The sequence below is a fragment of the Diadema antillarum genome, unplaced genomic scaffold (assembly GCF_040938485.1).
Source record: "Diadema antillarum isolate AM-2024a unplaced genomic scaffold, OU_Dant_1.0 seq00000507_RagTag, whole genome shotgun sequence".
NCBI classification, from domain to species: domain Eukaryota; kingdom Metazoa; phylum Echinodermata; class Echinoidea; order Diadematoida; family Diadematidae; genus Diadema; species Diadema antillarum.
In genome coordinates this window covers 2,772,832-2,844,920 of record NW_027271462.1, presented here as the reverse complement: position 1 = coordinate 2,844,920, position 72,089 = coordinate 2,772,832, and the positions used below count along the sequence as shown (strand labels likewise).

General features: G+C 39.2%; 2 protein-coding genes across 2 annotated transcripts in view; both read left to right on the top strand.

Annotated features, from left to right (window-relative positions):
• The window catches only part of LOC139733978 (leukotriene A-4 hydrolase-like), a 25,157-nt gene extending 14,235 nt beyond the window's left edge, over positions 1 to 10,922 (top strand). Inside the window, exons 11-17 of the mRNA XM_071644789.1 lie at positions 584 to 684; positions 2,548 to 2,624; positions 3,236 to 3,290; positions 5,371 to 5,466; positions 6,429 to 6,511; positions 8,494 to 8,598; positions 9,444 to 10,922. Of these exons, the coding sequence (XP_071500890.1) occupies positions 584 to 684; positions 2,548 to 2,624; positions 3,236 to 3,290; positions 5,371 to 5,466; positions 6,429 to 6,511; positions 8,494 to 8,598; positions 9,444 to 9,564 (638 nt within the window). The 3' untranslated portion in view covers positions 9,565 to 10,922. The remainder of the gene's footprint in view (positions 1 to 583; positions 685 to 2,547; positions 2,625 to 3,235; positions 3,291 to 5,370; positions 5,467 to 6,428; positions 6,512 to 8,493; positions 8,599 to 9,443) is intronic.
• Positions 10,923 to 14,410: 3,488 nt separating this feature from the next.
• Positions 14,411 to 71,809, top strand: LOC139734055 (S-adenosylhomocysteine hydrolase-like protein 1). Its single transcript, XM_071644872.1, has 13 exons — positions 14,411 to 14,693; positions 33,141 to 33,305; positions 38,098 to 38,185; positions 39,403 to 39,503; positions 55,931 to 56,128; positions 57,371 to 57,547; positions 60,217 to 60,416; positions 61,859 to 61,929; positions 64,923 to 65,017; positions 66,027 to 66,125; positions 69,242 to 69,389; positions 70,621 to 70,741; positions 71,360 to 71,809. Exons 1-13 carry the CDS (start codon positions 14,571 to 14,573, stop codon positions 71,364 to 71,366), a joined length of 1,593 nt encoding a protein of 530 aa, XP_071500973.1. The 5' UTR covers positions 14,411 to 14,570; the 3' UTR covers positions 71,367 to 71,809.
• The last annotated feature ends 280 nt before the right edge of the window (positions 71,810 to 72,089 follow it).

Below are 72,089 nucleotides of genomic sequence, written 5' to 3'. Positions count from 1 at the left end.
GTGGAAAAACAAGATACAAATGACCAAACTGTCAGACATTATTGTAGATTTAAGACAAAAACATGTGGAAGAGAATGAAGTCTGCCTTACTATACCTGACATGCCAAATTCTCTCCAATTAGAATTTATTCAAGTCTGTAGAAGGTGATAAAGGGCCAGAGAAGAAATTTATAAACCCCAACATCAAGAGCTTCAAAAGCCTTTACAAAAAAACAAAACAAAAAAAAATTAATGAACCTGAAACAAACCCTCGAAGGATATATGGTTTTCATTTATGCATTTTCACTTTATTAAACAGTGAACAGGTTTTATGATATCATGATGAACATAACATATTTTTATCGTGTAATGTTCAAGTGCAAAAAAACGGTGCGAAATCATCCTTCCACAAGTACTCCTTCTAATTGAACCAGAAGAGATCACTCAAAAGAATACATTTTAGAAATGGCCCCATTTTTTCTGACCAGCATGTCTATTATATGATGAGACAAAAGTTATGATAGATCTTATTAAGCATTATTTGGGGTCTGGATTTGTTGGTATCATCTTACCATATTATGTAATGTAATCATTCATTTTGCAGAGTTTGAAGCATTCCTGAAATCCTACATTGAAAAATTCAAGTACAAGACTCTGCCTACCCAGGACTGGAAGGACTACCTCTTAGAATACTTCCAGGAACAGGTATTCTTGTGCAAGTCTTGTTGCAAGACTACCTCTCAGCTCTTTGCTCTTGCCGTTTGAAAAAATGTAAAGCTGTATTCGAAGAGAATTGACAACGTTTCTGGCGTACATATTCACTTTGAATGGAAAATGCCATAAGATTAAGCAACAACAACAATAGCTTTTGCAATATTTGTAGATGACTAATTTAAGTATGTGCATGTTAGGTACTGAAAAATAATGACAAGCTCTACTAGATGATTTATTACTCATATTTCATCTTTATCATGATCTATATCACCCACAACATTTTTTGTCCCCGCCGAACGAGTTCGAGCAGGGGACTATGAAACGGGCTCCGTACGTGTGTGTGTCCGTGTGTCTGTCCGTCCGTCTGTCTGTCTGTCTGTGCGTCCGTGTGTGATCAAAATGTTCAATTTGCTACTTCTCTGTCATTTATGAGCCAATTTTGATTCTGTTTGCTTTATATGATAGCACTACATGGGAGCTTTGAAACTTCTACACAGAATTTCAGTTGTGACCTTTGACCTTGACCTTTGACCTATATTGTACATTTTGCTTCAAAATGCTACTCCTTCGCCATTTCTAACCCGATTTCGATTCCGTTTGCTTTATGTGATGGCACTAGGTGAGGGCTTCAAAACTTCTACACAGAATTTTGACCTTTGACTTCTTTGACCTTTGACCTTGATTTTTGACCTTTATTGTACATTGGCTACAAAATGCTACTCCGCCATTTCTAACCCGATTTCGATTCCGTTTGCTTCATGTGAAGGCACTAGGTGAGGGCTTCAAAACTTCTACACAGAATTTTGACCTTTGACTTCTTTGACCTTTGACCTTGATTTTTGACCTGCATTGTACATTTTGCTACAAAATGCTAAGTAAACACTCCTTTGCCATTTCTAACCCAATTTCATTTCCATTTGCTTTATGTGATGGCACTACAGTCTAGGTGAGGGCTTCAAAACTTCTACACAGAATTTTGACCCTTGACTTCTTTGACCTTTGACCTTGATTTTTGACCTATGTTGTACATTGGCTACAAAATGCTCCTCCTTTGCCATTTCTAACCCGATTTCGATTCCGTTTTCTTTATGTGATGGCACTAGGTGAGGGCTTCAAAACTTCTACACAGAATTTTGACCTTTGACTTCTTTGACCTTTGACCTTGATTTTTGACCTATATTGTACATTGGCTACAAAATGCTACTCCTTTGCCATTTCTAACCCGATTTCGATTCCGTTTGCTTTTTGTGATGGCACTAGGTGAGGGCTTCAAAACTTCTACACAGAATTTTGACCTTTGACTTCTTTGACCTTTGACCTTGATTTTTTACCGATATTGTACATTTTGCTACTAAATGCTACTTCCGGCGGGGACATATTTTACGCACCGCGTAATTTCTACTTTTCCTTGTTCTACCTTATTATCATTACTTGGTTTAGAAATGTTAAGTGATGATAATTTAGAATTATTAAGGGGACGAGAAATGATGAGCTGTGTATCACATAAATTATGTACTTTTATGTTATCATTTCCTTGTTTCCATACCAAGTAATGGAATACATACTCGTAGTAGACAAACACATATGTGTATTGTCTATTTTGCACTTTATGGGCTGCATCTGTCTTGGGTCAGGACAAATGAAATGATATGTCATCATTAGTTTGCACTTATTTTTTTTTGTGGGGGATTCTTTTTATTGTTTGCTGAGATGAAGATAGATTTTTATCATAAATGTGTATATTGGTGTCATGCTGGTTTGAAGTGGCATAAATTGCATTCAGCTTGTATGACTTGTGTATGTGCCAATTTTGGTTGCAGCAGTTATTTGTTTTGTCCCTTGTCCCTATACTAGGCTGCTGCTGGTGTGTTTGACTGTGTAGAGTGGGACAAATGGTTCTTTGCTCCTGGAATGCCACCTGTCACACCAAAGTAAGTACCGGAACTCTGAAATCTTCTCTTTTTCTGTTCTTCATCTTTTATTCTTTTTGTCCTCATCCTCCTTGTTTGAGATCATTATATTCTTTGTTCTTTGCTGTTTTTTGAAAGATTGACAGAACAAAGAATGGTGAAACTTAAAGGCAGTAATGTGTCATGAGCATTTCTTTTTACACCTACTCTTTAGCTGCTGCTTGTGCGTGCGTGTGCTTGCTGTCAAAGATTAAAGCATATCTCTTCTCATATGTAGGCAGTTAATGAATAGAAAGAGACTTGGTGATCTATTATGATCTATCGTATGTAAGATCATATTTTTCCAAATAACAATTTAGTTGTCCTCATCGAACAGCTCTTTCTTAGGAGACTCTGACCCTCTTTATACAGTGAACTCCTGTTATAATGAAGTCCTCAGGACCGGCATTTTTCTTTCGTTATATCGAAATTTCATTGTAACCGAACAAATAAACAATAAAAATACACAGAGTGGATAATGGCTGTGGTCTGAATTTTTATTTTGTTATAACCGTGTTCATTATACTGGGAATGCATTGTATCTCACACATCTTCATGTTTCGTGTTTGTTTGTTTGGTTTTTTTTTTACTAGGTATGACACAACCTTGAGTGACATGTGCACCGAGTTGTGCAAGAGATGGGCTGAGGTAAGGAGGCAGTGAAATGAACACATTAGACGGGGCTCGGATCAGATGTGTGAAAAATTGCAGTATCAATAGTGGCTTTGGTTGATTTTACTAAATGCTGTGAAATCAATACTGGTATCATAACTCTAGAAAGATGACAAGTTTCCAATTTCCAAATGTTCGGAGATACAGCTGGCCAACCAGTGTTTGATGCAAGCCCCTCTTAGCTACTGTAAACATAAATATTTTCATGCAATGAATTTTTCGCACTGGGGGGTTCAAAAACATATTCGCTGGTTCTTGAATTCGCACTGTACAATTGTTACCTGACTCAAAATGTGGTGATAAAATTGTGAAGATATTTTTGCACTTTTTAGAATTTGCACTAACCAGAGGTAGTGCAAAATATGCGAAGATTAATGTGTGCCAAAAAATTCTGCATTTACGGTAATGCACAGTGTGTCTTGTTTAAGTTATATTGACATGCTATCTGACATGCTAATTGTTACAAATAAAGTGTAAGATGTTTGCTTTTATATCCATGTTGCATTTTTCTTTTGAAATCATGTTTATTATCCTTGTTTTGCCACACACTGCTGCACTGTATGGGGCTGTGTGCTTAGAAGAACAGTCTATTTTAGTTTTAAAATCTACAAACAGATTCAGCTCAAGACTTTTTTTAACAGAAATTGTGTGGTGAAAAAGTAGGAATGCAAATAATGTATTCCCTTGATAATTGTTGAGCAATGTGCTTTTTATGCCTCCGCCAACGAAGTGGCCGGAGGCATTATGTTTTCGGGTCGTCCGTCCGTCCGTACGTCCATCCGTCCCGTTTTGTTTTTGTCAATATCTCAAGAACCGTGTGGTGGTTTTACATCAAATTTGGTATGAGGGTATATCCTGGGGGGATGATACTTTGTTTGTATTTTAGGGTCACGGGGTCAAAGGTCACAGGTTATTTTGTGAAAAAAAGGTTGAAAATTCATGTTTTTCTCCATATCTCGCAAATGGTTCAAGGTATCTTCTTAGAACTTAGTATATATGCTTGTTCCAATGGGCAGTGATTATCTATGGAAGTTGGGGGTCATGGTTCAAAGGTCAGGGGGTCAAAGGTGAAGGCCAACTCCTCAAAATATCGCTACTTTCCTTATATTTATGCAATGCCTGAAGTTTTTTTTTTTTAACTTGATGTATGCATGTATTACCTGATATATATTCTGTGGGAAGTTTCTTGCCAAAAGGTCAAAGGTCAAGTGAAAGTGTTGAATTGCACTTTTTCCTCCATATCTCAAAAGTAACTCAAGGTATCATCATGAAACTTACATATTTATGCATGTTCAACCTAACAGTGATTCTCTTTGGAATTGTGAGGTCAAAGGTGAAAGGCCAGGTTTAGATGATGCTGTTTTCCCATTTGATACTGAAATTATACTTTTTCTCAATACCTTGAAAATTACTCAATGCATAGACTCATAAAAGGGTCAAAAGTCAAGTAAAAATCATCAGTTCCCCCAATACCTGCACTCTGACGTTTTAATCATTCATCCAATTGAACCTAGTTCTAGGAAAGTGAACATTCAGCACATTTGTGGCAAACCTGTCATTTTAATATTTTGCCAATTGTGTGAAACTGTCATCACACATTGTCAAGACATTGTACTATAGACCTATTAGGAGAACCATGCATTATGGCGGAGGCATATCAGTCGACGTAGCGATATATCTCGTTCTTTATCCTATGATTTGTAGTTATTTTTTCTGGGGGTAGAGGCAAGTGTTGTAATTGTTGTATCTTCATTTATTATTTCTATGCCTATATGTATGGTGTGTGAATATTCACTCCTGTCACATCATGAATAGGGTGTATGTGGTTTTTTTTTTCCCTTTTTTTTTGGGGGGGGGGGGGGTTGGGTGGGGGTACAGTAAGGTTGTGCATTGTACCCGTAGAGTATGAATCTAATGCAGATTTTCTTGACTTCAAAAGGTCATCTGAGCTGTCTTTTAGAAGTCTCAGATAACTTTTAATACAATGTCGTATATACATGTATATGATGACATGTCCCCTTTATTGAATATCTGCATGTATAATATTGCTTCCCAGGCATCTGAAGGTGACTTTGGACAGTTCTCATCTGATGACCTAAAATCAATGTCATCCTCCCAGGTTCAGGAATTTCTTGCTCAGCTTCTCCATGAGGTTAGTCTGGGGAACAGTGTACCTTTGAAAACAGAAGTATATAATATACAAATATTCAGTGTTTATTAAAGTGATGGTTACTAAGTTGCAAGTTTAACCGTTCTATTTTAAGACACAAGTTTATAAAGTGGAGTTGAATAGGACGGTTAAACTTGCACCGAATGTAATATTCGAATCGTCGCATGAATGATAAAACATTGAATATTTACATAGTAAAACACACAATATAGGCCTTGTCTAGACCCAAAAAGATCTAACATTAAGCTTATCTAGAGGGATGACTAACAGTAAGGCCTAGAACTAGTTCTGGCCCTAAGTTTTAAACAGGTGTGTATATGCATTTATGCTTTACGATACACAAGTTCAGTGTGTCCTAGGATTTATTGCATGGCTGACTCGCTTGATTTACTGTTCAATAGATGTCTACTGCACTGCCATTAAGAGTGGGCGTGGGACAGAAGCTGATTCTTCTGAATGTCATGTGACCCTCATTCATCCAATCAGATGGCAAGGATCTATACAGTACATGTGTAGTGTTGTATAAAATGAATGAATCCAAAGATTGTATTATGTTTACCTCATCTAAAGGACAACAAAATACAGTAAGCATTTATGCTATTCATACTAGTGCTGTCCTTTCAAAGTAAGAGGAGCAAAGACAGGAGCCTCTTATTGGATAAATGTTAACATGTGTGCAAAAGAATTAAAATGTACAACGCAGTGACAGAAACAATGAGCATTAACTCCTTGTGTTTGTATGTGTGCATACATGTACCTGTTTTAAGTAGTCGGGTAGTGGATTTGGAAATTTTGAACTTTTTTACTGTGTAGCTTTTCAGTTGGAAAAACGTTGATTGGCATTGCTGCTTCTTTCCACATGTGTGAACTGTACTGTAATTAACTGTTATCATGCAATTTATGACATTTCTCTTTATCCTCCCCCCCCCCCCCCCCCCCAACAGAAACCACTGACTGCCAAACATATTCATGCAATGCAGGCAGTGTATAACCTGGACCAGAACCTCAACTCTGAAATCAGATTTAGGTAAGAGAAAAGTATCCTGAATATTCCCTGCTGTCATTTCAACTGCTACCATGTATAAAAAAATGTTACATGTGGTAGTCTAGCCATGTGTCCTCAATGCTAAATACATTGCACCAAAGTACATTGACAGCATAGAAATTTGCAAATTATCAGTCAATCTATGTTCAAACAGTTACTTTACAGTAGAATCTAGGAATCTTATATGTAATTTAATTTTTGCTCTGTAAATTGTCATGATGATAAAAACTCTAGGTCAGTGCAAACCCTTTGAATACAGGATTTTACTAAAGGTTGTGGTATAGCTATTTTTATGCCTCCGCCACGAAGTGGTGCCGGAGGCATTATGTTTTCGGGTTGTCCGTCCGTCCGTCCTTCCGTCCGTCCGTCCGTCCGTCCGTCCTTCCGTCCGTCCGTCCGTCTTTCCGTCCGTCCGTAATAAATTTTGTGGACAAGGTAACTATCAAAACCTGTTGAGATATCCTAATGAAACTTGGCATGTATGTGTATTAGGGGGTGAAGTTGTGCCTATCAACTTTTGGGTGCACGTGCTCAAGGTCAAAGGTCAAAAGGTCAAGGTCAAATACATAAAATTTCACTATTTCCACCATATCTATGCAATGCCAGAAGATATTTTCTTGAAACTTAGTGTATACATGTATTACCCAATTTAGATTCTCTAGTGAAAGTTTGGGTCATGAGGTCAAAGGTCAAAGGTCAAAAGGTCGAGTAAAAGTATTAAAACTTCTTTTTTTTCTCTGTAAATTGGAAAATTGTTCAAGGTATCTTCATGGAACATAGTATATACATGTACTGACTGGCAGTGATTATCTAGAGAATGTAGGGTTCATGGGGTCAAAGGTCAGGGGTCAAAGGTCAAGTGCAACACTTCAAAATTTTACTATTTCCCTCATGTTCATGCAATGCCAGCAGGATTATTATTTTTTTTTTTTACACTTGGTGTATGCATGTGTAACCTAATTGAAATTCTCTGGAGAGTTTTTTTTTTTTTTTTTTTTTGCCTCAAAGGTCAAAAGGTCAAAGATCAAGTGAAAGTGCTGAACTAACTTTTCCTCCATATCTCAGAAGTGGCTCAATTTATCGTGAAATTTACTGCATATTTATGCATGTTCTACCTGAAAGTGATTACTAGTATCTTATGAATTTTAGGGTCAAAGGCCAGATGAACATGGTAACAATTTACTATTCAGTACAGAAATTGCACTCTTTCTCCATACCGGTACCATGGAAATTACTCAATGCATAAATGTATGAATGGGTCAAAGTCAAGTTAAAGTCCTTAAATCCCCAAATACATGCTCTCCTTTTCATCCAATTAAACCAAGGTCAAGGGAGGTGAACATTCAACACATTTGTGACAAACTTGTCATTTCAATATTTTGCCAGTTTTGTGAAAATGTAATCACACATTGTCCACATGTACTATCTAGACCTATTAGGAAAATCATGCATTATGGCGGAGGCATACCAGTCGCCATAGCGACATTTCTAGTTTAATTTAAAAAAAGATAGAAACTTTGAAGGTAATACTTGTGGTGTGTGAAACATTCTAAGACTTTGCAAAGCAAAGTCACCATCTTTTCATGGTAGAAAGTGCCCTGTAAAAACTCCAGTTGACAATGTTATTGTTATCATGATTAGTGTTGTTGTTGGTATTATTAAATTTCAATCTCAAATGTGGTGAATTGATGACTAATTCAGTTAGTGTGGCAGAGCAAGTTATTCATTTGTAATCACAATTAGCATTCAGGTCACAGGTTTCACATCACTGATAGTGGGAGATGCCCTGGACATATTGTAAAAAGACTTTTTAAGTTTGGATGTTTGTGTTAAAATGCAAGTCTTGCCTGCCGTCTTGTCCCAAATTTAGCTTGTGCTATTCTGTTACCTGTAGGTGTAAAGTTCAGTACTTTGGAAATGCTAGAAATTCACAGTATTGTCACATCAAAATGGTTTGATTCTAGATGGCTGAGACTGAAGCTTCGGGCTGGTGATGAGTCTGCCATTGAGGGCGCCCTTCAAATGGCTGCGGAGACTGGTCGAATGAAGTTCACTCGTGTCCTTTACAGGTGAGAATATATCTTGATGTAGTACCCATTTTCAAAGTTCAAGCTATTCAAGTATACTTTTGAAGGTAATTTGCTGTGCCAAACCTTCTAAATTCCATGTGTTTTCTTGTAAGGTCGTAAAAGTGGCAAAGCAGCAGAATTTGGGGAGAAAAGCCAACAAGCAAATCCTGATTGAAACAGGGTACTGTTGTTTCATATTAGATGTATCTACAGTGAGCTGTTTTTTTTTTTTTAATGACATACGTGCTTACAAGTATTTTACAGCAATAGGGTGCTGCTTGCTCAGAGCAACAAAAAACTAATTTCTGGGTAAGTGCAAGAAATGGCTATTTGTTGTTAAAAGTGTGTAGCTCTTTCCATTTTGCCGATTGGATGTGAGAAACATTGTTAGCACACATGAGCCAAAGGCTCAAGCGAGCTTTTGCATTCATTCATCGTCCATTCATTGTTCATTTATTTTTCATTGTCCGACATGCGTCGTCTGTTGTCTATCATTCTGTTAAAACATTATCATAGTTATCAGAGTGAATTCCCTGGAGTGTGTTTGAGGGTTCCATGTCATTTGCTCCTGTGCCAATTGCTCCCATGAAATACATGTATCTGCATGCTAAGCCAAACATGAATTCAACCCACAAACATAAGCCTATCCCTAATACTGATCGTCACATTACACAAAATCTACAATCCTATCAAGAACCTAAGCCTTACTCTAACTTCTTGGAGAAAATAAGACCGGAGCAATTGTGGCAGGAACAAATGTTGTGTCACCGTGTTTGCGATGTTGAAAAATGCAGCCAAGTTCGGAACTTGTTATTAAACAAAGTCCAATGATCTCTACCTTGCAGGGACTTGTACGCCATTCCCGATGCACGGCAGAGAGCCATTGACACATTCCTGGAAAACAGGGGCACCATGCACCCCATCACAGCCAAGACAGTGGCCAGAGACCTACACCTTGAGGGTTAACAGACCAGGCAGCTTGACCACTCCATGTGGCTCCACACGCATATCTCCTTTTAGTTACATAGTCTTCATTTTTGGCTTCAATTTTCATTTATATGACTATTGATCAAATTGACAAGCAAATCAATGATAACTGATTTTTTTTTTTCATGATGAGAGGTGATGTTGCAATAGGATGTTAGTGCAACAGCTTTATGGATAACATTTAAGGAGATTACTAACTTTTTGCTTTCATTTTTCACTTCTGTACATGGCAATAGTAGTGAGGATTCGCAGTGATATGTAGTCGCATGTTTTCATCTGTGCGTCAAGTATTTTACCTTCACTTAGCTCATTTTATGATCAATTTTTCTTGCGTGAAATGTTCATAGAACGCAGAGACCGTTCTGAAACACTTTTCATAAGACATTTAAAAAGAAATGTTTCTCGCACTACATTTGATGCCTCGTTGTATGTTAGTACTGTAGACGTGATCAGGAATATTGGATCAGGAATATCAGACACATCTCTAAACTGATAGGTAGACAGTACAGTTACACAATGAAAAGCATTTTTGAATGTGATTTTACGCTTTATTTTCCTTGCAAGTATAAGCCATTTGAAAAAGCTTAGCTCTCACTTAAAATAGGAGTGGTATTTGTGTAATAATGCCATGTCATTATATTTTGTCATTTTGCTTTTGCAGAAAGAGGCCATTCATAGTATGGATGATAATGAAACAAACAATCATAAGCCTTCCTTTCCAGTCATAAGGAGTTAAACCAACTACTGTAAAAGTGGATAGTTTTGCTTGAGTAATATTTCATGCTCGTGAGGATAAGACGAGTTTCGTGTGTTTTTAATTCCGCGGAATCAAGACGTGAACTACTGGAACATACTGTATTGCAAGCAAAAATAATTGTGTGCTTTTATTTTCGTGCAAATTTCTGGTTGCCTGAAATGTGTGAAAATTTCAATACCGCAAAAATTTTACAGTATATGAACTAACATTGCAGAAATGTGTCATGCTCTTTTCACCAGTTTAGAGGTAGTCTTCATTGTATTGTTTGACTTCCTGCGTGACATATTACATTTATGTAATATGCTTATGTGCATTGCAATAACCATCCCTGACGTGATGTGAATATCCACAGATAAGTTTATTTTTTGACCTGTCTCATCTGAACTTGTTCAAAGCAAAATCCATGCTAGTGATGACATACTAACATGTGTTATGTAGTTCATCCCTATTATCAAAGAACCAAGGACTGTGGAGATGGAAGTGTTGATGAATGCTGGCCACTTCCTAGCTTTGGAAGCAGGGAGTGATATATGAAATATGCACTTTGAATTCAAAGATTGTTGAATATTTAACAAAGTGTCACTTGATTCTTACGGCAGGTCTCTACTTGCCTGTTCTCGTCTACGTTCAGCTGCAAATTCTGTGAAATAAGAATACTATGCAAAATAATGTGGAGGCAGGGACTACACTTGATTGCAGAGGTGCTACAATCACATTAATGATATTTGATGTTGATTTGATATAAATCTTCCTTACAACTGTAAATGGTCATGTCTGTCATCTGACACAACCTCCAATGTCTGAACCATACAACAATTGTAGTTTTGTTTTCCCACAGCAGAGACGCCGCAATACTCAGTCACTGTTGGTGGTACAAACGATAACTTCAGATTTGTAATTCTTGCTTGTTAACTCTATCTTAACCCGTCGAGGACGGACTGATTTTGCTACAACATGCATTTCCCATAGACACCTGCCCGAGTATACTGGGGACTCGTCCTCAGCGGGTTAAGGCGCTAATCCCATCTGTTCCATACAATAAGCCTTAAGTGGTGAAGAAGCAGACTCAAGTGATAGTTGTGTGTATTGTTTATACATGTACCATTGTGATGGGGTTGTGGTTCTGTAATTCCATGTAGATAAATCAAAAGACTTTTTCAGGTTTATCATAATTTAGATGAGATTGGTGAAATGCACATATTAATGTTAATTTTGAGACAGGATGAACTTTTTTTTTAAATCAAAACGAAGAAAGCTTCAGGGGAGGTGTATAGCAAAGCCCCATAGGCATTATGTGTACCACCATACTTTTATATGCACACCTTTCAAAGTCTGAGATAATTGTTCTGTATTGATGACATAAGGCATCAGCATTATAGTCCTCTGATTCTCACCAAATACTGATGACAAGCAAAACTAGCAACTAATATTTGAAGTGAGATCATGTAAGAGAACTTCCAGTTGGTTAGATAAGATATGATTCGATCATTGTACAAAAATTACAGTTTAACAATGAATCATGCACTGTTCTGTGCCAGACACACTGGCCAGTGCTTAATACACAACTGTCATGATCTTGAAATATTGCTCCAACTGTTGGGATGTGGCACAAGCAATAGCAAAATGTAGAATAGCTGACTGTCGAGGGCACTGCAAAAGTGTTTCCTGTTAGGAGCAGAGAGAAAAATATCAGAATGAGGAAAGCATGCTTCAATGCCAGTTTTGATGTCTTAGAGTCATATGTGACATTCAATTCGTAAGGAAAGTGTGATGACATTGCAGCAGTTACCAATACATACCTCGTTAGGTCAAATAATGTTTCCTTGGAAGGTCAAATCCTAGGACCAGTTAGTATCAAATCTAGTGTTTAAGCTGTGAAGATATACAATGTAACATGTAGTGGCTCACCACATTACTTTGATAATCATGTAAGAAGATTGGCAAGATTAAACCCTGTGTAATAAAGAGTTTGAGGGTGATATCAGCCATGTCTCTGATGATAACCATTTGCTGAAGAACAACAACAAATACTGACAGCTTTCTAGGACTTTTCTTATAGAATACAAGACCCTGCTATCTTTTAGCATGTTGCTTCTTTGCCAAAAGAGATTTTGGTCCGCACAATAATTGTTTACATAAGTGATAACTCATGGTCATGTTACTTAGAAGAGTATTTTCATGTGCCCAAATGGTTGTAGCATGACTTCTTTTTTTTCAATTTATGAACCAAATATGCAAAAGCTCCTATTTACTGGTCATAAGTGATGAGGTAAATGTCATGTTTTAGATTTATAACAGCCTATTTCTGTGCAAGACTTCCACCATGTTGTGCAATTCTTTGCAGAGTTTCAAGTGTGACCTCTGTTCTTTGCAAAAATATGACTTGAGTACAGTTGACATCACTTGCTCTTTCAGTCAGTGCCTCATAACACCATTTTGCTTTTATTCTTAATTTGAAGGAGATATGGACTTTTTGATGGGAAAATAAAAGAGATATGTTTTTTTTTTTCAAAATCAAATGTTTTTGTGCAAGGTCAATTTCCCATTGAAACTCTGTTGGTCACGAATAAATAAGTTTCTGCATCGTTTCAGATGCAAGACGTTACATCTTATTATTGTTTCTCTGTCTCTGTCTCTGTCTCTCTCTCTCTCTCTCTTATTTATACCCATGGTGTGCACTTGTTCATGATTATGATACAATAGTATGAGGCCTTTGTTGTTGTTTTTGTGTATATGATTTCTTGACATACTTTTAAGTAGATACTTGGATCGGAGAGTAAATTTGAAATGTATGACAGTGTGTCCCCGGTATGCAATAGACAACTGGCTCATGGCTTTCATCAGCTCTACCGAGGAGGTTCAAGAGATTGAGTCATAACAATCTTGTTCCCTTTGATCCCATCTTTGTTGCCACCACTCAAAATTATTTGAAGTATGTGCCAAACTAGAGCTGCCCCACAGATATGAAGACAATTGATCCGTGTAATATTGCATAAAGACCAGCCACTCTCTAAAGGAAGATCTTTTTGTTTTTATGATAGAAATTACTTTTCATTTCTTATAATAGAAGAGTGGTACATACTGGTAAAGACACAGGGATGCGTGAATAAAAGATTGTGTAAATATGAAATAAAAATAAAAATTACTTAGTTTTACTTGTCTTTACACTAATCTGACATTTCAATGAATAAAGAACTTCTACTTGTAGAGATTATACCATATCGGGTTTATTTGTTGGAAGTGATCAGGAAAATAACATGATCAACTTTTCAGTGAAGGCACAGTTTCATATCTTTTTACAACATACAGCTCCGATTTACCCTATGGCACATATTTCTGGATGGGATATACTTTGTTTTGTATGCTTTATCATTAGGTGATAGATAAGCAAAATATAGCCAACATTAGCACTCAAAATAATCTTCAGATTGCTCAGAAAGGCAACAGCGTTGAACCTCGACCATCAATGGCACAAATGCCCCTGTGGAATTCTTTTGTGCATATCCATAGAAAACTGACAACTGAATAATTACAGCCAGCTGGAACGCCATCTCTTTAACCTCCTTGATTGCACAGATGTAGAATGTTGCGTAGTAGAATGGAAGGAAAGGGTTCAACCCCGGCTGCCTATTCGCCCGTGCTCCTGTTGCCTAGGATTTAGCATTAAATTGACCGCCTTTCAGAACTTTTCGCCAATGAAACAAGTTTTGTGTATGCTGCTACTCTGTCATTGGTCAGTCGATAAAAGCGTCAGCATTGCGTCGGTTGTCAATCTGTTGCATTATTCATTACGATTAGGTCGTCCTGCGGTCAATGGTTTCGAGCGTACAACGAGCAAGTTATCGCGATCCAGCTTTTACCACGACACGGTCCACGCGATTTTGGGGTGAACGTGCGAAGAGCATGTGTGGGAGACCGATATCAGCTGTAGCGAGCACTGCGTTGTAGCTCCCTATTTTACTATTCGGCGACCGGTGCGGTGTATACGGTAGACATCCGTTGCATTCATTGTGTGTATCAATATCGTAAGAACTCGTGCTAAGTGCGTAGCGAGAAGGTCCATGCGTTCTCTACAAATCGGGACGTGCTACAGCATTGCCCAACATAGCTGTTAGATATCAGCTTGTATCAATAAATCTACTGTATTCTAAACATCGGACTGGTGTGGCATTTTTGCCCGATTCTGAACTGTAATTGTGAATTAGGTGTACATTTTCCCAAGAGAAATATGGCTGATGCTGGAGCGAGTACCTCTGGCTCGAGCGGTAACAGTGGTGGTAATGGCAAGGTGTCCGAGCGCTCGCGTGCCGATTCGAAGCCCTTGCATCCTGAGACTGTATCAAGGGAAAGGGTAAGTATGAACCTCTTAACTTCCCACCTCCCTGGTATGAAGTAACGACTAAACGGTTAGAAGCAAGATTTGTATTTAGTAGAATCTAAATAGTTGTAGAATAAGAGGAAATTTATTTGCAGATAAAGGATTGTCAGCAATGACATGATAATACTCGTGAAGCAAGGTAAAGAAAATTATAAAGCCAAAGGTTACTGATGACTGAGATTGTGAGAAATTTGTGCATCTGGAACTTCAACAGTGGCAATGAGTAAGTCTGCGTCTGTCCTGGCATACTATTCATTATTCAGATGTACAATGTACATGTAGCCTATGGAGACACAGATGCTACCTGTAGCTGTACCACCAATTCATCAGGGCCAGGGGGGTTCCTGCTCATAAGGATCCCTCCTTGTGAGCATGGCCGTGCTTGTCACGAGGCCCTCAGATCGGGGCGAGATACTCGTGATGCCCCCTGGTCACTTATCATCCATCTCACATCTAACGCTAAATTATGTCGCAAGTTTGCAAGGTGATATTTTTGTTACACACACGTCCACTCTCGATGATAAAAAGAAAAATTTTGTTGGGCTTTTTGACGAAAATTCAGTTTTAATCAACTAATGTGACCTACTGAAACATGGGTGCTAACCGTTACTAACCGTTAGCAGGTTCCCTCAATGCAGGGCTGCTGCACCTATCGGCCTGATCAGGCTTGAAATTTTTGGTACTTTTTTTCTGCAGCTCTTGCCTCTCCATGCACGAACCGGCCCCATGAAAGTGAAGTCTGACATTTTGCAAATATTCGTAAAGAGAAAAGTAAAGGCAGAACTAACGTGATCTTATGTGCAGATCTATTCAAAATTACTATTTCACACTAATAGAGGAGGGTACTTGAATTTGTCAGCAAACTAATCACTTTGTAGGTATTACGGGTTCACTTTCTTTGTGAATTTCCATGTCCCGTGGCATCCAGCGCAGACACCGTGCAAGCTGTGCAATAAAACACTGTTCACAGAAATCTCCTCCTGTGCGTGCACATGCACAAGCTTGATCTGCAAATCCCACAGCTTGCATTGCTTGCATGCTGTCTCTGCTGGATACAGCGGGATGCTAGCATTGTGAAATATCGACGTTGACTTCCATGTTATGCAAAAGTACTTGCTCTTTCAAGCGATTGCGGCATTTAATACTGCTTCCATAATCTGAAGCTAGTATTATAGACATCTTCTGTTATGCAGCTTATCTTTCGAGTAAACTGGAGCTAAAAATCAATGATTAAGTATAAATGATGTGACAGCAAGGTGAAATAGAACTAGTATCAACTACAATGAAATTGCCACTTGTTATAAAGATTGTTAAGAATAATGTTCAGGTAAAACTGATAATTCAGCCTTTAATGATCTTGCAATGTGAAAATTACAATTCTCACCATTCTCTTCCATGCTATGCACTTTAATGGCACTTGATGGCGCTCGTGTACGGCTACCAAACCGTATTGCGAAAACTGCACCCTATAGGCTCTGCGGCTCTGTGTGGGTGTGCGCCTCACAGGCAGCCCCAATGAATCCGCTCCACTACTTGTGACTCTTTACTTGGTTATTTCTACTGATCATGTTGTACCAGGCCCAACAGTGTATCCGTGGCATCCATCTGCATTGGTTTGTTGGTTTGTTTGTTTGTTTGTGTGCACAAGGAACAGATGATGACATTTTTGTAGCGATCGAAGAATTTTTATGGATTTTTGAAGGTTTTTTTAAAATCATTTTGCAGATAGGGTCAATAATGAACTTGGGAATTCAAGCTGCGCGTATTTGAGGTTTGCATGTATACGCGCTCTAAAATGCGTGCTTTGCTTGGGGCGAGGTGCCGTGCAGCTGGAAGCTGATAACATACATTGTAAACAGAAGACTTCTATATATATTGGGAAATCAGACGATTTTCAGGATGTGTGTATTGGTGGAAATTAGCTGCTTGGCAGAGATCTGTGCTCTCAGAGTGCTTTTCTAGTTATTTAATCTCAAGGGCACTCAAGTGTAGAAAACAATCAGTTTGACATTAGTGGACCTTGTGCAATTTCCTTTCTCTCATACTGTATGTCGAGGGTTGTGCCAATACTGGTGATGTAATTGGCATCTTGCCTCCGACTAATTTCTGTCAGCCTTATGTGTTCAATATTATAGATTTGTCTTGGGAGCATGGTGGTATACAGTAGTGGATTAGGACCCTAGACTCACAGGAGATCCTGAACTTGATCCCTGTATACTGTTTACATCCTTTGTCAAGATGTTGACCAATAAAATTTTTGATCCACAACTTCAAATAGTACCCGGTACATGTGTACAATTCTAATGCAAATAGTGTGTCTTCTTGGCAGAGCAGTACCTACTGTACACAGGGGGGCAGGAGAGGCTGCCCTGGCTGTACTGAACTGTCGCACTATGCATAGCTGCCAAGTCTTCCATACTCTGTAGGAGGCACTCTGAAACATTGTACCACACCTCTTCATGTGCTGACAAGAGAATAAAACTTTCCTTAGTATAAATCTGGAAATTATTTCCATCCATTTCTAAGATTATGTACATACTAATCACTCACAAGTACACATGGAACACAAAATGTGACAAGTTTGTACTGATACTCGTTACGATACAGTGTATATCCCTCTACACACAAAAGATAAGCCTGTGCATTTATCTGAAAGTGGGAGATGGTTTGAATGAAAAGTAGTATCAGGAGGAGTTTGACAAAACAAGCAAAGAATAGATACAGTATTTTAAAACAACAACAACAAAAACCCAAGTAGAACATCAATATGTCTCATAATAGACAATATCTTTGACACCTTAAAAATGCAATGTACCTGCAATCCTCATAACAGTTTGCAAAAAAACAAAAAAAAAAAACAACTGAGAAGCAAAAACTCTCTTGAACTCTTTTGTCAAAAGGGTAAGTAATAAAATGTCTATACTGACTGTTCTGTCTTGATGAGACCAGTGAGAAATAAAATTTTATTGAGAAATGTGAAATCAGAGACTTCACACACAGACACAATTTAAGGAGAAATCGATGTGATACAACTGGCAGTGCACTTCACAGGGCAAAGACTACTACTCTGACACGTTGATAGCATGCCTTATCAGATGACTTCCTAACAATCAAATTGTCGTTAAACTATTATCAAGCATGCCTCCGGAAGAGAGTGGCTCAAATGTTCACTGATGTTTATTTAATGATTCATTATGTTCACACATGTGGATGTCTTTAAAACATGTTCTTTAACAACTCAGAGGGTACAGTGTACCTTGGAGGATGGTTCATGTACATTGTAGTTTAAAGCACGCTACAATTGTAAAGGTCTTCGGCTTACCATTTGCTTGTAGTATGCATACCAGTCATTTGCCAACTTTGGATTAAATGACATGTTTTTACAAGTAAGACGGAACAAAGATGGCTTTATTGAATACTCTCTCTCGTTTTTCAATTTCCCCACAAGTATCACTTCTTGTTCTATATAATATGTTTGTTTCAGATTATGTGTAAAGCTGTTCAGCCAAAAAAGAAAAATACCAAACAATCAGAACAAAAAAAAAACACCAAAAAAACAATAGAATGTATGTCATACGTGATCATTCAACACTGTTGATGTAAACATGTTTTATGCTATAATCCAAAAGATAAAGTTTCTTCATAACAGATTTGTCAGTGAACTGAAAAACCTTAGCTGGAGATACAGTGAATATCAAACTGCCTTCAGATTTTAAGGAGTGGCAGTCTTCAACAGATATTCTCATTCTCATATTTAGGAATGCTCCTGACGTTGAAATATGACATTCCTATGGCAGTGAAGACTAACCAAGCATCAAGCTTTCAGTGTTTCCTTTTGCTGACGTTTTTTTTTTTTTTTTTTTACACATACAAGTGTATCTCAAGCATTCAAAGAAAGTCATCTTTTCTCGAAAATAAAGGAGATTCTTTCATTCTTAACGACACTGCCTCCATTACCACATTTCCTGGATGTAATGTGCTGCAGATATTATAGTGGAGATTTTGTTGTATGTGTGCATGTGACAGAAATTCAGAGGGCTTACAATGGAACTGACTCTCCATCTATTTTAGTACCGTCTCGCAAGTATTTCTTTGCAAGTGCATATTCACAGTATTGAATTATACATTGTAGTAGCAGTATGCCTCACTTGCAGTAGGAATGAAATGAGGCAGGAAATAGCAATAGTAATAGTATTGAAGGCAGGTCCTTTCTGAATGACTGTGAGCCTATCCTACACAGATCCCTGGCTCTAAGCCAGGGCCGGGAGGCTCTAAGCCAGGGCAGGGAGGCCCCTGCACTTCCAACCCACCTCGTTTAGCTTAAAGCTGCAGTCTCGTGCGTCTGTGCAGACAAGATGAACAGTATGTGAGAAAACTACAATTAAAACCCGAACATGAACAATCCTTGCCTGAATATTTCCAACGTAACCACATAACAGAAGTGGTAATGTCTATCTTGCCTACCCTTGTTCATGTTGCTTGCCAGTATTATACAGTAATTATCTATTTTGGAAACTTGTACCAATAACTATTCCCCGCAAACTTTGGGTAGTTTTCCCTTGAGATGCTTTTTATGCCTGCACCCAAAGGGTGTCGGAGGCGTTATTATTTTATATGACTGTGCTTCAGTTATAGCAATTCTATAGCTAGAGGGATTACAGTCACAGAAGAAAAAAAAATTACCAAAGATGTGTGCTTTTTAGTGACAGTATTTATTTTGTGATCATGTTACCTAAGACCTCATGCTGTATGAATATTTATAAGCAAGAAATATCTTGTATCTGGATAGGAAATAATTTTAGGACCAATATTGCATCACTAAATGTTACAAAAGAGCCACACACCTACTGGTGCTGCCTAGCATATAATGGCCTTCTATGATTTTTGCCATATAGACATAATGCATTATTAGCTGTCTAAACTAAAAAAAAAAGAGTAAATCTTGTCTCTGCTGATGCGTTAATCAATGTTGTTTCCTTTTGCCATTGGAATACCTCTAAATGGGGGTTGGAGTTCATACACAGAAACAGCACAGGATCACATATGAGTGTAATCAAACAAAGTGTAAAAGGTGATGCTGTGGAACATAGGAGGCTATCAAATGATATAGCTATCACTAAATTTTTGAGGAGCTTTATAGTATTCAAGTCACTTCCCAGTTTCTACCATGTTCTCAAGCAAGGCATGGTGTGCATGCTCATGGCCATTGTACACGTACACATACAAATTACACCAATACTGCTCACCTGACACTGAACTATTAAACATTGACTATAGTGAAAGCAAGACCCATAGACGTAGTTGCAGGTTTTAAGAATACAAACGTATCATGATGTCCTTATTTTACCTTTATGTTTTGTTTTGTTTTATTTTTTTTTTATTATCATGTGAACAAGAAACAGTACAATACACTGTACATCTATTTTATACTAATGCAAATATATACATTACACATAGGGATGGCACAGCACAATAAAGAAAGGAAAATGCTTCATACTGATATGGGCTGGCAAAAGCAATATGAACTGCTGTTTGTTTGTTTGTTTTTCACGACAAATTGACTAGAACTATGGGTGTGGTTGGCTGCATTTATAAACGTTCATGTTTGAATTGCGTTTCAGTACCCACTATCAAAATGCGTTTGCATTCTCGAGTTGTTGTTTTTTTACGTCTGGCGTGAGTCCATTTGGAGGCCTGTCGCTGGGCAGCTCCATTGCTAATTTTGACTCGAGGAGGGGAGGAGCGTAGTTGGCAGGGGTTGGCATGGGGAGGTCTGAGCTATAAAGGGATTTCAAAACAACTGTGTATTTATCATCTCCACAGAAATGGTTTCTGGCTCAAACATGTTTGCGATCGAACTCTTCATGGCATTTTAGAAACGCATTTCTAACCCCATTATCAAAACAGCTTTGTGTTTATCAACTCCTTAAAACTCCCTGAAAGTTGCTTGGAAACCTTAATTCTACACCAGAATTGACATGGGTGCAATAAATACATGTACACTGACAAGTGCAGTGCAAGGAATTTGCTTTATTGAGCAACCCTCCCCAAGAACAGATTTGGGTCAGTTCCTGTCAAAACAAGATTTTGAAAGCATTACTTACATGTAGGCTTTCAGTCTGCGTACAAGTACAGTGTATAGGTGTGTTGAGCATTGAATAGAAACAGTAATAACACTTGATGATATGTTTTCATCAACTTCGCCGGAGAGGAGCTGAGAGGTTTCTAATCCATGTGGCACTGAATCACACAGCATGTTCTACGTTTGTGAAAGGATGGACGCCTTAGCTTTGCAATCATGTGGGGCCTGAGAAACTTTTGTTTTCTCTATTTCCTTGTAATTCCCACAGACCCTGTTTAAATGTTTTTTACAATGCTGTGAAAATACATGTAGCATATATATTGAATGATTTATTGCCACTTGGTCAAATATCAGATGGTCTACTTCCCAGTTCGTCTAACACCACTACGGCTAAACTCATCTGGTCTACTATCAATTTCGTCTAATGCCCGTTTGGTCTAATCCTCACTTGGTTAATGTCCAGTTTGGCTAATTATCATTTCATCTAATGACCAGATGTTGTTATTGCAATTTTGACTCTGGATTTTTTTCCATATTGTCTAATAAACTGGGGGTATTAGACGAAATGGGCATTGCCCATCTGGAAGTAGACCAACTAATAGATAATGAGGCTAAGTGGCAATTGGGCTAAATGGTCGTTAGACGAACTGGTTGTAGATGAAACAGGATAAGACCAGGAAGGTGGAAGAGAGACAAGACCATGTGGGTTGAGACTATTAAAATGGCTATAATAGACAAAGTGGGAATAGACAAGGTGATATACAGTGTATCACGTATTGAACTACAGTTGTACACAAGTAGTGAAACCAGACAGGGGAAGGAAGAGAAATCTAGATTATGAAAATGTGTGTACCGAGATAAGCAAGCAAAATAGTGTGTCAGACACGGGACAGACAAATGCATCCATATAGGCCTATATTATAAATGGAGACGGAGAGAGATCTGTACTATACGAGGTACACTGTACATGTACATCGTATTTGGTGTTGTAGGTGGGTAGGTACATGTAAGTGGGGAAAGAAAGAACACATTTGGTGTGGGAGAATAAGCCTCTGTCTATGTGTAATGTCGTACTTTGGTGTGCATTTTCATTTCACAAATTTCAGGAGAGCCAAGATTTACAAAATTAAAATGCATGCAAATTCTTGTATAATACACTGTATGCATTGAATGCCTGTGGCGATTCATGAAAATTTCATGCTGCGAAAGAAAGCTGTTGTCTCTAATACGCGAAAATTTCAAGCTGTGAAAATATCGTGCTATACAGTACTCTTCCAGAAAGCTTCCTCTTACCCCGTTGAGAGTCCCCCTGTCTTGGAGGACCTCAGGAAGACACCCACAAGACATGCCAGATGAAAACAAGTGTTTTTTGTTAATACTAACTCAGCGGGGATAAGAGAGACCCCGTTTAGAGTTCCCTGGTTGTCCAGTGTAAAGTCGGCATGCTTAATGAATACGCTTCTATGGAAACCAGTGGGCGGGCGTTTCTCCTTGAGACAGGTGGCAGTTTCTCGTGGGCACATATGTGGACTCCGCCACAAACACTTCCGGTCACCAGAAGTGTGTGCCATGTTCATGCCTGTTCACGCTAAAGGCCGTGTCACACCAGCCTTGCGTGCGACTTGCAAAGAACAATTTTGACTACCCAGAGGTCCTCGTAGATATCCGCACATGACAGTACCTAGCATGTATCTCAAAAGTAGTCGCCCGGAGGTGCGCACGCATATTTTTTTACCCGCAACCGTGTTCAGGCCCTGTCACACCTTTCCGGGCAAGCTACTCGGGCTTGTTACGTGTAGGGATTTTCTAGCATACCGGACATTCCTGAGGGCGGAAAAGGATTTGTGCGAGTCAGCGCATGTGTCTTACTTGCTGGACGCGTTATACTTGCGAGTATACTGTGTGACCTTTGTACCAGTCGCGTGGGGGCTGACAACTTAGTGAAGGAATTCCTCTAATGGAATGGCTGAAATCTCACAGAATTTCGTTATCTTGGCTGCATACGGGACTGCGAAGTACCTGCGTGGGAATTGCCTGGGAAGTACTGCCGCCAAGGGTCTCCTACTGGCGTTCTGCGTGGACCTCTACGGGCATTCCCGCGACTCACCCGGAAAAAGTTTTGGTCATGCTCAAAACTTGGCTGCGGTTACACTAAATCGGACTTGCGTGAGCACCTCCGGGCAACTACGCGCTAGATACTGTCTGTTGCGGACCAACTGCGGAGAGCTCCTTGGAGTAAATTTGTTTCCCCGCAAGTCAAGCCGCAGAAGTTCCCCCGTACGGTATGACAAGGTATGAATGAAAATTGCAAACATTCTTGTTCGCGCGCTGAAAATCTTCTACGTGCTGGAAACTACCTCCTCGCCACAAGCCCGCATTACTGGTGTGACACCGCCTTAAGATTGTTTGGAGTCCCCCTGTCTGGCATGAACACGGCACAACCTCTAGTTTTGAATGAATTAACATACTTTCCAGTTAATCAGGTACTCCGCTTTTTAATAATGGGGTAAAAATTGCTCTGCCAGACACTACCCGAATAAGCAGAGAGTACTGTACTCAGCAATACCCTTGCTCACACAGAATCCCTAACCTACGCCTCAATATTTGTGCATGAGGGTGTGTTTGTGTGTGTGTGTGTGTGTGTGTATGACAAAATGGGTAAGTTTATATCCAAGAGGAAATGCGCCATACTGGAAGCCTCCGCAATTAAACACATGTTGTACTTGATACAAACTACACATAGAATGAAACATTTTATTGGACTCTTGTATTTTTTTATTTGGGTTTGTCAGAAATCATATTGTTTTATGGTCATAAAAGGCGGTTCCTCTTGAAGCACAACAAGCATATTTGTTCAAGTCCCCCATCCTGCTTTGCCAACAAAAAGCCAGCTGTCTATTTATGTGCTATATAAAGAGTCCTACTGTCGTCATTGGTAACAAATTGGGAAAGAGGGGGGGGGGGGGGGAGATCCTTAAAGAAAAAAAAATTAACCAGATTTATTATGATTTAATGGAATGTGTACTCTAGATTAGCTGAATACATAGATTTTCTTTACTGTCAAGTTTACCTGGATGAGCCAAATAAAAAAGAAGCAAACGCACACACACACACACGATGAACAATTGTCAATATTAACTCTCAGCACATGCAAGACTTGTTTGATTGTATTTTTATTTGTTGAACCTTATCATTTATGATTTGTTATAAATCTAAATGATTATATTGTATTGGGATTGACACATCTCTTCTTTTGTGACCTCGAATGAAAGAAAAAAGTTGCATGGTACAGGTTTGTCTTGTCTTTTTCTTTTTGTGCTTCTCCGAAACTGATCATTAGAAGACGTGAAGTGATGACATTATTGCTTCATCAGTTTGCAAAATGTAAATTTGACCAATGTCATATTTCATGAGAAATATGAAACTTGTAAAATTTGATAACTTCCCTGTGTTAGAAATTTATCCAAGTTCAATATTTCAAAAACTTTTACAACTCTGTGTGTTAAAATCTAAATTTTCACAGTCAGCTTGAACCAAGGCATTTCACTTTTTGGCGCAGAGTGACCATGGGCAACATGGAATTTGTAGAACTGTGCATTATACAGTAGCCCGAAAAATCTGAAGCCACACTATGATTTTGTTTTTCTTGAACATTTTGGAAATCGGCAACCTGATGACAGTGACCAAAACTGTCTGTGATGTCGTCGTAAGAGGGCTCCATTCCTGGTGCGTGCCGCAAGCCAAGGACAGCTTTGGGATAGATGGTAATTGACTATTTCTGCGGTCCCTCCGTGTTCGGCAGGGGAACGTTGAATGTGCGGGTGAGCATGTTGTCCAAACCACACACGTCCTGAAACGCCTGGTCTGCGCCATCTGGCACAAAGTTCCATACAGGATACACAGATGTCTGCAGTTTGCACTGTAGACATGACTCTCTTTTAAAGATACAACATACACTGTGAGTAATGTGCAAATGTATGGTGATTCAGGCAGATAAACATACGAAGTACTGTATGTGCCATGTTGTTCCATCCTACCAGTCTCCTCTATAAAAAAACAAACAAATAAACAAACTTAGAAGAAATCTGAAAAAATCCAGAAATTAACAAAAAAGAAGCCATGAATAGATGCATCTGTAAGACAGATGGCTAGATAAAATGAATGCATACATGAATGAATGAATGATAAACTGGATGTTATTATATTGTGATGAATAAAATGAGTAATGGGGAAATGCTTTATATGCAGACTGAGGTGAAATTCAAATCTCATATTGCTGAAAGACATTGTTAGCTTGAGCAACATAGTTTTGTTGTAGCACACATTGCAGGATTTCCAAAATTTTCATGTTACATTTTAGTAGACCAGGGCCCTGTTTCATAAAGCTGTTCGTAAAGTTACGAACAACTTACGAGCGACTGGTGGTCAGTTCTGATGTGCTATACTTATCAGAATTTCCATAATTCAGCACAAGAACTGATCACCAGTCGCTCGTAAGTTGTTCGTAACTTTACGAGCAGCTTTATGAAACACCCCCCAGGTGTTCTTGGCAGAAACTGGATGACATCTATTTTATTTCATTTATTTACTACCTCTGCCAAGGGAGGAGGTTACAATGTATGTTTTCATCGGCGTTGGTTTGTTAGGTGATTTGTTTGTTTGTCTGTGTGCAAAATAAATCAAAAAGTTACAAATGGATTTGGCTGAAACTTATAGGAAAGGTTAAGAATGACACAAGGAACAGATGATTAAATTTTGGTAGGGATCCTGAAATTTTCATGGATTTTATGAAGGATTTTTGAAATTTTAGCAGGTAGTGTCAAGGCCGCTGGGAGTTCAAGCTCCGCATTTTTTGAGGTTTGAATATGCGCACTAAAGTGCGTTCTCTAGTTTCTGCTAGGACGAGGCATGCCGTACAGCTGGAAGTTGATGTAACAAAAGGCTTCTATATTGGGAAATCGGGCGATTTGCAGCATAAATGCACATATGGGTGGAAATCACTGATCTCTGTGGAAGAGCAAGATCAGTGGTGGAAATGAGCTGCTTGGTGAAGGTCTGCACTCTCAGAGTGCTTCTCTAGTTTTGACTTTATTTGTCATGGGAGGTGGCATTTGATGAAATTAAAGTATTTGCAGAAGAACACTGATAACTAATAAACAAAGTAAAAAAAAAATCAATATCTTGTATCCTATTGAAAGCTTTGCACCATTACAAATGATTCTACAGCAAAATGCCTCCCTCCCATGACATGCAGTATGCGCACGTGCATCGACCCAAACTGATATTCAGAGAATCAAAGCCGTAGGACAATTGTTGCATAGATGTGTGGTGCGTAGGATTACACGTTGCTGGGAGTGTTGTGCGTCATGAAAGGTATGCGACACTTGTCTCGCGAGTCACGTTTGAGGAGGATCTCATTCAAAGGCAGCATCTCCTTTCAAGTAATATTTGATATGTGCCCGAGGGCGATTTTATGGCTCTGTTGTCCATACCTCTTTTGTCTGATTCTCTGCCTGCCCCTATAAATCCCCTTGTTGTCATAGACTTATTAATTAATTTCCTGTTATTGCCTCCAGACTGAACCTTCTACAGAATGGCAGAAATTGGGGACAGGCTCTCCTGGATAATCCACAAGAAAGCTGTGTTCACACTTATGCACAAATCATTTATTTGATTCAATACGTACCTCGCACAGAAATGGTATTTTAAGGCAGCATTACATGATGATGAAGAGGTACCATATAGAATGATGTTACAGTATTGCTGTGGAAAAGGCAGACATGTTAGTGAAGAAACAAGAACTAATTGATCAAAAGTTTGTAGTTTTCATCTTTAGTATCAGCCTTGCAATTACTTGCATGAAAAAGAACTTTTACACTCTGAAAATGCTATTTTGCTTTCCTTCTGAGTTTCGTGAGCACAAACCATGACTGGGAGAGCATTCATGAAGTTTGGAAGAATGTGAATTGGGTTGTGATTTAATGGCCAAATTATCTCATGATCGGCAATCAACAAGTTCTGACGCACACATCCCTGATGAAGTAATAGGTTGTCTGAGCAACGGTGGTAGGCAGAAATAACCACAACTCTTTCTGTTCCCCATTATGTGGGTTGTTCGCAAAGCAAGCACATCCTGCGCTGTCAGCACACAAAAACCATTATCACTGGCTTGCAGATCTATGCAGTCCGAAGATTATTGCAAGTATGCACTTAGTGAGCTAGGTGAAATGTTCATCTGAAATTGCAGTCATTCATTGATTTTCTCTTTACGGTCATAGTCTTTATTCAATGCTGCTGATGATTCCATTGGTATGGAAAGTTCTATCCTTATCATTATTCCTTCAGTAACGCGATATGACACTTTGAGTATCTTAAGTCTCTGTTTCTTTCTCCATATTGTTTAAAATAAATGAGCGATAGAGTAATGCTTTATTGCTGAATGTTTTCTAATTACGTAGCATTATCATTGTAAGTCAAGTAATTACTGACTGATTTAAAGCAAAAGAACCAAAGTAAAAAATACAACCCACTCAAGTTTACATAGAGAGGTAAACAGTGTACTCACTTTGCTGAAATTTTCTTTGTGCACCAGAGGGATTGCATACATATCATGAATAGATATAATTCATGTCTTGAAAGACTAGAGAATGCATGGAAACCTTTAATTCTTTTTTTTTAATGTACCATATTTGTGTTTTTTCAACTGAATTCTTTGACTTTTGGTCATGTTGTTGCTGGATGAGAATATCATGTCAACTGTCGTGTGCAGCCTATGGTGTGAGAAGTGTTGGTTAATGATTGTTGATACACTTTCTAGCATGTCTCCCACGACTCTTCTCCAACCCCCACCCCACCCCCATTCTCACACATACACCTACACAATGTTATTTTCTCATGTTGGAGAAGATTGACCTACTTTGATCTCTGCATTAATCATGCTATGATGGCATATAAAACCTTGTAACGTGGATACTGCCATCGATATGAAAAAGAAAATAAAAAGAGAATGTGGTCAGTGTTGGCCATGCTCCTGTCATTATTGGTACCTTTGACTAAATGTAACAGAAGGTCAAAAGCTGTCAAGTGTGGCTTCCATGGCTCCTGAGATGTAATTTCACAGAGATCATTAAGGGGGAAAATGCTCCCGTCTCGGGTACTTCTCATGGAGCACATCCCGTCTGGGTGACGATAATCAGCCTGACATTCCCTGCCCTAGCCAGCTGGTGTTGTTCACTTCCTGTTTTGTAATCCCCGCATCTTTGAGATTGACGTGGGTTCCTGCGAGGGGCTCTCCTACATTTTACTGCTTCCATGTGGCACTGTCCCTCAGTCTCTTCCACGCTCGTCTTCCACTCGAGCAAAAGTTTTTAGCTGTGTGCGCAGCGAAGTAAAAAACACCTTTCTTCTCTGACAAGAATTTGGCGGGGCTGGAGATCTTTTGTACATTTTGCATTCAGTGAAATCTTGTGCTTTACCAGTGACTTCTTGCTCGCCAGTGACTCTGTCAATGCTAGGCTGATTCATAAATTCTGTTGAGATGGAGTCTACTCTCACCAAAGAAGATAGCAACAAGCTGTGTGCCAATGGTGAAGCAACAACAGTACAGGTACATCTTGCTGAAGCAGAGAGTAGCAAGATTCCAGAAGTCACCAAAGTCCCTCCCTGCACACCCGAGGTCAGTAAGAAGGCGGCAAATACAGAGTCCAGCGGCATCGACAAAGCCAGCACTGATGCCTCGCAGCTTGTGAGCACAGAGGTCCATAAGGATGCCAGTGCAGACGTTAATAAGAACACAAATACACAAGCTGGAACTGCCGCCTCTCCCGGGCCACCCAAAGCAGAGGAGACAAAAGTTGCGCAGGAAGGGAAGCCCGAGGTCCCCAAAGATGTGTCGCCAGAGATCACCAAAGATGTGAAGCCGGACATGTCTCAAGGCACCCAGCCAGAGGCTCCTAGAGACACGAGACCGGATACAGCAGCAAAGGACGTCAAGCCAGATGTGCCAAAGGATGCGAGGGGAGATGCCCCAAAGGGAGATGCCCCAAAGGAAGATGCCCCAAAGGGAGATACCCCAAAGGGAGATACCCCAAAGGAAGATGTTCCCAAGACTGTTGGTCCCACTGAGGGTGAGAATGAGAATGAGGAGGTTAGTTTGATGTTCTTGGATGTTGCTATCTTGGTTTAAGTATTTAATCCATCATTGACCATGGCCAAATATGATGCAATTAGGATAACTTTTGCTTTGACTTAAGTACATAAAAATGAAAGTTTTTAGCATTGATACACAAATGTTACAAGGAGGGAGTAACACATAATAACAGCCAATAGCTTCGAATTTTTCAGACATAATTTTCCCCAATAACAATTGTATACAGTTGTAGTTTGCAGTACAGTGCACATTATTGAATGATAAATGTCATTGAAGGCGATAGAGTGATCAACTTAAAGGGATAGTACAGTATTGGTGGAGATGAGAATTGGGCTTTTAACTTTTTGCAAGATACCAAGAAAACACTTATTATATGGTACAGAGCATACCAGTTTAAGAGGAATTCAAAGTTTATTTGATGAAAATCGGGTTTGGAATAACTGAAACATCCAAAAACAAAGTAAAACAAAGCGATCGTAATAAAGTGTGGGTCCCTCACTTTATTAGAATCGCTCTTTCTTGGATATCTCAGCCATTCCAAAACCAATTGTCATCAAATAACGTTGAATTCCTCATAGAATTACATGCTCTTTCATATTTTATAAGAGGTTTCTCATTATTTCACCAAAAAATGTTAGAAACCTGAAATTATGTCTCAACCAGAACTGTACGATCCCTTTAACTTGTCACGCACATTTATTAAATTGATTTATTGAATTCTTTTGGCTTCTGCAAACCCACTATATAATGGCCTTCATCTGATATCTTTCTTATGAATACTGATCTCTCATTGCAATATTTTCAGGCTTTGGAATTTGGTATTTTAAGATAACATTGAAGAGGTGTAAAATGTATTGTCTTCCAAAAATGATGAATTCTTTTTGTGTGATTTTATATTTAAATGGAGACAGCATTTGTTTATTTTTCTTACCAGAATGAATGCTGTAAGGCTTTATTAGATGTCATGATACAGGCATGATGATATTACAGTTACTGTAACAATGAGGGAGTTAAACCAATTAGATACAGTATACCCACAAAATGTTGTAAAATGCTCAAGTGTACCCTCAAACATTGCAGTACAGTCCTGAAAATCATGTTTATTGACTATGGTTATAATTAGGCCAGCACTGTTTTTTTTTCTCTAGCTGTAATATGAGAGTGCTTGCGTTAAGTGTTGACTGCTCAAAGCTCTGACCATTCTTAAAGATGTTGCTGATCATGAAATATTATTTTTCACTATATTTGTTGTGAGTAAAAACAATCATAGATCATCTGTCAAGAAAACAAGGCAAAATGTGAAAGCAAATGTCTCTTCCTCTGTATTGCAGTGTGACAATGAATTTGCTTTTAAATTTTATGTTACTATGTAACAATTGTTTTGAGTTTCAGAAATTTCTTGAGTCGATTGATATTCTTGAAAATAACAGTGCGCTGATTTGTTGCTCGAAATATTACATTTCGTTGCAGAAATGGGTTGCATATCAATTAACCCTTGATGGGAAATTGCTATGTAGCTTTATCTCGAAAAGGGAAAATACTTCTTTGTCATGTGGTATCAGTGGTTCTACATACAGTAGCCAGCTTTTTTTTTTCTTTCTCATAAGTTCTCTCACTGGTCATATATATTTTGTGAGTGTGTGTGTGTGTGTGTGTGTGTGTAAAATGTAACACTATCAAAAATCCCACATGTATACCATTTATATACACCTGTCAATAGCGGCCACCCAAGGGAGACAAAAATAAAAAAAATCACCGTTATAGACAGGTGGCCGCTATACACAGGTTCTTTAACAAGCTTTTTCTCATGGAGGGCATTGTTATCAGTGGTGGATTATGACAGGTGGTCACTACAGACAGGTGATCGCTATGACAGGTTTGACTGTATAGTGCTGTGTACTTCGCTATTCATATCAATGTTAGTAGCAGTGTGAGGACCTATATAAGATCAGAATTGTTCATTCTAGGTCTTCAAGAATACTGTATACGCTGTTATTTTCTTGTACAGATATTTTGTGAATGAGGAGGTCATGGACACTTTCGTGAGATGATGTTTTCGCAAATTGACACAGAGGTCTTCATAAGTACATTATTTGCTTAGCGCATGGTAACATTTTTGCGTGTTGTTAAATTCGCTGTCAAACTGTGGTTCGCGAAATTCACGAAAATTAAACCCTCGCGAAAACAACAGCTTTATACACAGTAGTGACTTGAGGTATAATGATGGCTTTTTCCTGAGCAAGAGGACATTGTCAATTTGTGGAGAGTCAACTAAATGTCTCTGTCGAGATTTGTGTCATGGTATAGCCAGTGACCGGCATTAAATGTTTGACTCCATACAGAATTGGTGTCCTACTTGAGACAAAATTTTACATTCAATATATAAAGCTATCTTTACAATATTGTAAAAATACAATAGCACTCTAATATTTTACAAGATTTATCTTCTCAATTGTTCTCTAAATGTCAGCCCCTATAAAAATACAGCTTGAAATTCTCTTACGAAACACATCACTCTGTAGAGTTTTATGGCACCATCACACAATTTACTGCATACACGAGACTGTTGGATATTATGCAAAATATTGTACAATCCTTATATAATACCAAGGTGATGAAACTTTCAGAAGAAGAATATTCAGATTGGGAGAGCATGTTCCAGTTTAGAGTGAACCTCTTACTATCTTGCATTGAGATTATGACACACCATATACAATAGCGCACAGTATGACCAGTGAAATTAGTATTGCTCTGTGAAGTGTTATGATAGGATTTCACTCTTGCTATTGCAGCCCCCAGGGAAGAACACATACATGTACATGTGTATGTACCACATTATGTATCACACATATGAAATGTGAAAAACAGACCAGCTCAGAGGGCAGATTATGGATTGGTGAGAGGATTGAGGGAGTGTGTTCAGCGTATTATCCACTATGGCAGGTTCATCTCAAGTCTGGGTCGGCATGAGTTGTGTAAGAGAGAATTGCAGATCTGCTTATTTTCTCTTTTGTCTGTGATACAACCGTATGGAGGTGAAGGAATATTATGGCCTTTGACAAAGTATTCAGGACATGATTAATATACAGGTGTTTGAGAGAGAATATGAAACTTGCAAACACCCTCATGGAGAGAGAGAGAAAGAGAGAGAGAGGGATAGATGGCAGAGGGAAGAAAGACAGCAGGAATAGATGGTTGTAGACAGTAATCTATATTCAATACATGTTGGGATGTACATGTTGTTTGTATGTTTATGTGTACATGTGTCTTTCTCTTTTTTTTTCCTTTTTTTTGGGGGGGATATCTTGCGAGCAGGTTTTGAACCACATTTGTGATGAAAAACTACTCTCACTAATTATTACATAACTCATAGAAAACTATAGATACCAAGGTGTAATTTCTGCATAATTCATGTGCACATGGATTTCTTTCAGTGAATGGTTGCTCACTTAAGGTATATCATGCATATTTATCATGGGCTGTATTTTCAAATGAGGAATATATTCATTGAGTGAGTTCAACATCTTTAAAGGCATACAAAAAGAGGACGGTTGTTTGTCCCAGTTCCATGGAGATTGAGTAGATTTCGTCTCCCATGCCCCTCACTGTGGCCAGAAACCACTCTACTCTCGTTTCCTGCGTGTAGATAGAGCAAACTAGATGCAATGTTCTCTTGAACAAGGTGATGTAAGGCAGTCTGTATCATGTTGTTGTGGAACAGATGAGATGCGTGCTTCTTCTGCTTCACAGGGAGCTGGAGGTGTGATGACTGAATTCTGTGAGCATGATGGATGGCCATGAACTATCATCTGCATCATACGATGAGGTCATTTTTTACTTGAATGTACATTCAAATTGACTGAATGTAAGCTGTAGCCAAGTGTACTGCCAGTTCTCAAAATGTTTAGTAAAACTTTCCTAGACTTTTTATATGCATATGCTGTCACATTATTAGCACAATGATATTAAGTTGTGATGCCATTCATTGGTCGGAAAGGGTAAAAGTATGTAAGACATCTTTTGAAGGCACACTACGGTTGGACTTAGACAAGCAAATGGATATGATAAACTGCTTTGCAGACCCGTAGGGCTGCAGAGATATCAAGGCAGACCACATCATTACGATAATCAATAAACAATAACATTGAATAAAATATTCATCCCATGTTTCTGTTTGTGTGTGTTCCAGAAAATCACCTTTCAGACGGGGCCACCTCAGGCGGCAGCCGGCGGGAGGAGGTACAAGAGGCGCTCCCGCTCCCTCTCCCAGTCCTCCACCGACAGCAATACGTCGGAGTCCTACTCCAGCTACTCGGAGGATGAAGACGAGATATCTCCTCGAGTGAAGGAGCAGGTGAGTGGCAGGTCTTCCCTTTGGACCCAGTTAGTGCCAGTGGGCCTCTCGCCCCTCCGCTAGTACCGACGCTCCTAAATGCGTGATATTTGAAAAGTCCATCCCAGATTGGAGTATCTGAGAGGAGCAAGGGTGCTTGGTGGTTGTTTACATGGGTATCGTGTTGTGTTTCAGGAAATGTCTGCTCAAAAATTAGACAAGTTTACCAGAGATGCCAACTGTTACTCTTTTACATGTTTTGTAATGTCTTTTGCAAAAAAAAACAACAACAAAATACTGCAGGTTTCATGGAAAATACTGTTTTCCCCAGTTGTATTACTACAAGTAAGGCCAAGTAAAAAAAGAAAGTAGTTTCTCGTCCGGGTTTTTTGAGCAAGGCGATGAGGGAGGTCCTTACTATTTGATATCTTACTATTTTTTCGAGGATTGTCAAAATGAAAGTAATATGTGTTTCTCGTCCAGTAATTCTGAGAATGGTAACGAGAGATGGCTTTACTATTTTCTATATCCAATTTATGAAATGAAATATCACTCTGGTAGCTGTGTTATGAGAGACCAGATCCCAAGTCACCAGTGTATGTCTTGCCTGCACTCTGTGCATTTTCAAACAAATAGATATACATGTAATATGTACCATACTTGAAATGAAACCTCATGCATGCAGATACATTTTGCTTTTTCTTTCCACTACAGATGTAAAGGGAAAATGACCATCTTAATACTGGTATTTAGTGTTGTAATGGCATTTCTGATACCAGTGTACTTGCAATTCTGATGTATTGTGCTATTAATTGAAACAGGTATAAAACATTCTATCAACAAATGTACGACTGAAATAAATTCCATGATATTCAAAACACTGCTTTATCATTGGTGTTTGTGACTTTTTGTGTCCACACAACTGGTATATTGTATCTGCATCTCTTCACAGTACAATTGTAGCACATTCAACTGGAAACTGGCTGGTACAATTGCAGATGGATGTCAAAATGATACTGATATGGCATTATAGCATTAAACATTTAAAGATGTTTCTTCATATTCTAAAAAGACATTTGATAATCACTCATCATTTGGATGATGAATTGATTGTATCACACTACAGGTGATACGACTCACGGCCGTGTCCGTGAATTTACATCGTAAAGAAAAGTATCCCGCAGAAATACGACAAACCAGAATCCGTGGAAAAGTTATTTATTTTGTAGATACACCCATTTAATAATTCTACATTTGCTGGAAAAGCGCATTCATTTTCTCTTCAAAATAGAACAATACATCGCCGTCAGATGCAACGTTAACAGAGCAGTGTTTGGGCCTCTACACATTCGAATGTGTTCATGCGTGCGTGCAGACAGCTGACAGACCAGGGGGATGGGGACCCTAGCAGCTAGCTACAGACACGCATATAATTATACGTAATACGCGGCCGGCACGGCCACTGCACTGGCACCGGCCTTCCGACACTGCACACACGTGCACATAGTCACAATGACATGAAAATGTAAACTCGATACAATCCTCACAAGCATTTGTACAGTACAATTCATCCCTTTAAAATATGAGAAACGGGGAAAAATACGAACAATGTGCGAAATATAAGTGGAATACTATAGTATCAGCGATCGTTCGCAAAAGATGTTGCCGCTATCGCGTTCACGACGTACCGAGTGCGCTGTACATCACAGCCCAGGCCCGCGCCCGCGCGCCCATCCAACTACAGTTCGACTGCTTTGTGGGTCATTCCTTCTTGCCGAGCTCGCAGTGTGATAAATGCATGCGTTATTACATACGGAAGCTACAGCTGCACCCCAGCTAAGATAGAGGACGCGTACACATCACGATTGGTAGGTGAATTGTCGATTTTGTGTTTTCGGCGGCCGAAAAAATAGTAAATATCAAAAAAGTCGATGCGGCAACTGAAAATCGATGCGGGCGGAGAGCGGGCTGGGACGAGAATTATGAATTTCTTGGTATTTTCAGCGCCATTTTGAAAATAGTAAATAGTAAAAAAATCGATGCGGCGGCCAAAATCGATGCGCGCGAGGACGAGAAACTGGTTTCTGTTTTTTACTTGGCCTAATAAGTCTAATGCGTGAAAGGTGGAAATAGTGTTCTTACACCAAAACATGCCTTTTTAGCCCCAAACATGCCTTTTTAGCCCGAGCAGAATATTGCAATGCTATTTACAATGTTGGCATCTGTGGTTTGTGCAGTGTTATGTCTACAGATACACATGTTTGGAATGTACATTACAAAAATCTTCCCATTGCTTTTGCAGAGCTATCAAGTTTCACACATTCTACTCGAGGATCCCTGAAAAAAAAAGACAAATGGATACATATAATTCGTATTTTTTTCCCTTCAAAAGAAGAGAATGTGGATGCCTCCCTAATTTGGGAATTCCTTTCACCAATTGAGATGCATTTCACACACGAATATCTTCCTGATACTTGCAGAGTGTTGAACCCTCACCAATTTATATGTCAAAAGCCCAGCTCACAAATTCTTCTCAAACTGCATGGCGCATCGTGCAATATCATGATCATTATTAATAAGATTCTAAACGTTTCAGTATATGGGGAAAGCAAAATAAGCAGAGGCAATCATGCAAGTTTACTACACGATTTGGCATTGTTATTTTGAGGCTGATGTCGTATAAGAAGGAAATGAGTTTTTGTTACACACATTGTGCTCCTTTGATATAGACTCTCTTTCCAAGCCAGCTACAATAACACCTACAGCAAAGGGGTACATGCTTGCACACACATTTCATGATGGGCTTTCTGCTGTCAGCTGTATAGTATTTCAAGATCAATCTGAGCTATGTGAAATGAGAATACCTATAAGTGCTGAGCATGGAATACATATATCATGAGGGAGGTGGATGTTACTATCACCAAACATTCCCTCCCAATGCCAGCAGAATGAATGGGATGGTCGTTATCTGCTCTTCTTTATTTCTCGTCCAATAAGATGCATTGGTACGGAATACAGATTCACATGAGCCAATGATTCTCTGGTTGTCTGAGATCTTAGCTTTCTTCGTTTATCATTCCTCCAGGTATTTAATTTTTTGTTCTTTTTAGAGTTTTAGCCTCGGGACAGTATTTGTTTTTAAGATAGTTTAGAGCTTATTAGTGTAGAACTGTGAGTTGATTATGTCTGGGGATTTTTTTTTTTTTAAATTTCTAATATCGCTTGTGTTTCCCTTGAATGCAGACACCTCCCAGAATCATTGAGACAAAGAAGTTTAGTTCAGCTGGAAAAGGTTATAAATTCAGCTCTTCAGTTGAATATTGCAGCTAATATTATATGTATTATATAAGACAATGACAAAAAGCACTCTTCCCTCCCTCCCCCCCCCCCCCCCCCCCCCCCCCCCCCCCCCCTCTACTTCTTGTGGTGGTATAGACTATTGTCTTTGAGTCATCGTCTGTGATGGTATTCCATATATTGCAAGGCTTTTCTACCCTTATGGCATCACACGTTCAGTGGTGGCAATTATAGTGCAGCACCTCGCCCTGAATCTGTTTAATCACGAAAAGTCAGTGTTGTGCCAGACGAGGCTTTGCAAGAAAGTAACGCCCGACGCAAATACATGTAGTTCTCACCACCCCCCCCCCCCCTTGGGTGTTCCACATTTACACATTGTATTCTGGCTCACCTTGGGCAGTGCTGCACGCATTTCATTTCTGCAGCATGCAAGTTCATAGCTCGCCTTCAGAATTGATATTCCCTGAACCTTACCCTTCTACCATACTATTCATAGGGAAGATGTTCTTCAATATAGAGCTCTGCATTATCACGATTTGGGATGGGGGTGGGGGAGTTAAGGGTATAGTGGTGGGACAGCATTTTAGACTTAAATTCTGATGCAGATAACTTTGTGACGTCTGCCAACTTTTTGTATAGCTATGTTTCCTGGCCCCGAGCCATGGCCTTGTGTTGCGGATTGTCAGGCTTGTTACCGACTATTGTGACTCATTTTGGAATATCATCACATCGAGGGCACTAGCCTAGATTTTGAGGATCATAAAATTCTATATGTTTGACAAAGTCCACACTAGCACAAAAAGAGTGATTAGGAAATCATGCTGACTTTTCAATAATTTATCCATTTTTTTTTTGTTAGTATTTGTGCCAGATTGTTGATGTATGTGCCATCAAGGTCTAAAGTCAAGTCAGATTCTAAAATTTCAGTACATGCAAGAACAATAATATCTTTGACTTCTTTCTGTCTGAATACAGGCTATGAAAGGATGGTATGATTAGACAATGCATTGATCGGATTTGAGGCCGAAGCTTCTTGCAGGTCAGGGGTCAAAGGTTTTAGCAAATTAGTTCTCGACTGTCACAGTTTCAGCAATAACAACAAAGGGAATGTCAGTTACCATTGCCATGTCAGCGGAGGGAAAAAATTCAATTTGCTGTGTACCATAAGCTCATTGTACCACAGTCTGGAATCACTGGTAATGATGCTACAGTCCATGCTATTTTCCTTTTTTGTTGTACTCTGTTGGACAATCCCACCCTTTCATATTATTATTTAGGAAATAGGAATGGATTAGAAATCCAAACCAACAATCCTCGACAATTTACATCATTTTGTTTCAATATGTGTTGCGGCTGTATACTTAACAGAATAGATGGCACTACAGAGGCACAACAGAACACCACCTTTCTAGCTGGAGCGCTTACAATAACGCATTTATTCCTAAATGAATTTTGAATTGCTGGAAAATAACAACAAGTAAATGCCAACCTTTCAACCATCTTTCTGACCTGGCAGAAAAACTCCAAGGGAAATTCTGACTTCTGCGTCAGGAATATCAAGAAGGCTGCCTTTGGTCGCCGAGAGATCGAGATCGCAGAGCAAGGTAGGTACTATAAATTATGTTATAAATGTGGGAGCCACTAATTTAATTAGTTAGGGAGACATGCATTTGGCAGGGGCTGCCATGAACTCTTCAACCTCCTCTGTTCTCAGAAGGCAGAGTGTATGCCATTTCGAGCTTGTAGATCGTTAATCCTACCAAAAATTTGCCACTGGTGTTGTAAGAATTGTGTGGTAATGAAATTCAGTTATGCTTGATAACACACTGTACAGCACATACAAGGTATGTTGTTTTCCCAAGCATACTCAACAAGAAACAACATATTTAAACAGGATATGTCTATACCTGTCTATTTCATGTTGGCATTCTATGCACACGGGAAAAAACAACATAGCAACTGAAAATGAAGCAACTTTGTATTTGTCATTATGGAATGTGGCTAGTGCGTAAGACAGTTTGCAGTAGGCTACATGTATGTCAGTGTAATCTATACATTTCTGTTTGTTTGGTTCTCCCAGATGAGCTCTGCAGTTTCTGTCTTACATGTATGTAGGTTGTATAATGAAATGCACAAGAAGTGATGCTCAAGATGACATGAGAAATTCAGTATCAGACCTCAATTGATGGCAAGTTACATTGATTTTCAGAATGCCACCTTTACCCCACGACATCCAAATCCACATCTTTGCATAACCAGAGTGTACTTTTTTGAGTGTAAATTTGACCAGAGAAATATGTGTCATTACTATGATATATCCATGTCTAGTCTAGTCTTTTAGCCTCGGACTCTCTCAACTCCACAGAGACTGGCAGTAATATTACACAATGTCCTTTGGCCAGCAGAATATCTTTCCACTGTTTTGAACTTCCACTTGATACCTTGGACTGTGGATACTCAAGCTCCTCTCTAGAAACTTGTGTGCATATATTTGTTTCCCAGATAAGATTGTGTTTCTCCTGGACACAGAGTATATCAAGAATCAACATCACCGGTGGCCACCAAATTGCTAAAAAAAAAAAAAGTTTATCTTCTGATGGCCTTATCAGGCAGAAAAAAAATCAAAGTGAATTTGATATTTACTCTTTTTCGGGCCACTACGTTTCTTTGTTGGGGCACAAAAAAAATTCATATTCGAAGATTTTAGCATCTCAAATGGGCCACCAAAGAAAGAAGTAAATGTCGAGCCATGGTATACCTGGATCTTGCGCATGATTTTATTTTTGTGTTTGTGTTATCATTTTTATTTCTTTCCTCTCAGAAATGCCAGGGTTAATGTTGCTGAGAAACAAGGTTGCTGGAGAGAAGCCACTTAAAGGAGCTAAGATCATTGGATGCACACATATCACAGCTCAGGCAGCGGTAAGATTCACAGTTTGCAAACTTTACATGTATATATATATATATATTTTTTTTTTTTTTTTTTTTTTGGGGGGGGGTTGTTTGCAGTGGTTGCATTCTTCGTTCGTTCATTTTCACTCTCACATTTTCAAGCACTTTTTTTATGATTGTGAGAGTACCCTTTTACCAGGCTTTCCCAATATCCCCCCAAAGTGCATCTTCATATGTAATGGGCATTATACGCATACATGCATTGAATTCTCCGTCAACCTGTTTCCTTGTTTCATAAAAAGGATGTCCCAAGTGAGGGCAGTGGATGAAAAGAGCTGGAATTTTCCAAGTATATGCACATTTGTTCATCTGCATGTATACTGTAATTTGTAGTGTCATGTAGAAAAGAGACAGTGTTTGCGGGGTCTTCGTTAGTATCTGTTTCCTGCAAATGGCCACATACTGTAAATAAAGGTACATGTATGTTGTGCATGTCCTACCATTGCTAGGATGTTGTGTAGTAATTCAGTACATCACAGAAGTGATATCTCCTCCCACCTTATTTAATGGTACACCTTGAAATCAATATGCGTGTGTGAGACAGTTTTGACCGTGAATGACATCATTATAGTTTGGCAAGAGTGCCAACTTCTTGTGAGAGCTCCCATCGAGTGGGATTGTTGACTACAAAACCTTATAGTAGTGGTTTCTGTAGATGAGTTGAATGTGAGAATAGAGTCTAGATCTGCAGTGTCTTTTAATTCATGTTCCACATCATAATTAGTGAAAGACTGTATACAGCATGCATACTTTTTTTTTCCCCTCTTTGTTTTTTTTTTTCAAATGGTAAGGGCCTAAAGGATTGTGTAATACATGTATATTTTGTCTCTTGTCTGTAGGCCTGTAGTTAGCAGCCAGGCTGACTCCCTATGATTTTGTGATCTTTCATGTATTTACTGGTACATACTGTATGTGATCCAACGAGGTAGCAGAAGACCTGGTAATGAGTTTCGATATGGCCAGTTCATTGCTCCACTTTGTGCATATACTTGTAGGCAGAACAAGGTCATTTGCATTATCTGGCATGTTAGTTTTCAAATTCACTAAGATATTAAAGCATCTGTGATGTGATGATTATTCATGTAACCCATTTGAATGGTGCTTTGCTAGCACATTTCACCTGACAGCAAGCCTGGTATTTGGCAATATTAATCCAAAGAGCATGTTTATAAGGCATTCAGTACTAGACAATGAAATGGATGCCTACCAATGTGTCAATTGATGGGTCATTCTGGTCACCTGGTATATAACCAGTTAAGTCTTTGTTTAAACATGAATTCTATAAATTATTACTTTGGGCAAGCTTATGTAGTGCCTATTGCCAGAGTGCCTCTTTGTAAACAAGTGAAGTGCCTAACCAACTGAAAATTAAAAAAGAGAAAGGTCATTTGCACTGATGTGCACATGAGCTAATTTTGAATTGGCTTATTGGAGCTTGTAATTAAACAGGGATCATGACAACTTCTTGATAATCACTGATGTGAGATACTGTGGGAGATGCAGGCCAGGCTTGTTCAAAGAATGTGGAGGATTATAAATCAACTCCCATTCCATAGGGTTCACTAAACTTTCATGTGCACTTTGCTCTTTTCCAAACTTGTCATCATGCTTTTGTGTGATCTGTCTCATGGGCAGTTTAGTGAAGTGCTTAGGGGACAAACAGGTCACCCGTCTTTGATGACATAGTCGGGAGCTTTTGCCAGCGAGTGCCAGGGTATCGAAACCAGAAGGACACAGCTTATTTAACCCTCTCGACACTACCGCATCAAAATGCCATGGCTGAGATACATAAACAGGTGGCTTTTGGCAATGACAGACTTAATATGTGGGAGGGGGGATTTCTGGGTCCCTGTTATTTGCAATTCCTCCCATCTCTAGTCGCCCACTCCGAAGCCTGAGTGATGAGGCCAGGATTTCACCTGCTGTTAGAACAGACTGGCTCTCTGGCTACAGTCGGACTATCAGAAATGCATAATGTAATTCCTCCGCAACCAGATTTTTCTGAATCTTTCCACAAAGAAAGGACTAACTGTCGTGTGGAGGATTTACAATGATGGATACTCGCTTTATGCAAGACACGATGCAGCTCGACATAATTTGACTTGAACGATTTCATTGAACCCCTTGTCCCATCGATTAAATGACATTTATTGGAAGGTACATGTACATTCTTTTCCCTTGTTTTAGTCCAACATCATATAGATTGTTAGAGATGAATGGGGGGGGGGGGGATGGCAATGTGATATGAGTGTATAAATGCATCTGATTAAACTTCACAGGTATCTCTATGTAATTTCGTGGTGGTGATTGTCGCTCCAGTTGAGAGTGTTAAAGATGGCATCAAAGTGGTAATTTATGTAGCAAAGTGAAATTCATTCAGCAAAGAAAATTGTTCTGAATGAGCACAGGGATACTATAGAATGGCGGGGGTGGGAGGAGGGATGAAAATGATCAAGAAAGTTGAAAAAATAGATATATGTAAAAGCCAGAATATCATCTGGCATCAATACTGCAGGGAGCTCAATTTTTCTGTGCTGCTCACTCTATCACTCTATCTTGTGTATGTGCCAATCCTTATTTGCTTACTAATGCAATAGAGCCAAAATGTGATTTTTTTTTTTTTTTTGGGGGGGGGGAGGAGGGTAATTCTTGTGCCTGTATTAGATTTCCCCTGTCATTGATAATCTGACAGAATGATATGTTCTCTGTATTATATCTTGATTCCTATTGAAGAATTGAGCTTTTCCTTTGTCTTGAGATTCAAACAAGATATTTCATGAACTTATGCGTGAAGAGTAGGACCTACTGTAAAATGAGGAATGTTCGCTTGCATTTTAATTTTGCAAATTTTGCGAGAGGGGCAAGTCCAAGATAACACGCGCGTTACGTATGGGACATTCAGAGACTTTTATGACCTGAAAAATAGTGTTAATGGCTTTTGATAATATTAAACTTTATCATGGTGATTGATATCTAGGAGAAGTATAATCATGCAAAAAATGAAGAAAAATGACCTTCACAATTATATTCTAGAAGAGAAAATATGTGCCGTTACGTATGGGACCAGAAAAATTTTGTTTTTTTGAACATTTTTTTCAACCTCAAAACTCTCTGAAAGTATTTCATTCTACAACTTGTAACTCACTGTGATGAAAGTCACAACACTCGAGATTATCACAGGTAAGTTTCGTGTCATTAGGTAAAAAGCTCTAATTACAGGTTCTAATTAAAGACAGACATGACGTGTTACGTATGGGACAGTTACGTATGGGACAGTTTGTCCCCCATTCATTTAGTGTGTGAAGAACCATGTTTATGGGTATTTTGCATAATTATTGAAGTAAAATCAGTTGAAACTACTCAAATACTGATCCAGATTGTCAAGGAAACAATATTCCCCAAATATTCACCATCCTAATCATATTCAATCATATTTTTATATTTTTATGACCAACCTGAGTATGCATGCCCTTTGTCCCCCATTCGTTTAGTGTGTGGAGAGACATGTTTATGGGTATTTTGCAAAATAATTTTGCAAAATACCCATAAACAAATTTTTGCATAATTATTGAAATGGAATCAGTTGAAACTACTCAAATACTGATCCAGATTGACAAGGGAACAATATTCCCCAGTCATCATAATCATATTTAATCATATTCTATATTTTTATGACAAAACTGAGTATGTATGCCCTATTTTTATCAGGATAGTTACTACTGAAAAATTGAATAGTTTAAAGTGTTTACTTCCATTGATGAAGGGCAGTTTGCCATTTCGTTTCAATAAAAAACAACTTGACACAAGAAATATTAATTTTTATAAACAAGCAATACCTGCTGCGTGGAACCCCAGTGATCGAGTAGATATATGATGTCTGTCTAGCAGTCAGGTCATTGATTCGAGTCACACCTCAGTATGTATACCCATGAATTTTGTCGTGGCTATCATTGAAACCTGAATAAGGACAATTTGTGTATCACTTGCAATAAAAAAAAAAATCATTTTACTTTATATTTTTTTTTTAATATTTATATCACAACCATTTCAAATTGGATCTCAATCACTAAACTTTGAATTCCACTAGTCTTAGCATTGTATGCTCTTTAGTAATTCATATAATTGGTTTCCAATCATCTCATTAAATGTTGAAAACTGAATCCCCATTTCTACAAAAAACTACACCATCCCTTTAATGCTGATTTTTCATTGTGTACTTTGCCATTTTCCCCTCCCCCTTTCTGAAAATTGTTCAGTCAAGTACATGTATTGTTTAAAGTGTCTATAACTCAAAAAGTAGCTACAATGTTGGGATGCTTTCTTCAGGATGATTGACCATTTGTGTACTGAGAGACCTTCCCAGCTAGCTACATGCATTCACATGCATTATGTATGAGGAAGTCCCATACGTAACGCATTTGTCCCATACGTAACATTATTTCAATGCCTAATAAAAAATATTCCTTTAACTGTTTTTTCTTTTTTCTATGGTATTTAATTTCTCTAAACAATAAATTAGAACTTTCCAAAAGGGCATTAATATAACCTTAGCAATTTCAGAATAAACCTAAAAAAATGACCTCAATTTGTTACGTATGGGACATCTCATGATAGGACACGAGCTAATTTGCATAATCATTTGCATAATCCCTAAATTTTCATACCAAGTTAAACTATTTGATGAACTTCTTATGTCCACATATTAATCAAATATCATTTGCTTTCCTTTGAATTAATATGAATTTTTATAAATGTCCCATACGTAACACTGTGTTTCATATTTATGCAAATGAAGCCCTTGAAATTTGCATAAATTTACGTAATATAATTTTTTCGTCCATGGAAATCAAAACTTCAACTCATAAGCTTCAAAATGATACCAAACATGTCAATATTGAGCAAAGATGAAATTTTCCCTTCTGAGGGGACCTTATCTTGGACTTGCCCAGAGCCAGAATTTGTGGAACTAAAATCTGCATGAAGTTCATTGTCTACACTATAATGCATTGAATGCCAGAGCCAATTCACAAAAATTTCATGCTGCGACAAAGGCTATTGGCTCCAATTCGCAAAAATTTCATGCTGTGAAAATATCTTGCTTTACAGTAGTCTGTGATCAAAATTGTAAATCCCATGACTATCAAAAAATCTCTTTTTGTGGTGTTTTTCTTTTGTTTTGTTTCATTTTTGTTTCTTTCTTTTTTTGGTTCAGATTCTTTTAGGGCAGTACAAAGTGTTGTGAGTTTATGGATCCTTTGGCCACTCATGGTGCACATTTTGGACACACTGTCATGTTTTGTGAGACATACATGTAGGCTGAGTAAATGATGCCAAGTGCCTGCCATAGATTGAATTGTATGGAAATGAGGCAAACCTACCTATGGGGCAACCAATGCACATGAAGAACTCTAGAAATCAGTCATTACTGTATCCCAAACACATATTATGTCGGTCGTACAATTGCCATTGCCCAGAGCTATGGAAACTTGTGTAGTCTCCCAACAAATGATCAATGCATTTATACTATCATACAAAGGTGTGGATGGTTACCAAGATTTGCTGAGTATCTGGTTGGTGCAGTAATACTCGGTTCAAGTGTTATCACATCTGCAGGAAGTGATTTAATAGGCCTACTGTCTATTGATATCTTGTTCCATTGTCAACACAAAATTGTTTAACCCACATTCTGCCCCACTGGGTCATTCTGTGACAGATTCGACCACCAAATTGCTGAAAGGAAATTCTCATGCAGTTTCCTACAGACTCCATGTCTGCTTTGCATGGTTAAGGGTGAAATAAAAAAAAATAAATGTTCTGTAGCAGTTTATAGAAGACTGTTATCCACAAAGGTGGTTTTATATTTGAATATCATTGTCTGCAACTGAGCACATTGTACCTGTTTGATATCGTAGGCCTACATTGTATTGAACTTATCTGAATGATATTATGTTGCACATCTTATTTTACGCAGAACGATAATTAAAAGGTAATTTTTCCAATCATTTATAAACCAACTACTCAGAAATAGTTTAGGATTATTAGGTCTTGGGTTCACAGTGCAGGTTATCTTTAAGTCGTGCATGGTTGTGCCATGCTGTAGCTTGCACTTGTGGGTAGAATGATAACAGTAATGCAAGTATGATTTTGATAGATATATTGAAGTGTGATAAGATATCAGCGTATTGTTTGAGGTTTTTTGTTTTTATCCTGGACAAACATTGTACAGTGCACATCCTAAGAGTAACACTACCCGAATCGTGTAAACATATAAAACTTAGGGGTGACTGGCACTGTATGTAGGATGTTAACTATAGATACAAATCATTCAAGCTCTTTTGTCTTCAATACATGTACGCATGGTACATGGTACTGCTTGCATGGATGAGACCAAACTTTACTGTGTTATCAGTTCCACGAAATTCTGCTTACACTTTGCTCTAAAGTCCCAGTGTGGTATTGTGAAGCAGCTCCACAAGAATTTGAAGAATGTTCTCATTTCTTAAGATTTGTACCATGGAAAATTACACTTAACCATATTCCAGCAGTGTCTGAACATTGAAATTGTTTTGATGCCTACAAGTAGTGTATTTACAATCAGCACATCTTTTGTGGATAAGACAGAACAGTAGTCTGTCAAGTCCAAAATATTAATTTGTTGGAACTACAAGTACTTTACATGATCTGAAACACATGTTTTTATGTTCATCTTACCAAATCTGACAGTTATCTCTTTCTACGTATAATGCCTACAAGTATAAGTTTGTCCACCTTGAGCACTGTCTCTATTGCTACCAAACACAGGGCTGCACACTGGCGCCGGTCCGACGGTCAAAGACCGGTAAAAGTCACTGTCGGACCGGTAACTTTTCAGGAAATCCACAAGTTACCGGTCCGACATGACCAGTAAAAAAACAAAACAAAACATTGGTGGGGTCAGTAGAAAGAAAAAGAGCAGCCCCGATCAGGGAGAAACAGAATGCAAGATATCGCACTGTTCAACGAGTTTTACGCAAGTTTTCGTTTATGTCTACCGGTGCAATTTGTACAGTAAACGGGATTAGTTTTGAGCACTAGCAGTCGACCAGTTATTCGCGCTACATGTAGCTTGCGCATTTGGCGCTGCTCACGCACTGCATGCAATGCAATACATGCAAAGCATGTACAGTGTAACTGCTTTTCGTTTGCTTGCGATCGGCGGTCATGCCAGACAAGAAGCATTGATAGAAGCGCACGCATTTCTGGGTCATTTTACTCATGATTTTTAAGGCAAGATCGATCCGATCCCGGCTTCGCTGCAGCGTGGCAGTTATGTTAGAACTAATTTACTAATTTACTAGTGTCAATTTTTAGAAAAAGTAAAAACACATTCGATATTCAGCCATACAGTAAATGGATCTGATTGCGTTTATTTTCATTTTACACAGTCATTTCACAAATGAATATTTTCATTCGCTCAGAATGGTCTCATAATGAAGACAGGCGCAAAAAAGGATCACGAAATCGGCCCTTCCGTGAACTTGTTAAGAACGCATGCACAAAATGTGAAGAGATAATACTAGGGAGAAAAAAAAATCATGAAATCATGGCAGTCCCGCTTACATATTTGAGGTAGAAATCGTCCCAAAAAGGATTATGAATTCGACCGGCCGCGTCGTATCTTTCAAAAGCTTATGATGTACGAAATGCGAGAGAATGCGAAGAGGAGAAAAAAAATACAGGAAACATTTTGGTGAGTGCATCATAAAAGGTTACAGCCGAATAACAATTCATGAAATCAACGCAATCCTGTTGAAATTTGAGGAAATAATAGGCGCAAAAAGGATCTTAAATTCAGTCCTGCATGCTGTGTTGTTGTTCATCAAAAACGCATGTACGAATGCGACGAGATTGTCGGGAGAAAAATAAAAAACACATTTTTACCCTTCTGGTGTGTGCATTACAAAAGAATACATCCGAAGTAATTCATGAAATCGCCACAATCCCGCTGATATTTGAGGTAGAAATAGGCGCAAAAAAGATCGTGAATTCTGCCATGTCGTATACCTTTTAAGAACGCATGTACGAAATGGGAAAAGATTAGCGGGAGAAAAATAAAGGACACATTTTCACCCCTTTTGGCGATTGCATCATATAGATTACAGCCGAATAGTAATTCATGAAAATTTCGCAATCCCGTTGGAATTTGAGTAAACAATAATAGGCGCAAAAAGAATATCGAATTTGGCCCTGCATGCAATGTATAATTTTGAAAACGCATGCACAAATGCCAAGAAATTATCTGGAGAAAAATAAAGAACGTATTTTCAACCCTTCTGGTGAATGTATCACAAAAGATAACAGCCGAAATAATTAAAATGACATATCGTAATCCCGCTGATATTTGATGTAGAAATAGGCGCTAAAAGGATCGTGAATTTGGCCGTGACGTAAAGGCATGTACGCAATGCGAAGTGATTATTGGGTGAAAAATACAGGACACATTTTCAACCCCTTTTGGCCCGTGCATCATAAAGATTACAGCCGAATAATAATTCATAAAATCATCGCGATACCATTGAAGTTTGAGGAAACGATAGGCGTAAAAGAATCATGATTTTTGGCCGTGTTGTGTATCTTTTAAGAACGCATTTACAAAATGCGAAGAGTTTATCCGGGAAAAATAAAGGACACATTTTCAACCACTTTTGGCGCGTGTATCATAAAAGATTGCATCCGAAGTTATACATGTAATCATCGCAATCCCGCTGATATATGAGGTAGAAATAGGCGCAAAAAGAAAAATAAAGAACGCATTTTCAACCATTCTAGTTGGTGCATCACAAAAGATTACATCTGAAGTAATTCATGAAATTGCCACAATTCGGCTGATATTCAATGTAGAAATAGGCGATAAAAGGATCGTGAATTCGGCCGTGTCGTATACGCAAGTACGAAATGCGAAGAGATTATTGGGAGAAAATGAAGGACACATTTTCAACCCCTTTTGGCCCGTGCATCATAGAGATTACAGCCGAATAATAATTCATGAAATCATCGCAATCCCGTTGAAGTTTGAGGAAACAATAGGCGCAAAAAGAATCATGATTTTTTGGTCGTGTCGTATATCTTTTAAGAACGCATTTACGAAATGCGAAGAGTTTATCCAGGAAAAATAAAGGACACATTTTCAACCCATTTTGGCGCGTTATCATAAAAGATTACAGCCGAAGTTATTCATAAAATCATTGCAATCCCGCTGATATTTGAGGTAGAAATTCGGCCGTGTCATATACCTTTCAAGTACGCATGTACGGAATGCGAAGAGATTATGGGGAGAAAAATAAAGATCGCATTTTCAACCATTCTAGCCAGTGCGTGCATCACAAAAAGTTACATCCGAAGTAATTCATGAAATCGCCACAATTCCGCTGATATTTGAGGTAGAAATAGGCGCAAAAAGTATCATGAATTCGGCTGTGTGGAACATCTTTAAGAACGCACTTACGAAATTCGAAGAGTTTATCGGGAAAAAGTAAAGGACACATTTTCAACCCCTTTTGGCGCGTACATCATAAAAGATTACAGCCGAAGTAATTTATGAAATCGTCACAATCCCGCTGATTATTTGAGGTACAAATAGGCGCAAAATGTATCATGAATTCGGCCATGTGGTGCATCTTTTTAAGAACGCACTTACGAAATTCGAAGAGTTTATCGGGAAAAAATAAAGGACACATTTTCAACCTCTTTTGGCGCTTGCATCAGAAAATATTACAGCCGAAGTAATGTATGAAATCGTCACAATCCCGCTAATATTTGAGGTGGAAATAGGCGCAAAAAGTATCATGAATTCGGCCAGGTGGTGCATCTTTTTAAGAACGCACTTACGAAATTCGAAGAGTTTATCGGGAAAAAGTAAAGGACACATTTTCAACCCATTTTGGCGCGTTATCATAAAAGATTACAGCCGAAGTAATTCATGAAATCGTCACAATCCCGCTGATTATTTGAGGTAGAAATAGGCGCAAAAAGTATCATGAATTCTGCCATGTGGTGCATCTTTTTAAGAACGCACTTACGAAATTCGAAGAGTTTATCGGGAAAGAATAAAGGACACATTTTCAACCTCTTTTGGCGCTTGCATCAGAAAATATTACAGCCGAAGTAATTTATGAAATCATCACAATCCCGCCAATATTTGAGGTGGAAATAGGCGCAAAAAGGATTGCAAATTCGGCCCTGCATGTCGTGTGCCTTTCAAGAACGCATGCACAAATGCGAATAGATTATCGGGAGAAAAATAAAGAACTCCTTGGAGCGCGTGCGTCAGAAAATTTCACAGCTAAAATAATTCATTAAATCGTCACAATCCAACTGACCACCAAGAGCAGGTTACGCAGCAAGTTCGTGCGCCGATGTTTAAAAAAAGTCACAAACGCATTTGATACAATCTAATTTTGTTCATTATCATTTTGCACTGTAATTCACAAACATTCTAGTTTTTCCTATCCTTTTTTTTTATTTCTTGTGCAATAGATAATGCAAGTTTAAAAAAAGATATTAATCTGTAAAATGTACATGGGTAGGGGGGGGGGTACGTCCATAAAAAAAAACAAGAAAATAAGTTTATTTTTTAGGTTGTCGTTGTTGACCGGTAAATTTTCTGTTCAGACCGGTAAAAATGTTAAAACGAGGCATTTACCGGTCCGACAGAGACAGGTTGGACCGGCAGAAAAAATGGGTTAGTGTGCAGCCCTGCCAAACACATGGCCCATACTTAATTTATATTGTACCAAGTTCATGGCTTTCAAGTTCACACAATCTTTCTTACATCATTGGAATCTGGAGGTGTAATGAAATAGAATGAAGGATCTATAATGTGGAAACAGAAGTGGTAGAGACTGGTATTACACCCCTACATCATTGGAATCTGGAGCTGTAATGAAATAGAATGAATGATCCGTGTGGAAACAGAAGTGGTAGAGACTGGTATAACACCCCTACAACGTTGGAATCTGGAGCTGTAATGAAATAGAATGAATGATCCGTGTGGAAACAGAAGTGGTAGAGACTGGTGCAACATCCCTACATCATTAGAATGTGGAGCTGTAATGAAATAGAATGAATGATCCGTGTGGAAACAGAAGTGGTAGAGACTGGTGCAACATCCCTACATCATTAGAATGTGGAGCTGTAATGAAATAGAATGAATGATCCGTGTGGAAACAGAAGTGGTGGAGACTGGTATAACACCCCTACAACGTTGGAATCTAGAGCTGTAATGAAATAGAATGAATGATCTGTGTGGAAACAGAAGTGGTAGAGACTGGTGCAACATCCCTACATCATTAGAATGTGGAGCTGTAATGAAATAGAATGAATGATCCATGTGGAAACAGAAGTGGTAGAGACTGGTGCTACATCCCTGTACATGGCCAACCTGTCGTCAGCTTTCTGCCTACTAAAACACATTTATAGGACATTAGGGCAGGGAAAAAGTAAAAGCAGAAGCCAACAGATGGTGTGGTTGCCATGACAACATGCACATTTAGTGTTGAGGGTAATTCGCTTTGCTTACTTCCAACACGGCAGCTCTTTGTCTCTTTGTTCCCTGTGTCCAGTGGTGGCAAACTCCCTTTAATAGGAATTTACCCCTCTGCTGTGTTCTCTGCATCTTGTGGTTTGGGCAGTAGGTTTGTGTGACTTCTGTGGAATCTGTGGTTTTTTAAGGCCAGTTTCGATTTCAAATGGCCACTGCTGTGCAGCCTTTTGATGCAGTTCACGGAATGGTCAGATTAGGGGCAATTCATTTTCCATGACTAATGTTAACTCCAAATGATTTCCATGCATGTAAGAAATTAGACCTGAATTAGGGGAGCATATTCCAGTCCTCTGATCATTCAGTGAGGAAAAAATTTAGTTGCAAATAAATGACATGATGGATTTTGTGGTACAGGAATCATATTTAATCTTGGTGCATTGCAAGTTAGTGTTGCTGCCTTTTATTTTGTTTTGTTCGTCTAAAAAAACAAGAAAACATAATGAAAAGGATCTCCTTTAAGATTTATAATGCCAGCTAAGTTTCTCTTTTCCTAAGATTGTCCTGTCCTGGTGAGTAATTGCCCGAGGGGGGGGGGGGGGGGGTTTGGTAATTGCCCTGATACGGCCAAGACGTTCATCCTGGGACCCTTTTGAAAATAAAGCTTGTATTTCTTTTACCTGAATAAAAGATTTAATAGTCACATGATGATAATGGCAAGGCCCTTCATAAGAGCAAAAGTAGGATTACATGTACGAAAATTAGCGCGATACAAATCTTGAGACTTTTGCCTATAGACACAAAAAATCCCACCAATTAACGCAATCAACATCGTGCTGCAAATCCCATTAAATTGTGTGCTTTTTTTTCTGAATTATCATAATGATTTGGCCGGCAGTGACCGTGTGAATGCTTGACCAAACAATCTTGAGATTTTATATCCTATCATTCAAAACGCACATCACAACAGCACATGCACCACACCACTGTGTCATACAACAATGGGCGAAGAGAAGCTCGTGCAGTGAAGTGCACTGTGCGCCAATTGGCGGGATATCTCTGTCTTGAAAAAAAAACCCTAAGATTTGAATTGCGATCATTTAATCCGACTATTTCTGTCCATGTGAATGCTTGCAAAAATCTGGAGATAGGGATCGTGATCGTTATCCTGCTATTTTGTACGTGTGAATGCGGCTAAATCTACCATCTGTTACTCTGAAGAGGCTAGCCATCAGGTAAATAACAGAAAAGGTAATGATAACAATAATGAAGATGATGATGATGCATGCAAGTCATGTTTGACAATGTTTTTTCTACACTCAAATTCCCAAGCTTGGTTATTGCAGACTGTACGTATTTATATTGCTAAGCCGCGATGCTGACAGAAGGTGACATGTGATCCACGCATGCTGGCTCATAGCAATCCCAGCCTTGATTGGATTCCGGGCATACAAGCACCGCCGACTTCTTCATGAGCCCAATTTTGGAAACTTGAGCTGGAATTACAAATTTTAGCAAATCCCAGACGGATATTTGGAGAGTACCCCTGCGGGCGTGGTCTCGATATCGCAGCCAGGGGCTCACCCGGCCTGTCCTTCCCAACATGATTTGTTTGGATTTCCCACAAAAGGAGCCATCCCAGGCAATGCAGAGTAGAAGAAGGAATGAACTGTATGTCTATGCAGTTGTTATTGTTTTTAATTGTGAATGAAGGAAAGAGAATTAGTCTATTTTGTTCAGCATTTGTAAGATTTGTAAAAAGTCTATTGTTATCATTTGTGAGAAATTAAGCGCGGCATGTGTTGTCTTTAGCTTGGAGATGAGAGGGGGTCATCGTGCATTGGGCACGCTTGCTCATCATGTTGCACCAGAAGAGGCAACAAAAATAGTGCACTGTCTATCATGCAAACCTCAATTGTGTAGTCTGAGACAAGGGGGATTTTTTAGAAATGTAATAAAGCTTTGTTTGTGTCTTCAAATGGCATGGGTGGACTAGCGGATTAACAGCACACTGTGTCACGTCTGCAATGCCATTCTCACTTGTGGACTGAATGAAGGCCTGTGTTGTCAGTCATTGCTTAGTCAGAATGATGTCATAGAGTGACATGTCCTTATCTTGATTGATGGGGATCTACAAAGGAGACATGGTTTGAAACATGATTGTAAAGAGGACCACTTATAATGATATGATGTCAGCTGGAAGAAAATTGGGGGCGGGGGTGGTTGAAGATCAAAGATACGGCCGTCCTGGCTGATGTTGGGGTGTGACAGCATGTGTCCCTCCGTACCTGGTCCATGTATCTCTGTATTGCCCCCACTTGTCGTGCTCTGCAAAATGATCTTCAAATAATCTCCATTTAAAACGTCCTATCAATTTATCTTTTGATAAAATGGGAATGTTGTAAAACTCTCTTTGTCCTTCTGTGAGAACAGGTTGACATTGTAAGAAACCTTTTGGTGCTTATTGTTCGTAAAAGGAGAATGAAACTCCAATGTGTGAATTGAGAAGATGCAGCAATTTATTGTTCAAGAATTATGTTTTTTGCAATCAATTTCTTGAAATGAAATTCATTTCCAGCCCCATGAACGTTACATTCATCACATTGCCATCCCCAGTGACACCCAGGACAATTTTCTGTGTCTGCCTCTCTGTCTCAGTCTCATCCAAAATGTCTTCAGTATGATTGGACCCCCTCCCCTTTCTTTACTATGAACGAACAACAAGAACAAAGTGAACATTCAAATAAATGAGGAGTGATACTTTGTTTATTCAATTTGCTCGTGAACACATGAATAGGATAAGGTAAATACTACATTTTTGTGATTTTAAAAGTCACTAATCATCTTATGTATGGTAATTTGACGTCTACGAATATCCTGTATTTGTCTGCAGCAAGTTCTTTGGTCGGTATTTTATATTTCTTCTTCTACATCTGGCCTACAAAAGCACATTCTTTGTTGGAACTTTTGATACACTGTCATTTCATTTACTGCATAATTATGTATGTGACGGCTTCTCTACTTGAGTACATATTGATCAGCAAGTGTGTATGCTTGGGCTGGCTTGTACACCAAAGAAACTTAGGATGATTATGTGACATATGTACATGTGCTTGAGACTGTTTTGACAGCAACCCAGGCATGCAGGGCTTTACTTGTCTCACCTGAGACATAGGAGACCTGCAACTGAAAGGATCAGAGGAATATTGAATCAGCCCCCAGACAGTTTCCCCTGGCTGGAGTGATATCAAAGCTAGATCAATGCTAGAGCGGGTAACTGGGGCTTTAGCCAGTGGCATAGTGTGGGACTAAATAAACCTGCTGCCGTGATGCGTTGACACATTTGTTTGGCGTTTCTTTCAGAAGCAAGCATTTCATAACATTTAAAGGGAGTAACCACAACCCTCTTTAGCAAGCACAGCCTTTTGCTGCCTGGTTTTTATTCTAAAGATGTCACTTTGATCAATATTCATAGCCTAAACTTTCAGTGTCCTAAAAAAAAAAAAATGTAATAATGGTATAGCATTGACTACAAGATTCAGATAACACTTGATGTGATGTTTTTTGAAGTAATTTTCCTTCAGAAAGAAATCTTTCAGAAAAGAAGTGTAAATGTTTGCCGATACCGGTAAATGGAATGTTTTAGCATCGGGATACAGTGTGCCCCATGAACTCACTGTTCATGCTCTCCTCCACTTGCCCCCCCCCCCCTTTTTATGAAGCAATAGAGAGCCACTATCTTTTACTCTTCCAGGGGGGTGGCTTGCACTCTATAGAACTTCCTGTGCAGGTGTTTCTAACAAGATAATGTTTCTGATCATATTGGATGTAGATTTGGGTCATTTGAAATGCCAACATCACCTCTCTTCTCACATTTTGAAGGGAGTTCTTGCAAAATCTGCTTGCTTATGATATGTATGTCATGTATTATTTGACTGCTACTCCTACTTAGACTTAAATGTGGCATCCTCTGCTCATTTGTTAGGGGCTATTGAATCAGTCTATGTTTGAATCAAGAGAGCAACAAGTATTTCACTACTCGAGTTATGATCTAGATACTTGCACTTTACTTTCCATCGTCAATTTTGTGAATCTGTGCCAGAAGCATTTTGTTTCCATCCGGCTGTCCATCCCTGCATGTATTGGGTGATATAGACATTGGGAATAATGTACAATGTAGTTTGAATCAAAGGTGGAAATTAAGTATGAACTTGTGCCATGTTTTGTAACCCCAGAAAGTACATTGTACAAAGTACATGAATTGGAACAACAAAAACAAAAGAGAATAGCCTTTATACATTGTGTTCAGATAATTTTGGGCAAGATGAAATGCAAGGCCGTACGTGTAGTGTAGGTCATGGTCAGATTACAACAGTCTAACTTGTGGTAACTTACACATGTACCTAAGACTTGAAGCCTGGAATTCCTGTGTTTTTTAAGTCAGAGGTCAAAGGTCAAGATGAGACTTGAAGTATACAGTATATATCATCTGCAGTAAACTTTGAAACCATTGCCAGCCAGCAATTGAGGAAAAAAATTGATACAGTCTGTATGATTTCATGTTGTACAAATGCGTAAAACTGATTTTCAGCATAATTATCATAGTTCAACTTTGTTGGCTCATAAACCCTTGTATTGTGTAGCCATATCTATGTATGTTTTTTGTGTGGAGTTTGTGACATATTAATATATTATGGTAATCTTAAGTGATATTCAAAAATAGCATGTGATGGTAAGATGATTTTCATTTGATGGGAGTCTACATTTGCATTGTAATATCATATTTTTGTGAAAGTGTCTTAGAGTATGACCATGTTGCTTTAAGGATTTCTGACATGTTTTTTTTTTTTTCTTTTAACTTTCTTTCTGCCTTCATTAGGTTCTGATAGAGACCCTGTCTGCCCTTGGAGCCAATGTGCGATGGTGCGCCTGCAACATCTACTCCACCCAGAACGAGGTTGCCGCGGCGCTGGCCGAGGCAGGCTTCCCGGTGTTCGCCTGGCGCGGTGAGACGGAGGAGGACTTCTGGTGGTGTATTGAGAAATGCATCCTTGCTGATGGGTGGCAGCCCAACATGGTAGGTGCAGTGAAAACAGTTTCGGGGGGGGGGGGGGGGGGGGGGGGGGGTGCATTAGATAACTATACCACGTCTTTGATCTTGACTTACTGTCAAGTACTGTAAAACATGATATATTCGCGTCATGGAATTTTCGCGAATTGGAGCCGACGGCCTTTTTCGTGGCATGAAATTTTGGCGAATTGCCACTGGCGTTCAATGCATATAGTGTAGACAAGAACTTTTGCATGCATTTTAATTTCGCGTATCTTGGCGCTCGCGAAATTCGCGAAATTAAAATGCATGCGAACATTCCTCGTTTTACAGTATTGTTATATTGTTTGTTATATTGTTTGTTTACTTTTCAATAAAGACATTAAAAAATATTACATTACTGGTGATATCATGAATTTTTTGTGTGCAAAATGGGGTAAACGAAGTATTTGCATGGATTTATGTTAATTGTTGTGCTAGGTCACATTTTGTCAAATGTATCAATATTTCCAAGCCATGAACAACTACATGTTCACCTTAGTTGCAGTGAATCAGTTATACCGTATAATTTATGGACTGGTTTTATTACGTGTTGAAATACATGAATCTATTTTTACCAGAGGACCCGAAATGAACTTTTCTTTAGTACAGTGTTAGTAATGTATCAAAATTCATGGATATCTTTTCTTGAATAGTACAAGCTGCACAGGTTATCTGTTCAGGAGCAAACCTTGATACAGAAGTTTACTGTATGTATGACTGCATTTTTGAAAGGATAGGCTGCCAATTGGATTTGTCAATAGTTGCTGTATGACTGGCAAGCTTTGAAGAAACAAGGGATAGGATTTAAGTTTGTTATGGAATCATGTGATTGGAGTGTGCAAAAAAATGAAATACTGGTATAATTCTTACACCAGAGAGAAGAGAGAGAGCGAAAGATGCAGACAGGCAGGCAGGCAGACAGACAGACAGACAGACAGACAGGGGCAAATGCAGATGATAAATATCTTTGGGCATGTGTTATGGGGAATGTTGTGAACCTTTATATAGAAGACAATGTATTTTGTAGTACTTGTGGTGAAGGGGAGAAGTCTTGAAGGCTATTGTCCGACAGGGGATGTTCATTTTCAGAATGTTTGTCCTCTGAAGTAAAGCAGTAAGGACGGGAAGGGGTCAGTCCAAAGGGACCATTGAGAGTCTATTCAGAGGAAAGGTTTATGCCAACCAAGCACAGCTCTCTCGCTAATCCTGCCATTTTGCCGCCTCCAGATCCTTGACGATGGCGGCGATGCGACCCACAGGATGTTGAAGAAGTGTCCGGAGACCTTTAAACTGGTCAAGGGCATCGTGGAGGAGTCTGTCACGGGGGTCCATCGGCTCTACCAGCTCTCCAAATCTGGCCGCCTCAGCATCCCCGCCGTAAACGTCAATGATTCTGTCACCAAGGTAACAAGCAGTGTGTGTTTACAGCATGCAATACTCTTATACCAGCTGTCAGAATTCACAAACTGGCTCCTTTTACTCTTTCTGCACATGAAAATCGGGAACAGACTTTAGATCCAACTGAGTGATGTTCAAGCCCCCATGGTCAAGTATTTTGTAGCACCTCGAGTATCTCTTAATTATTAATTTATGGACAAAATGTCCTTTTGGAGGAATTTGCTGAATCTTGTATGCATAGAATGAGGCATCAAAAAGTGATGAACAAGCTTATCACAAACCATGAAAATCGTGCAGGATGTTTTTTGTTGTGTTTCAACTGTTTTGAGATGGAAGTTGATAGAGTCAAGTAGCACAGACTGGAGTTTGATATGTCACACGACTAAACCCGACAGACATTTAGCGCTAGATGTCAGAACAATCTCCATCAGTGCAAGAAAGACTTGATCTGCACCCCTCAGAGCTCCCGTACATCAGCATCTAAATACTCCTCCGGGAATTAGGAGGCTCCGTTTCCATGGTAAATATTTCCTCCTAGAGTTTCTGTCGTCAGGAAGTTCGTTATTTTTCCATGGTATTGCCGAAAGTGAGTCAGCGGGGGTTGCGTCTGGGTGAGAGAAGTCCTCCGTTTCATTTTCTGGCTCGTCAAACCTACAAATTGGGTGATAACATCTCTCCCTTTCCATAGTATCTGCACAGGAAATTGTGTGGTTTGGTGGCATCAAGTCTAGTGATATGTCTTTGCTCTGCTTGTCTCGGGGACAAAGTCAACTGAATTCCTCTCGTGTCTGCTCTTGAACTATCCTTTGTGGTCATATTTGGGAACTGTAACAAAAGAGCATGTACGAGAAGAACAAGAAAGAAAAAAGAAAGGGAAAAAAAAGAAACTTTATGGGTCAGTTTTGTTCTGAGTGCCCCTTAACTCTTATTTAGAATTAGTTACCAACGCTCCAGTTTGTTTGAATGTTCTTTATTTGTTACAAAAGATTCCATAACAACAGTCACTTATTGAAAGAATTGATCAGCGAGGAGGGAGCATAATTTACAACAATAAGGAATTATTTGGACATAAGATATTGCTCTGCCTGATGGACATGGTATAAGCGGTGTAAAGTGCTTGTAACCCTTTGTGTGTTTTTGAGTACCGATTGGCACAGAAAACCTCACCGCTTTGTACACACTGTTTGAAGTCCCTGGCACAGAAAGGGTAAATATGTGCATATGAGTAGAAGACAAATTTTATACGAAATAGTAAAAAAAAGAGCATGTTGCGCCATCCGGGCGTGGAGTTTTGAGAGGGATGTTGTTGTTCTCTGCTGAAGGAGATGGAAGGACTGAAGGGAGATAACTTCCTGTCAGTCAAATTCTGAAATGTCCGATGGCTTTAAAGGTTTTGACAGTGAGTCGAGGGTTGCTTTGCCATAATTCCCATCTCTGTCATCCTTGAAAGACGTCGGGAGCTTGACATTGGAGTGGTCGGAAACGAATTTGATCTCCATCTGAATCACTTCCCCCCCCCCCCCCCCTCCCGATGTCCCTCCTCATCTCCCAGGGCAACAGTAACCATGAACTTTATGTCATGACAGTCCATGGAAGGCCCAGCCTGGATGCTGGCCAAGTTGATTGGACATGAGAGATGTTTGAGAGTCTTACACATCCAGTTTGAGGCCCACTGAATATCAGATGACTTCAATATGTACCAATGACTTTAGTCTTCAGTATTCATTTACTCAGACCTTGACCTCTTGTTTTTGATTTGTTAAGAATAATAACTCATGCATGGCATTGCTTAGTGCAATTAAACAATGAATATGTCCAAGCGTGTAATGAAACAATCAAGGATCTGCACTTATTGTGAACTTTAACTTCAGCTATTGTTTCATTGTTTTCCGAAGTTGGATGTGTAGATACTATCAGCCCCATTTACACAATCTAATGCAAGTTGGTTTGTGTAATCCTCTGTTTTTCTTCTTCCATGTAGTGTCCAATGCAGGGCTACTTAAGGGATGGGGTTATAATAAGGTTCTCATCATGTTTCTGTGTTCTATCCAGTTTTAATACCATTTTAATGTAAATTTGTCCATGCACTGTATCTGGTGTCAGTTGAAGGCATTTTTGGTCAAATATGAGCAGGTGTAGTATTACAACCCCACCACTAAATCGGGATGACTTGAGAGTCCTTTGTCCGAAGTTAGCAACTATCCTTTTTAAAAACGAGGTCAGAAATGTACAGGTAATCATTCATATACAGCAGGAAAATCAGTACATGGTTCTACGCATCACTCACTTAGATGATGTACAGTCCTGCAAGAAATGTTAGTCTAATCTTGATTATTCCTTCATGCATGTAGTTACATAGACTTTCTGGAGGAATGGAATGCCTACTGCTACATTCTGTAGAATGTTTATTTGATGTTTCCATATAGTAAATTGAATTTTAAACAAAACATCTGTCTGTTAGATATATTTGATGAAAAGTATGTCCTATTAAACAGATATTATTTTGTGAAAGTGATAAGTGATAATGTGCCTTGGAAATGATGCTGTTATATTGTCCCATTCTAGTAAGAGTTTCAGTTTATCTGTGTTTTGATTGAATGGTGATGGCTGTAATGCAGTGTATGGCTTTATGAAATCATCTGTCCCTACTGTATGCTATTCCCTTTTATTTTCAGGTCAAATTTGATAATCTGTACTGTTGTCGGGAGTCCATCCTCGACTCCCTCAAGCGTACCACCGACATCATGTTTGGCGGCAAGCAGGTGGTGGTCTGCGGCTACGGCGAGGTCGGGAAGGGCTGCTGCGCTGCCCTCAAGGGCCTGGGATCGATAGTGAGCGTGACGGAGATTGACCCCATCTGCGCCCTGCAGGCAGCGTGAGTTCTCTAGCTTGTAACCACCATGGGATGGGGTGTGTGTGTGTGTGTGTGTGTGTGTGTGTGTGTTTGTGTCTGCTGTGCCCAGCCCGTCTTCCAACATATGAACACTTGTGATTGTATCCAGGAAGTGTAGATGGCTACACAGCCATTGATGTACGCAGGAGACTGTCTTGCTTGAAAGGTCTCCTCCTGGATTCCCAAATTTGATTCACTGTTGAGTACAAGTGTATTAGGAAGAAAGGTGCACAGGAGATTGGAGGTTTGCTTATTTGCACAGTAGCTTTAGATCTGAAGTTTCTTGGGTTTTTTTAGATTCAATTGTTTTTGCTTGTATGAAATCTCTTGAATGCAGAGTTGCCAAGTCTCCTGTGTTCTGGAGGAGACTACCTTAAAACTTTTTTTTTTCTGTCATGTCCTAATAATAGAATACCAAAACCTACTTGATTTTGGTATCATTTGGGCCTATTGAGCTGCGTGGAATGCACAAGTACCGGTATCTTCCTGATTGCTCTTTTGAATTTCCCTCATCTTGATCTAGGAGTGTTGGTAGCCCCATGTATGAAGTCTAAGAGACAGAACCAAAAAGTGTTAACTCACATTGCTGCCCATTAGCTAGCACATGTTTTGCCTTCACAGCACATGTGGGAAAATATTTCAAACCAAAAATGAAGTTAACAATTTACAAGAAAGAGTTAGAAGATTCTTTGAAGTGTTGTTCATTTCTACATGTATGAAGTCAATGTGTGAGGAGAACCTTGGTCTATGCCCTCACAAGATTTTGCTTTTGAAGAGGTGTCTCATGCAGTCCAAAATGATCTTGGTGTGTTTTCTGTGTGCTAGCCTGATTATTCATTGAGAACATATTGTGTAGGGAATATTAGCTTTTAGAAAATATAGAGCAAAATGATGCCCTTGAGTAGACAGTTGTAGAAAGGGAGCCACACCTCATGTATCAAGGCATTGCTCCCTTCGTATGTATCAGCATTAGTGAACAACTACCTTGACAATCAGTGTGATGGCGTTTAAAAAATAGAACCATTCAGGGTTCACTACTAACTTTTTTCTCTGGTAGCCCATTTGAGTCACTAGAATTTTGAAGTCTGAAATTCATGTGGCCCGAAAAAGAAATGAAGTGGCCCAAAATAAAAGGAAACGTAAAGAATCCACTTTGTATTTTAAGTGGCCTATTGGGCCACCAAAAGGTAGCCTTTTCGGAAATATGGTAGCCGGACATCAATATTTAGTGGCTCCAGGCCACCACTAATGTATAGCCCTGCTATTGTTGGGTGTTATATTGCTTGAAAGGAAACTTGCTGGATACAGACCTCATTTGATGAAGTTGATCTGTGCCAGTGTTTTCACATCTTTCAAATGACAGATTGTAGTGAAGCTCTTCTCTAATACACATGTATCTTTTTGTTGTCTTTTCCACTATACAGCATGGATGGATTCCGAGTCGTGAGGATGGACGAAATTTTGAAGACTGTGGACGTACTGATCACTTGCACAGGTATGGGGAGGAAGTTCTTTCCATGTTCAGATACAGATGTGGCAGTTTGCTTGGAATGTTCTCTGTATTCCAAGCAATTCACAGATACTCGCATGGCACCAACTATCTTACAAATTGTACTGTATCGCAGAGCTAGATTTCACAAGTCAATTGATGTTTTGTTTATATCGCTTTTGTTTTCCTTCCAAGCATTCCCCTTAGTTATCATGCATGCTGTTATACTAATGATGCACAGGATAGAGTGTGTTAGTGAAGGTGCGGCGCGCTCGAGAGTATTGACAATGGTGCGACATGCACGAGGCGCAGCCGAGTGCATGTTTGCAACCGTTGTCAATACTCGAGAGTGAGCCGCACCTTCACTAACGCCACGAAATAATCCTGTGCATCATTTGTTTTATAAAATGGGTCGAAAACTAACAGCATTATTCACGTACCTTTGTGGGTCAATACCAGTCAGCTACATGTAGCACTCGCTCAAAAGTCAAGATGTCCGAAGATGTTCGTCCCAAACATTTACGCACGTCGCACTCGGAAATCCCGCACATAAGTACTGTACGTACGTATAAGAGTATACGTACGCCACGTACTGTTATGCACAAGAAAGGCCGCCGGCTGTTGTGGCAGCCCGCGGCCCGAACTAGAAGTTGTTTACAGGATTGACAGCGCGTATAGTATCGCGTGACGCACTTGTAACAACTGATTGAGTGCGCACTGCTAGTGTAAAACATTGTGACGTACGTCAGGCCAGGGAGGTGGAAGAGAGACTCGCTTAGTGCATACCTGAAGAAAATAATGCACGCACACGTGACTCATTTCAGCGCTTCCAATTGGATACATTCTTGAACCCATTTTATAAAAGCAGGTTGATACACACATTACTACTCATACAGCTTGTTGTGATGGTATAGTGTTTTATTGGTAAGCTTGATAATTCGATAGCATTGCCTGCAGACAAGAGGTTTTGGTTTCACAGCCCGATCCATCTCGCTCTGCGAATATTGTGTGTTGGTATGGTGATCCTTCTGTTAGGAGGCAAAACACTCTATCCCTACCAATCCAACGTAGAGTGGAAATCCTCCGAGTGAAAGATTCGTAACTCATGCATATACATTAACCCTGACTGCACTTTGTTCTACTGGGTCTGCTTGGGCACTTTCTTCACCAGATTGGCGGAGATTTCCTTAAGCTAACTGGCATTGAATAGAGATTACTTAATCCCCTTAATCTCTGTTGTGTCATCATGTAGTCTTCCTATTCGTCTGAGACATTGCTATGCCTAAGCGAGCCTGCTCGCTTTCAATTAGTTCAGGTTTTGAGGAATTACCCGAAAACTGATGCACAAGCACAGCAAGTTACAACTATGTAAGTGCTTAGGCAAATGAATGGTTCACCAGGTTGCTGGCCAAGTTGTCTGTTTCACACAGTCACATTTCTATAGATATAAGAGTGAAGCTGACCCCCCGTGGTTAACCCCATGTGGCTTGTTACAATAAATGACATCACCCACTCCCGGTATACCATAGGACTGAAGAAGTTGTGATATTAATGAAAAGAGTAGCAGGAGAATTGCAAACGAAGGGACGAAGGTTGGTTACTTGCGACTGGAAAGGTTGCAGCAAACTCATAAATGGAAGCTAATGTGTGCCTTTCTTTTGTGTCCTATGTTGATGCTCAATATCATTTATTGAGCTTTTTCCAATAACAGTTTATGAGGTAATCTGAAATTTATAGGCCCTAGAGACACACAATTTGGATGTGACTCATCGGATTAATAGGAGCTACAAATTTGCTGATGCTTCAGTTGAGAGGGAAAAAAAATGATGTCAAGATCCTTGTGTGTACATTGACTCTTTGTCACACTATCTGTATTGTTTTGATCACGTTTATGAGTAGCAAACAAGGAGAAAGGAATTCTTCATGTGCTATTCATGGTTGAAAATGAAGTGTTCATTGAAATAAAGGTCCTCTTATTGGGGTTTAAAGGGCTATTTGGAGGAGATGAGGTGTTCCCTGGGGTGTAATTCTGGAAACGCTTACAATCTAGATATTTTTTGTAGATTCATTCCTAATATATATACCAGTATATATTTTAGGCAGATGGTTGTTCAGAAAATATGTGTTAGTGTTACTTTAGCGCATTTGTCATATTCTACCTAGGTCCAAGTCAGATCAAAATTTTATACAAAAGATTCTGCCAGGTAATCTTTATTCTAACATGACTTATGAACTACAAACAATGCCCAGAATTAACATGAAAATGATTTAAAATTTTTGTAAATCCAAGTGTGCTACTGGGCGATGAAGACGCAATGGACGTGTCAGTACGTGCAGACGTAGATATTAAAGTTGATTGAAATTTCTCTCAGAATACCACTTTGGGGAAAATGTTAACATGCTTTTTTTTTTGTGGAAAAAGTTTGTAACTGCGTAGCTCAGAATACAGCAATTTGGAACTGAAAATTGTCTCTCATTTATAGACTGTGTGTTTCAAAGTCCATATTGAGGCGCACATCATATGGAGATATGCATTTATTGTAACCAGTTTCAACAGTTACACTGGCAGTGACTAAGACACTTACTGCAGGTTGTCTGGCTGCCTGCCATATTTTCTACAATTACTGCAAGTTGCTATTATTACAAAAATTGCCTCGTGAAACTCGACCCTGTTGTACATTTTGTGCCATTGCTTCTTTCACAAGTCAACATCTACTGTAAAACCAAAAACATTCACAGCATAAAACTTCCACAAATTGGAGCCAACTGCAGCCTTTTTCGTCTCATGAAACTTTTGTGTATGTGCCTCTGGCAATCGATGCATTGTGTAGACCTTTCGCACTCCATTTTACTTTCGCGAATCTTTGCTCCTTGCAAAATTTGCAAAAGTTTTGTGCACAAGAAAAGTTCTGGTTTTACGGTAAATGCAGAATACGTCCTGGCCCAAGTGTTGTTCACCTCTCTTTATTCTTTCCCATTTTGCTTTTGAAAACTGATAGGAAACAAGAATGTGATACAGAGGCATCACTTAGATAGACTGAAGAACGGATGCATCGTCTGCAACATGGGCCATTCCAACACTGAGATTGACGTGGTAAGCCACCAGCTCACTACTCATTACAAGACTTGTTATGCTACATGGATTATTCTTTGGCAAGAGGGAAAACCCATTAAATATGATTCAGTTTTCACTCCCATTAAGGACAAAATTATGGTGAACTTAGTAAAATAGTGGTGATTGCCATCATGTGTAGAGCTTGACTTGGATGGCAGTGTGAAGACCAAGTTTTTTGAGACTTCATCGTTTTTTGAGTATTGTTGAGTTTAGTGCAACTGATTGACAAATTGCCCTTTATCGACGTGAATAAACACTGATTATTCAATATTTGAGTACCGGTAAGAGCCATGATAAAATCATGGGCATACATACTCAGGTGAGATGCCCATGATTTTTATCATGAGTATTACTCCAACACTGAATCATCCATTGTTACCTCCGCCAAGGGAGGAGGTTATGTTTTCATTACCGTTGGTTTGTTGGTTTGTTTGTCCGTGTTCAAAATTCCTCAAAAAGTTGTGAACGGATTTAGATGAAACTTTGCAGGACAGGTTGAGAATGACACAAGGAACAGAAGAATAAATTTTGGTAGTGATCCAGAATTTTTTGTGGATTTTATGACGGATTTTCGATATTTTGGCAGGTTGGGGCAAGGAACTTGGGAGGTCAAGCTGTGCATTTTTTAGGTTTTCATACGGGCACTAAAGTGGGTGCTCTAGTTTGTGCTAGGGCGAGGTGTGCCGTGCAGCTGAGGGTTGATGACGTAACAAAAGGTTTCTATATTGGAAAATTGGGCGATTTTCAGCATGCATTAATACATATGGGTGGAAATCACTAATCTCTATGGAAGAACAAGATCATTGGTGAAAAATAGCTGCTTGGCAGACGTCTGCGCTCTCAGAGTGCTTCTCTAGTTTTCTGTTTGTTTTTTTTACTTTGATGAAGGGCACTGATAGCAAATAAGAACAACTTGAAGCAAGAATCCTTACCAGTAATATGAATTGTTGAGTTTGTCAGGTGTATTCCTTTTCTTCCTGACATACAGGAGAGTCTTCGTACCCCGGAGCTCGTCTGGGAGAGGGTGCGGGCTCAGGTGGATCATATCATCTGGCCAGACGGCAAACGCCTCTTGCTCCTGGCTGAGGTAAGTTCACAAGCATTTGCAGCAGCGTATCCTCATCTAACACCCCATCTTCTTATGTGACCTTTGCATCACAAAACGACCGAAAAGAAAAAAAAAATAGTGACCAGGTATGGATTTCAAGGTATGGAGAGACTGAAAAATCAGACTCCAAGCTTTAAAATGACCCATAACTCAATACAAATGGACTCTCCTTACCCATCCAAGTAATGGAAAGAAAGTACTGTAAAACCAGAAACATTCATGGCACAAAACTTTTGCAAAACCGAGCTGATGGCCCTTTTTCACGGCACAAAACTTTCATGAATCGCCACCGGCATTCAAGGCATTGTGTAGACAAACACGTGTGCATTTTGCTATCATGAATTTTGGCTCCTCACGAAATTCGCGAAAGTTTCATGCAGTCAAACATTTCTGGTTTTACAGTATATCTACTTACAAAAGAAGCCTTGAAGTCTAGGGTTTATTCAAGCATTTAATCTCACCAGGTGGTTCTCTGTGCAATGAATGGGGGCAATAAATAGGATACTTTACTCTGTATTAAAGCCCAAACAAAGTTCTGGTACGCCTGCAAAAGTTGTCAATTTTTGCTCCCAAATGTGAACGTATGCTTAGGAAATGTGCAGGATAACGATGTTATGACAAGATATTCGATGGGTAACGACGAAAATGCGAAATATTAACCAAAAAAGTTCAGTTTCAGCACTTACCCGAAGGGGGTCAGGCTAAACTCGGACTCGGGGATAACTCGGCTTCGCTTTGACGGCGGGATGAGTTGTAATGGTTGTCCAGGGCTCTGATTGTACAGTGTTGTCCTATGGGAGCGGCCTGTATAAACTAGCGCTTTGTGTTCTGGCTACTCGCAGTAGTGGTCCGAGTTGTTACAACGCGCGCATCAAAAACCTCTTTTGCGCGCATGCAAAATTAGTGTGCGCCGATCAAGCACCTCTAAAACAATCAAAGGCGCTAGATAAACAACAACAAAAACTCCAAAGACCGCGCGTCTCAGCAACTGAGGACCGCGCGCTGTCATTTTTGTTTTGTTTGTACAGGATTACGTTAGCACGCACTTTCCTGTCCATTCAGTTAGGCCGTAGGCCTCATTTGGTATTATGCAGTGGCCAGTAGAATGTGGCGATCACGAACTGCGTGTGAATTGTCTGAAGTAGGGTCGAATTTTTCCCGAGACCGAGTTAGTCTGGAGCCTTCTGGAATAAAAGTCGGTTTTCCTACTATTATTATTTTTCTCAAAATACTCCAAACCGACTCGTCATTCCGGCAAACCGCGTCAGCCAGGTAAGTTTCTTAGTGGACTCTTTCGATATATTGCAAGAAAAAATGAAATGGTGCTAGACGGGTTCTCAAGCACTTACCAAAACTTAGTTTTCACTTTAACCTTTATAAGTGATTATTAACCTAAGCTGAAATTTTGCACATATTAAAAACAGTCTATTCATGACTAATGCCAACTTTCAATGCAATAGCTTTTTAAGAACCGAAAAGGAATTATTAAGACATATTTAATCACACAGACTGAAATAAAATGTTCTTGAAGAACCACAGAAAGAGACAATTTCCCATTCATTCTATAGTCCCAAAGTATAGAATTATGAAGAAGAAGAATTGCTCTTTTAGAAGATATACAAAACTGAAAACTGACTAGGTTGACCCATTTCACCGGATTTTGAGTGGTTTTGTAAAATCGGGTCATGTGACTCTTATGTTGGTTTTGTGATGCACCACAGTCACACTTGTACTGACTGTCTCTCAACCCAGTTCTGCCAGGCAAGCAGCTGGGGCTAGTAACCAGCATTAATGTTGTTCAAGTCAAAGTCTAGGGCTGGGTGAGGGTTAGTTCATGAGTTACTGGGGGATATGGTTGGTTTATACACATTGACCATTTCTTTGGGGCAGCATGTGTGGATCCTGGCTTTGTCTTGGCTGAGGTCGCATTCTATTTAGAAATTTTGTTCTTGACTCACCAAGATTAAATGTGAAGATCTTATTACAGTGCCTGTACATTGGGACCTTTCATTCGGCATTCTACATTGCAAGTCCCCTCCTGCGTCCCTCGTACTTGGTACATGCACTATATCAGTGCTTTTGCACTAGAAGATGCACAAGTCTGGTAAAAAATGACTTAACTAGCATCAGTGCCCCATGACAGAGCTTATGTGGCCTCATGTTAAATCCAAGCCTGTTGTGATTCTAGTCTCTTTTTTTTTTTTTGTCCACTCAGAATACACCATAAGCTCCCCCTCACACAACCTCACTCTTTTAGCCTTGGCTTCAATGCAACACTGCAGATGAGACAATCGTATGCTTGCTTGATGCTGTCAACAAGCTGTTTTCTATCTTCATTTGAATGTAGCATTGGATTTGTTGGATCTGTTTCAATGATGAAGGCAAAGAGAGTCTCAACAACATTTTGGCCCCCACCAGAACACCTGTCTTCATCAGTGGATATTGATGGCTCATTTGTGAATCATAATGTTCATGTCCTGGGTAGTATTGTATATTACTGAATAGGGATAGGCGAACGGATTACTCAAACAAAATCACAATAAAATTGAAGTTTGTATCAGTCTACAGGGCTTTCGTATTAAGCATACTTATAAACTTACTTTGGCAGCCAACTTTCTGCAAAAACCATCAGTCCATGTAGACAATACATTTTATTTCAGAGCATGTTACATGTTGATTAACCTGTCTGTAGAGACCACTTGCCCATGAGCACCACTTTTTCTACCCCTCCATGGTTGGTCTTTTATGCTCAGGTGACATTGTATTTTAACATATTTCTCCAATGCTACTGTAAAACATGATATATTCGCAGCATGAATTTTTTTGCGAATTGGAGCCGACAGCCTTTTTTGCAGCATGAAATTTTCGCGAACTGCCACTGTCATTCAATGCATATAGTATAGACAAGAACTTTCGCGTGCATTTTGATTTCACAAATCTTGGCGCTCGCGAAATTCGCGAAATTGAAATGCACGCGAACATTCCTCGTTTTACAGTATCTGTTTGTATCCATAGTCCTATTTATTCCCGCTATTTCTACAGTTCAATGTGTTCGAGTTAAATCTGCACCTTCCGTGTGATCTTTCCATTGTTAGGGGCGTTTGGTGAACCTCAGCTGCTCCACTGTTCCCTCGTTTGTGGTGTCGATTACAGCCTGCACCCAGGCACTGGCTCTCATCGAACTCTTCAATGCTCCTCCGGGGCGCTACAAGCAGGACGTTTACCTCTTGCCCAAGAAACTGGGTAGGTGTTAATAACATCAGTTCAGCTCTATTCCAATAACAATTACATCAGATGAAAGCAATGTTAAGGTACCATTTGAAAGAAGTGGTGTTGGGTGGCACCTTGAAAGGCAATGGCTTGTCTGGCAAGATGTACTGTATACGCCATATATTTAGCGAGTCTAAATTTTCACGAATCGGGACTACCCGACGATTTCGCGAGTGGTTAAATTCGCAATTTTGGAGTACTGTACTGACCGGAGAAATATATATATGTGTGCGCCACATTCCTATTGGGATCAGAGTCATTATTTTGGCGTGTCTTTGATTTTGCGAATAGCACCTGACTCGCGAAATTCGCGAAAATAAAATATTTGGCGTATACCGTACCATGCTTGCCCATCCTTTGGTACGTATGAATGAAGGTTACATGGGTTTAACCCACTGCATACAATAATGATGTTTGCCATGTGATGACTGCATGGGAGAGTAAGATATCTTGAAGGCAATGTGTTAGCTTTCTATGAAACTGATGATTACAGTATGTGAAACAGAAGACATATAAGATGTGAGTAAAAATCGACATACAAATGTACAAGGCAAGGTGTATCTAATATTCTTATATTCCCATATTTGTATTCACTCAATGCTGAAAGGTACAAATGTACACAGAACAGACTTATGTTTTCAGTCCATAAAATTGTGAGTTTTGATTGGGATACATGAGAATCATATGTGTACAATTCTGTGGCATAAGCTGACATGATCTCTTTTAAGTGAGAGAACGGACCACTAAAATGAATGCTTAGAAAACACCCGAGCAATCCTTTCTCATAATAAGACAAGTAACATCACTCTCAACAATTTTTTTTTCAATTAATGCAACTACAGTGTAGTTGGCATCATAATGTCTCATGTAGCTTTTTAATGCCTGCACTTTGATGATTAATTCATCATACTGCTCAAAAGACTAGGTATCCTTGAACTTAAAAAAGCGTGGTAATAACGTCAAGGAATTTATCACTGATAAGATAAGTGATGTATACATTGAAAATGTTCTTGCTGTATAATCAGTCACGCCTGTCCAGGCAAAGTTAGCAGTGCTCGAGACTCAGATTAACTCTGTCGTAACCTGTAGCACCTCTCTGTTCATGCCATTTTAGTGGCATCTTGAGATGGTGATTCGGAAGGGGTCAGATAACCCCCATTTCATGTGACATGTTCCACCTGTTTGACTCTTTGTATTCCCCCAGATGAGTATGTGGCCACTCTACACCTTCCATCATTTGACGCCCATCTCACCGAGCTCACGGATGAGCAGGCCTCCTACCTCGGACTCAACAAGAGTGGACCCTTTAAGCCCAACTACTACAGGTATCCCCAAATCATGAGTTGTTGATGGAAAGCGCAATGATAACGTGCCTCAAAACAGAATGTTGTGTAGAGTAGAATAAAGATAAATGGATAGATAGATGATAGATAGAGGTAGATAGGTAAAGATAGCTACAGATAGATAGAATGATAAATATGTCGATTTTATACAGTTGTACTTTTTAAAGGATCAACGTTATTTCTCATTAAATATCATCAAATTGAAATTTTTAAGACAATCAGAAAGTTTCTCAACTACAAAAATATCATTGCTAACTCCGTCTGAATAGTACTTACTCCTCTGGAAATTAAATGTGAAATATTTGATTATTCATAGTCTAAGATGAGCAGTTGGAAGGTTGTCAGACACGGACAGTTAAAATGCTAACTGTACAGTCAAAATGGAAAATTAAACAGCTCACATACTGAAAATGGTCAGTGTATTTTGCTGTCTGTACCTAGGCACTCACAATTTGGTAATTTTAGAGTACGAGAGTTTAATGTTAAATGTTGCATTTTAGTTCAATATGTTCCTCTTTTTCCCCCCATTTATGGTATTTGATTGTGATATTGTCTTTGTTTTTGCTTTGTTTTGTTTTGTTATGTTTTGTACCAATACAGATACTGAGGCATCATCTTGGCAAAAGTCTGGTCCTACCAGGTGCTGGTCAGTAGGGCATCACAACATGCATGGCCACTGTCCGCAGCTTCATGGGGAAGCAGTGGAGAGGTACAGGCAAGTTGGGAGGAGGGTATTCCCCAGTAACCATAGAAATATACCCACATTGAATATAGTCTGGTTTGAATGATGTAAAGTCTTTGAGTAGAGAACCCAGTATTATCATGTGATACACCATATGACTGAAAGTGGCTGTATGTATGTCGACGAAGGATGATATATATATATCTATAATCATTGTATTTCGGTAAGAAGAAAAATCAGATAAAATAAAATGTGTGTGAATTGATCCACGGAAATAAGAGTGGATGCAATTATTCATTGTGTCTGCCTCAGTGAGAAATGTGAAAGAAACTTCATAGCAATACTAAAATATACTTTGTTGTACATGTACATGTGAGAATTGATGATTAGAAAAGTAGATCATATATTGTGGAAAAAAGGAGAAAACAGAGTATAGAAGGGTAGTTTTGTATGCCTGTACATAGCTCCGAGAAGCTTATTCTTCATTGTGGTTTTTTGATGTTGTGCAAGTAGTTTGGGTTGACATAACATGTCAAGAGAACAATTAAGAAAATATTGACTTCTGATATCTTGTTGCAAACACAACTTGATCTTGTTATTAAGTGTGGTAGGCCTTCACCTTGCACTGATGCCGTAGTCAAATATGTG

Excerpts from the sequence above, each read along its gene's own strand:
- LOC139734055 (XM_071644872.1), top strand. The coding sequence starts at position 14,571 with ATGGCTGATGCTGGAGCGAGTACCTCTGGCTCGAGCGGTAACAGTGGT. Across the intron at positions 14,694-33,140 it reads AGACTGTATCAAGGGAAAGG|AAAATCACCTTTCAGACGGG; the intron begins GTAAGTATGAAC and ends TGTGTGTTCCAG. Across the intron at positions 69,390-70,620 it reads CCTCTTGCCCAAGAAACTGG|ATGAGTATGTGGCCACTCTA; the intron begins GTAGGTGTTAAT and ends GTATTCCCCCAG.